The sequence below is a fragment of the Corvus moneduloides genome, chromosome 2 (genome assembly GCF_009650955.1).
Source record: "Corvus moneduloides isolate bCorMon1 chromosome 2, bCorMon1.pri, whole genome shotgun sequence".
Lineage (NCBI taxonomy): Eukaryota > Metazoa > Chordata > Aves > Passeriformes > Corvidae > Corvus > Corvus moneduloides.
The window spans coordinates 118,784,787-118,851,500 of record NC_045477.1 but is presented as its reverse complement, the minus strand read 5'-3'; the positions used below and the strand labels follow the sequence as shown (position 1 = coordinate 118,851,500).

Genomic DNA, 66,714 nt, shown 5'->3' with positions numbered 1-66,714 from the left:
ATGTTTACTGTTTCCTCAGGAAATTGGGTTGTCTTATTGCAGGAAAACCTCAGCTCAATTTTCCTCGGGGAGAGTTTCTGGCTCTCAGAGTTCTAGAGGTAATCTTATGTACCTGACATGGATGAACAGTCAGGTTTGGGAAAGAGGAGCCAGCTAAAGAGAAGAGCCATAAATGTGTTATTCAAAGGCAGATACTAATGATTTCTCATCCAATCTTTTGAGTTTCTTTGGTCATGACCTGTGATTTTTGGAGATGGTGAGAATGCTCTGGAGAGACGTGTGACTCCCAGGAAAAGTGACACTCAAGTACACGTAATTTTGGGAACAGTTAAAAATGTCCCTATTTCATGTTGGCTTCAAATGTTCTGGCAGAGCAGATCAGACACTTTCAGTGCTACTGGAGGCTTTTGTCATCTTTTTCACATGGATTCTGTGGTGGTTTTTTGGCCTCTCTCCCTAAAAGCTGAGACTCTTTAATCTCTCCTATTGAGAGAATGTTCTTCTGCCCATTAATGGAAACAGCACTGCACAAACAGAACAAACATGAGAAAATACCTACATCACAGAAAAAAATGTTACATATCTGGGAGATTATCTAGCTGTTTATGAAGACTATTTTTTTAAAATGTTAACATAGAAAGTCCAATTTTTAATGTACTGCGAAGAACTGTGCAAAGTCTGCTTGACCCCCCAGGAATTCCACATGGCTCGCTCTGAAGTGATGCAGCTGAGGGACAATCTCCCACCCATTGAAAAGCAGCCCCAAGCAGTGAAAGACTTTGCAGACATTTCTGCTGCTGTGCTGTTGTTGTAGGAGGGGGTGATCAGCAGCGTTCAGACAAGGAGGCTGCCAGGGATGAGTCAGGGATGTAGCAGTGATCACCTCCTGCTCTGCCCAGGCCGGGTCTTTGGCCCAGACAGCCCTGACCCCACCTCTGTGAACTGTGGGACAGATTGCATCAGGCTGGCACCACGATCAAAAGCCCTCAGTCTTTGGGTTAATCTTTGGGTTGCCAAGACTTCAGGGTGCCTGAGGTCTGCTTGTCAGAGAGATGGAGGAGCTGATTTGCAGTGAGTCACTGCACGGCTCCGAGCTGCTCACATGGCAGCCTCCCAAAACAGGCATCTGAAGTAACTTCGCTCTCCTGCACCACATAAAATGCCAGGCGGCTTCCTTCAAGTCGAGCCATATATCCTTTCCCTGCAGTCTGGGATCATGGGCTGCAGCCCCTACTCAGACTTTCCTGCCAAGAGCATGAGCCAACTGTGCCCTGTAGAGGGAATTGATTTTTCCACTTCTTGGCCATCATCCCTCTAAATGATCTAGCGGGTGACTCCAGGCACACTTAATTTCTTTTTTTTTTTTTTTCTCATCAGCTCTTGAAAGTTCCAGTTGGGTCTCTTAATTTCTTCCATAACCTTATGAAAACACAGCTCCCAGGGCTGGGCTTTCCCAGCACTCTGTTCCAGGGATGAAGCAGGGCCACTAGCAGCCAGTTGGGGCCTGCATGTGGGTGTGAGATTTGCCTTGCAAGCTCCACATCCTGCAGCAGTGCCTGGAACAGGATTTTGAGGCACTCTTGGCTCTCTCCTACTTTAAATGAAAGCTATGGGGAATTATAAGGTAGAATTGGGTTGTGACCTGTAAAACCTGCCTGCAGAAGCACATGGCAAAAGAAAGGAGCACATGGCAGCACAGAGAGGCTTGTTTCCTCGGGACCCTGGGGAGAGGAGGTGTCACATGGCAGAGCCCTATGGAGAGGAGCCTGCCAGGAGCTGATGGATGAGTGAACAGCAAGTGACCACCCCATAAAAGGACATTGAGAAAGTGTGTTGCTGATGTGGCAACACAAGATGGGTCACACCATATAAGGAAATGCTGTGCCTTAGAGAAGTGTATAAAACCAACTCACTCCTTTGAATAAACAATTCAGATTCCCTGCCGGTCTGGGTCCATCATTCAGTTGCTGACAAATGGTGCCCCGTGTGAGGAACTTATTACACACCTACCTGTGCGTCCGTTGGTGAGCCCCGTGGGACTTGAACTGCTGCTGCAAGAAGTAGGAACGCTGGCCAGTGATAATCCCTACAAGCTGTAGGTGAGCCATGGGGGACGTAGGGGATGGAGTATCCCAGGAACAGAATATCCCAGAGACGTTAAAACAGATCTTTGAAAAACGTGGCAGGAAAGTTGAGTCTACAGATTTGAACAGACTCTTGTTCTGGGCAAAGAACTGTGGCTCAACTTTAGATAGGGCCAATACTTTTGGTCCTCAGACTTGGGACACTTTAAAAGACGCGTTGTGGAACCAAATTACACGCGGTGACGCAGCACTGACGGAGCTTTTGTGTCCATGCAGGACAGTGTGTAAGGCGCTCATAGCGCATGCGGCACCCAGAGACCGGACAAAGAAAGCCACTTGTGCCACCACGGCGGCTGTGCCGAGCCCTTCTGCACCGCCAGCAAACCGTAAGTCTGTCAGGGCTGTGGGAGGAGAACCAGAAGATGGCCCCTCGTCCCCCGACCCGTTTGACCCTGGAGGGAAGCCGGACAGTACCATAAAGCTCGTGCCGCCCCACGCCATGCAGCATCAGCTGGAGCTGGGTTGCCGTGAGTGGCTGGAGCCAGGAAGTTGCGTCCTAGTAGTGTGTTCCCTCTCCATTTGCCCTCTGCGAAAGTGCAGCAGCAGCAGCAGATGCGGCAGAGAGGAAAGTGAGCACACGGCACCGGGGAGCACACGCCAGTGAGCACATGGGGACGAGCCGTAGCGGCGAGCACATGGCAGGGCCACGCCGGTGAGCACATGGGGACGAGCTGTAGTGGCAAGCACATGGCAGGGCCGCACTGGTGAGCACATGGAGACGAGCTGTAGTGGCAAGCACATGGCAGAGCTGTGCCGGTGAGCACATGGCGGGGCCGTGCCAGCAAGCACTTGGGGATGAGCCGTAGCGGTGAGCACATGGCAAAGCCACGCCGTGGCTGCGCCCGGCGACTGCCCGCACACCGTGGGCGAGCAAGATCAGCGGCAGGGAGAGCTGGCGGGGCTGCAGCTCTGCTCAGCACATGGTGGGGGCTGCGATCAGCTCTCTGCATGTGAGAGATGAGGAGACAGGCTGGCCGGACCTGTGCAGCCACGGGACCCACGCAGCCAACGGGACCCACGCAGCCAACGGGACCCGCGCAGCCAATGGGACTGGCGCAGCCAATGGGACCCATGCAGCCAATGGGACTGGCGCAGCCAATGGGACCCATGCAGCCAACAGGACCGGCGCAGCCAATGGGACCGGCGCAGCCAATGGGACTGGCGCAGCCAATGGGACCCGCGCAGCCAACGGGACCCGCGCAGCCAACGGGACCCGCGCAGCCAATGGGACTGGCGCAGCCAATGGGACCCACACAGCCAACGGGACCCGCGCAGCCAACGGGACCCGCGCAGCCAAGGGGACCGGCGCAGCCAACGGGACCCACGCGGCCAACGGGACCGGCGCAGCCAATGGGACCCATGCAGCCAACGGGACCGGCGCAGCCAATGGGACCCACGCAGCCAATGGGACCCACGCAGTCAACGGGACCAGTGCAGCCAACGGGACCCATGCAGCCAACGGGACCCGCACAGCCAACGGGACCCGCGCGGCCAACGGGACCCAAGCGGCCAACGGGACCGGCGCAGCCAACGGGACCGGCGCAGCCAATGGGACCCACGCGGCCAACGGGACCGGCGCAGCCAACGGGACCGGCGCAGCCAATGGGACCCACGCAGCCAACGGGACCCACGGGCCGGCCAGACTTGAGCTGCTACAGCCAGGCTCCCGTCTCCTGCCCCTTCCTCGGTGGTGGGGGAGCTGCAGATACAGCATTTGCACCAGCTTGTGCAGGAATGGCTGCAAGCTAGGCATGCTGTTCCTGCAGCTAGTCCATAGAACTCTCTTTGCCTTATTCAAAATGTTGCCACAATAATTGTAATTTTCCAAAGCCTAGATTTATACCCCACATTGTTCTAATTGTTTTTTGTTAGACGTGCTCCTGTAATAATTATAATTTGTAAGCTATTTTTTTAAGCAAGAATTAGGCTTGTTACCTTTCAAAACTTTTTGAAACCTTTTGAAACCTTTTGAAACCACTTAGAGAGTTAATGTTATTATATAATATTACCTTACTTATTGTTACTTGGTGCACACTTGTTGTATTAGATGTATTATTTTACTGTTCATAGTAAGAAAACTGCATGTTATGTTTCACATTTTCTTGAATTTAGTAAGTTGAAAAATGTTCATGTTACCTATTGTTATAATAGAAAAAGGGGAATGCAGAGATGGGGTGTGCCCCCCACAAAAGACTGTAAAGAAGTTTGCATGTTCTTAATTTTTCAATCACATTCAGAATGACATTAATAAAGTTTCTAAGCAATTTCATAAGCATTTTAGAGAAACCCTCTCAGTCAAAGCTTAAGGCTCTGGCCAAGCCCTAACCCTGGCTGACCAGGGATTTATACCATCAGACCCAGGTGTTTCTGCTCTAAAAGTGTAATCAAGTCATTTTGACTTGCTAATTTGATCTTAAAAAAGCTGGACCCTCTTTCAAAGTAAACTTAAAAGTCTTGCCTAGGAAAGACTTTCTAAGTCCTCACTATGAAACAAGACCTTCCGGCAGTTGCAAACTCTGAGTGATGGTAAAAGCTTTAGACAACTTTACATTGTTTCTCAAAGTTTTATCTGTTTGATAACTGCCGTAATTCTTAATTGTATAAAACAGAAAAGGGGGAATTATGGGGAATTACAAGGTAGAATTGGGTTGTGAGCTGTAAAACCTGCCTGCAGAGGCACATGGCAGCACAAAGGAGCACATGGGGGCACACTGAGGCTGCTCTGCACCGGGCCTTTGGGGGAGGAGGTGTCACACGGCAGAGCCCTACAGAGAGGAGCCCTATGGAGAGGAGCCCTATGGAGAGGAGCCCTATGGAGAGGAGCCTGCCGGGAGCTGAGGGATGGGTGAACAGCGAGTGACCACCCCATAAAAGGACACTGAGAAAGTGTCTTGCTGGTGTGGCAACACGAGATAGGTCACATCATATAAGGAAATGCTGTGCCTTAGAGAAGTGTGTAAAACCAACTCACTCCTTTGGATAAACAATTCAGATTCCCTGCCGGTCTGGGTCCATCATTCAATCACCGAAAAAAGCTGAGGAACAGACAACTGGATTGAGGAGATAGCAGTGGGAAACAAAGGGAAGAGGTAGGAAATGCAAAGCAGAGAGGGAAGGGAGGGTGAAAATTGAACAGAGAGGCTGCAATGGAAAGGAGGGCAGCCAAGGCTCTCTGTAGGCACACCGTGGCACAAGGCATGGAGATTCCTGGGGTCCTGTGGCTCCTGGAGGTGATGGAAAGTGGAATCAGGATGGAGACTGAGCTGTGCCAAGGACCTGGTACCTCTGCTGCAGTGAAAGAAAATGCTTGTGGAGAGTGAGCTCCTTCCACACCCAGCAGGGAAAGGCAGTGGGTCTGCACCACTGGCAGACCTTCAGGAAACCAAGCTGGGACCTGCCAGGTGTTGCTGTAGAGGACAGATCCCTAAAAAACTGCTAACATAGAGCAGAGGGAAAAAGGTTTTTTCCCTCAACAGACAAAAGAGAAAAGCCAAGAAATGCCAGATGCTGTATTGGACAAGTGCTCTCATAAAGTGGAAGGATTGCCCATGGCTCGAGTCTGCTCTTCTCCAAGCCAGCACTGCACTCATGGACAGGTATTTGTGAGGTAACAGGGATGGGTTTTTTCACTTTTTTTCACTTCCACAAGATATGAGCCTATTAGCTGGCTCTGAGTGTTGAGACACAGCGAGAATTACTGGTAGGTACCAGAATTTTCACAACAGTTGTAAAGAGAATAAAGTCAGTGTTAGCACCAAGGTGGCCAGCGCTGCTGGATGAAAGAGCAAAGCTGGTTCCCGAGTGAGTAATCCCACATCTCCCACCCACAGAGCTCTGCTTCTGCACCCCAGTGCCCTGGACCAGCCACGTCAGATGTCACAGCTCCATTCCAGCCCACGTTCCTGGGGGTTTGCCATGGAAACCAGGATTACAGCAAGTGTGGCTGTACTGCGTGGACTGGGGATGGTGCTGGGGTGAGCAACAGGACCCGAAAATGGGGCTGGAGCCAAGAGTGAGGTGGAGAGCTGTGCTGCTGCATGGTGAGGAGCCAAACACCACTTCCAGGGCTGTGTGGACAAATCCTACAAAGGTGCCAATATTAATAATCAGTCATTCCCTAACTGACACTCAATATGATCACCTCCAGGACTGGGCCTGGGGAAACCTGGCAGTGTGTAAAGAATTATGCAAACAAGTGAGGTGAAATTTCCATGTGCAGCGTGCCATGTTCTTTCTGTGGGTTTATGGAGGAGAGTGAGAGCTGGGCTGGAAAGGTCGGTGGTGCTCTGCATGGAGGAGCTGCCACTGCCACAGCCATTGTTTGGCTGTTAACAGCACAAATCAGAGAGTTAATTCCTGCAGAAAGTCTGCACGACTTCAGATCTGTGGGGAAGGAACACCTAGAAGCAAAAATGGCAAAACACCAAAGAGGGTGAAAAGAGGGAGAGAAGATTGAGCAAAGCAGGGAGAAGAGGAGCTGTGGGAGGGAAAGGGAAACCTTCCCAGCTCCAGGGGCAATCTAGCATTTTGGCAGGCTGCAGCATGGAGAGGTAAAGCAGCAGGACAAGGCCCTGTGGGGACATTCAGCAGACAGACACATGCAAAGGACCTGCAAGAGAAGGGATTAATGGGCAGAGGAAGCACCTTGAAGGCTTAGATATGGAATAGGTAAGGGAAAAAAATTGATTTTAAAGAAATATTATTCTCTGTTTTTAATTCTAGGCAAACTTTGTTCACAGTACAAAATTTTTTACATTTTCTGGCCCTTTCCCCCCATCTCAATCTCCCCGAAAATCCCTGCTGTGCACTCCCCAGGTCTGGATGTGCAGCTGCTCACAGCAGGTTGCCAGGGGCACTGAATTTCTTGAGTGCAGCAGGAAAACCAGGTTTCAGAGAGGCTGAGGGCTGTGCTCTGTGTCGGTGCCACCATGTCTGTGACTTCAGGACTGGAGAGGGCAAAAGATGGGAGAGACAGGAAGGGTGCCATCCCACCCCAGGCCCACATGGAGAGTGACTTGAGCAGCCCTTTTCTTCCCTAAAGCTTTTCCCTCGCCCTCTGAGCAGGGTTTGCAGCAGGGGGAGATCTCAGCCCGTGCAAAGCCAGCGTGGGTGAGTTGTGCCTCGACAGCAGCGAGTCCAAGGGCAGTGGGGGATTTGAACATCCTCGGGTTACACCTTGGAAACCATAATAAAGCTGCCTCTGAACACACACAGGGAACTGACACCAGGGCTGGGAGACAGAGGTGCCTTTTTCACTCCTTGGGAGCACCCCCGGGGTAAGTGACATCTGTCTGGGGCACTGCCAGATCCATGGGCCCAAGGCTCGAGCCCTGCAGCTCTCCAAAAGGCACATTCCAGGGTTTGAATGTACAGAGTGAAGAGTGTGGGCCTCAGTAAACAACTGAGGGAAGGCAAAGCAGAGCTGTGAAACACCTGACGTGCCACATGTGGTCAGGGAGACAAGAGCCTGGTGCTGCCCTGAGCTGGGCAAAACATTCCTCTAAGGCAAATGATGGAAAATCATTGTCTGGCACTGTACTGCTTGGATTTGGTCTTGGGTTTGAAGGATTTGATGAGATAGGATAACACTTCCCAATAATTTTTGCCCCACCTTGCCCAGTGTGTGCTGAAATAAGGAGACTCAGGAAGGTCAAACCAACTCAAGACAGGCAGTGATCTGCTGGAGCTGCACATCCTCTTTGATGAATGTTATCTTTTGTCTCCTTCCAGGCATGGGCTTGAACTGTGCCTTCGATTGCATCGGGCTTTTGTCATTATTTCTGAGTGCTCAGCTTTTGAAGATTCACTTCTACATGAAAAGTTCTTGAAAAGAGCAATATCAGCAGCTTTATAGCAAAGCAGTTTTTCCAAGAAGTACTAACGTAATTAGGGAGAGTGAGATGTGTGCTGGAGCTTAAAAAACACAATTTTAAATACACAGGGAGAGTAGATAGGACAAGGATGGTGGAGAGGCAGGACTAGAATGATCACCTGGATTTCAAAGATTGTCTTTTTGCTGGCTGAGGAAGCTGGTTGCTTTTAAAAACAAAAAAAAAATCAAGAAGTAGATGCTCACCAGTGTGAGACTGATCATTAGATGTCTCAGTGAGGTGTGACCAAATCCTGCAATGTACCAGTGACCTTGTCTGACCACTCCTGGAGTGGGTGATCACAGTGGGAGAGCCCAGTCTCCTCCTCCACAATCCCAAATGCCCCATGTGCATCCCCTAGAGTGAGTGCTCTTGTTGTCTCTTTCCAAATGGCTGCATTTTTGTCATCATAGCCATCCTCCTCAGGAACCTGCTGCATCAATCAGGTCACTCAGGACTGAATCACGGTAAAACACGATTAAGGTAGTGCTTAGCAGAGCAGGATATGGGATGCTGGGTCACAGAGGTCCTGCCTGATGTGCAGAAGCAGTGGGCTTGGTGTGGAAGGGCTGTTGAAGTGGGAGAAGCTGTGCCCACCTCAGAATAACCATGGGGAATAATCTAAGGGGTTAGCCTCCGGGATAGTTCAGGGCATAGTCTGTGAGACAGACTGCAATACAGCCTAGAGGACAGTGGAGTGGGTAGTGGGGTATGGGATAGGCTGTAGCACAGCCGAGGGGACAGCCCAACAGGATAGCCCCTGGATACCCCTGCAGTGGCAAGGGCTCTCTCCTGAAAGGCTTCCAGTGCCTGCTCCAAGCCAGCAGAGGAAGGATGTGAAGCAAAGGCTTGCACTTCCCAAAAGAACCACCTTGCTGCTGGCTCTGGGAACTTTACAAGTACCACCATCTTCAGCCTGAAAGGTCAGCCTGGCTCAGACTACCAGGCGGCTCCGGGATCCACTCAGCCCTCCAGCCCCTAGAAATCCCCTTTGGAGAGCAGCAGAGCCCTGTCTGCATTTGCAGGGGCAGCCAGGGACAAACAACAGCCAAGGACAAACCACAGGCAAGGACAAGCCACAGCCAAGCCCCTTGGCCTCTGCTGGGGTCAGCTGTGTCTCGCTCTGGCTGCAGCGAGGGCTTGGGGTGGGCAGGGTGAGCAGCCCTGACCCCCTGCCCCATACCCTGCTCCCCCAGCCTGCAGCACAGAAGAGGCCAGGAAATGCTTTTGCAGCCCCTCCATGAAAAGCCGCAGAAAATCCAGAGAGTTAAAGCTGGCAGGACGGGCTGTGTCCCGGCTGTCCCGGCTCGCAGCCCATGGAGCAGCCGCCTCTCCGCTGGCTCCAGGTCCGTCCCCGCCGTGGCCGAGCCTCGCCCGCCGCCGCTCCGGCTCCCCGGGCGCTGCAGCGCAGCCCAGCCCAGGCACGGCAGATGGCATTCGGCATCTGCTCCCCGAACACACCGCCGGGGCTTCGCTCCCTCCTGCTCTCCTCACGGGAGACGCCTTTGCCAGGAGACTTCACGTTCCCCTAAATAACAAATTCCTTCACTCCGGGGGTGGCACGGATGGCGGTGGGCGAGAGCATGGGCTCTATGCTTTCTTCGTGCTTCTGGAACTCACAGGGGGGAAAAAGCTGCTGCTTTTTTCCTTCTGTCCTTGTAATGATAACGGGAGGGATGTGGGAATTGAGCTGCTGAGTTTGGATTGAGACGGTCCAAGCCCCGGCTGGCAGTGGGTGTCTGAAAGGACACTTCCAGCACAGGGCACTCCCAGACGGGAGCCTGTCACATCGCTTGCACTGTGCAAGCAGCTCACCAGGAGAGGCACTAATTAATAATTACGGTCGTATTTCAGCGTAAAATCAAATGACATCTCTCGCCACCCCGATGAAGGAGGTTTTTCCTCCTCCACAGCCCCCCCCCGAGGGATAAATGCCACTTGATCTTGTGCATAACAGGAGCTGGTCAGTCTCAGGGTCAGAGCCCCAGTGCGGATTCCCAGCAGCTCTCAGCCTTAAAGCCAAGAGGGGTTGTTGCTATGGGAATGGAGAGGGGGCTTGCAGGCAGCATCTGGAGCCTGTGTCTTTCCCTGTCCGAAGCAGCTGGATTTGGAGGGAAGCAGAACTAAAAGGAGGTGGCAGAGACAGAGGCACAGCAAAATGCATGCACGTTAGAGGAGGGACCTTCCCAGAATGAGAGTACAGTGGGATACAGAAGAGCGGGGACACCAAACTGTCAGGCAGCGGTGGCTCGGCTGGGTAGGATAAACCTGATTTTCTGCTCTGTTTGACGCTGAAAACAAGTCCGGTGAGAGCCCAGCTGTAGCAAGATGGGATCTGCCTCCTCGACTTACCGGCCCAAATGTATTTATTTGGATATTGATGGAAGAATTCAAAAGGTACTTTCGCTGTTTTTTCACCAAGTGGCGTCTCCGGACGCGGCGGCGGCTGCGGGCGGTGTTTGCTGCGCGACCGATCCCGCACCGCGAGGCAGACGCGCACCCAGCGGGCTCCAAACCCTTTTTGAGGGGAAAGGGGGGGGATCCCGCGTGCCTTCTGCTTTGTACACGGATGTTTATTGAAAGGGGAAGGGGAGGCTGGCAGAGGGGAGGGCTGGGCGCTGCCAGCACTAACTCGCTGCCAGCTCTCCCTGCCGGCGCGGAGATCCTCGGTTTCGCAGCCGTGTTGGCTTCCACTCCCCGAGCGGCGTCGCGCCGTGTTTACAAAGTTTAGCCTGTGGCGAGGTTTCCCCCCAGGCCGTGGGAGCAGGGAAGCTCAGCGTGCCGAGCTCCCTGGACAGTGCCTGCCGGAGGGTTCTGGCCGTGGGCATCTCCCTCCGGCCGAGCTGAAGGTCAGGCAGGTGCCCGGCTCTTTGTGCGATGCCGCTGCATCGCCGGCGGCTGCGGGGTCCCCGCCGCCTCTGCCAAAGTTGCTCGTAAACGCCGATAATTAAAACTTTCACTGCCATTCGCCTGCCTTGTTTGGTTAAGCACGGCTCATAGCGCAGGGAGAGCTGCGGGACAGACGTGTCCTGGCTAAAAGGGAGAGCTCGCACGCTGTCGAGCTGACAGCCCACTGCTTTTAAACAGAAGCAATGCCGACGCGTTTCTGCAAGTCTTTTTTCCCCTTCTCTTTGTCAGCAGTTCTTCGGCCGCAAACCGAGTGCCTTTTCTGTAACAGAGAGCTGCTGCGAGGCTCCAGAGCAAGTAAACTCTGATTTGCAAAATTCACATCTCTCTCGTCTTGCTGCTCTAAATTTGCTTTTCACCCAGCCTCGCCTTTTGTTTCTTCTTTGTAAAGAAACAGCAAAGATACCCTGCCCCTTCCCTCCCCTCTGCTGTGTGAGCGACCGCAGAGGCGAGGTAGATGGAGAGCTGATACTCACGGTCCCATCCCACCACACACGCCTCCAATCCCCTCCACCACTGCCCTGGAGACCCACGGCAACAAGACCTTGTGTGTCCTCGGGAACAAGACCTTGGAGAATCCAGATCTGTGCCGGATTCCCCAGAGAAGGCTGCTCCTCTTGATCCATCTTAGACGTAGCTTAGTGGTGATGGTGGTCCCTCTGCTGCCGTGAGATCGTCCGTGCCGGCTCTGCTGAGCTGAGGGCACCGATTCTCTTTTGCCAGGGTTTAATAAATTGGTTGCCTGGTGGCCCCCCGAAGCATGGATTGTACGGAGCCCCTGGTACCAGTACAGTTCAGTACAAGAATGTTTTGGCATTTCGAAAGGGTGTGAGTGTTTCCATAGATGTCAGTAATGCACAGTGTCTGTCATCTATGCTGGATTAAAAAAAAAATACAGCATTTCTCCAAACAGCCTCTGGAGAGTACTTTTAACACTAAAGGCACAGGAGAGGCACAGTCACATGAGCAAGAAAATGCGAACTCAGGCAGCATTAAGGGGGTTTAAGCTCGATAAAAGTTATCTGCTTCCTTTGTCAGATGTAAAATTCCGCCTGTGTAATGTTTGGAAGGATTCCTGAAATAAAAATGCCGTGTAAATGGGGTTCACCCAGCGGTAAGCAGGGCATATCTCAGATTCTCCTGCCTTCTCAGTAAAATCATTGGAAAGAAGCAGAAGGGAGAAGGAAAAAAAAAAGCAACATCCCTTAATCTTCCAAGGAATGCGGCATTGGAGGCTTCTAAAGGGAACTCATTAAATCAATGCTAAGCTTCTTGTCAGCCAGTAACGAGGTACGAGCTTCATTATAGCAGCACTTGTTGAGTTTGAAAGGGCTCAGGTCCAACTCGGACTGGCCCTGCTGGGCAGCGTGCAATGGGACTGGGCATCCCACTCCAGCACTCCTTGTGGTGGCAACTGTTCAGAGGCAATTTTTTTGTTTCCATGGCCTCATCCTGAATTTCCACCGGTGCAGCCACAGGGTGTGCTGTTGACTTTGGGAGAAGTTGCTTCACCTCTGCGCCGGGGTAAAGGAAGGGACAAACCTGGCCCAGGGAGCCGCACGCCGCCTCCCCTGGGACCCTGCGCCCTTCAGATGAGCACTGGAAAGTGCTCTGCAGCAGGAGAGTGGAATTAAACTAAGTAGGTTTGTGTGTTGGCAGGTCCAGAGGGGCACAGGAGGGAGGGCAGAGGGACGTGGTGGTTACGAAAGAGGAGTTGACTGGCTTTGAAATCCTTCCCAGGAGTTATAAAAATAAAGGAGGCACCATCAGCCCGGGTGGAAAGCGGGACCACACCGGTGCCAGCACGTCCCAGAGGAAGGGCTGAGGTCCATATCTGTGTCTCACAATATCCTTCTGGACAAAATGTCCAGCCCATAGCTGGATAACCGTGGAGTGATGGATGAGCAACTGGCTCACAGGTCAGGCACAAAGGGTTGTAGTGCATGGGGTGACATCAGGCTGGTGTCCGGTCACCGGTGGGGTTCTGGAGGGCTCCTGTGCTCTTCCACACCCTCATTAACAACCTGGACACAGTACTCTAATGAATACAAAGTAAGTTTGCCAATGACACTAAATTGGGAGGAGCTGTGGACTCCCTCGAGGGCAGAAAGGCCCTGCAGAGAGACTTTCACAAATCTGAGGGCTGGGCAATCACCACCTGTGTGAAGTTCAAAAAAGAGAAAATAAAGGATTCTGCACCTGGGATGGGGCAACCCTGGCTGTGTGCATAGACTGGGGAATGAGATGCTGGAGAACAGTGCCCAAGAAAGGGACCTGGGGGTCCTGGTCTATGGCAAGTTGAATATGAGCCAGCAGTGCCCTGGCAGCCAGGAGGAACATCCATGTCTGGTGGGCATCAGGCACAGCATGGCCAGCTGGGCAAGGGAGGGGATTGTCCTGCTCTGCTCTGGGCTGAGGTGGCCTCACCTCAAGTCCTGGACGCAGTTTTGGGTGCCACAAGATAAGAAAGACATTAAACTATTACAAAGCTTCCAAAGGAGGGCAATGAAGATGATGAAGGATCTGGAGGGGAAGCTATGTGAGGAGCAGCTGAGGTCACTCGGTCTGTTCAGCCTGGAGAAGAGGGGACTGAGGTAAACTGACCTTCCAGAGCCACAGCCAGGCACAAAATTGTCTTCACCAAAGCTGACCGTAGGGCTGGGCTCTCCTCCAGTGGGCAGAGTTGACTGAACACCTCTCCATGCTGGGGCAGCTTTGGGAGGGACCTGAGGTGGGCCCCCCAGCCCAGCAGACTCCACCAGTGGTACCCCCAAGCTGGCAGAGGTATGGTCATGCAGGGGCTGTGGGAGGGGAAGATAAAAGGCTTTGTGGGATTACAGCCACACTCCAGATCCAGGGCTCTGCACAAACCAGCTTCAAAGAGGTCACTTGTTCTGGGAGCTCAGTGAAAAATGAAATTCCAGTGTCACGCTCTTGCTATCCAGCACCCTCACAAAGGGATGCACACCTGGGGGAAAGAAGTGCTGCTTGGTTTATTTATTTCTAAAGGACATTCTCAGCCAGCAGTGCATTACCTGCTTGCCTGGACACACACCTCCCTCTGCACTTCTCACGAGCACCTGGGGCTGAGCACAGCAGAGAAGGGAAGCACATCCATGTGCCAGCCCTGCCACAGCCTGCTCTGCTGCCAGCCACAGGAGAAGATGGCAGGACAAGGGGAAGCCGTGGCTGTATTCCATGTAGGATAAAGTGATCTCCACAAACCACCACGGACTGGGATTTCTCCTGATTCCTGGAGTGCCACTAGATGGGGTCAAGCACCCAAACCCCCAACATCAGTGGGGAGAGGCCAAACTCAAGCCAGATCTGGAGTCTTATTTTCCTTCACACTGTTATTAACCCTTTGGCTGTGTTTTGAAGAAAAATTCCTATTGAGTCTGTTTTGAATTAAAAATCCACCAGGAAAAGAAAAAACGTTCCCCAGCTCATGCCCAATCTTTTTTTCCATGGAGAAACTACTGGGAACATTTTCTTTTGACCTTTGAGATTTAAATGGTAGCAGAGCGGAACCAGCCAGTGGCCTTATTCCCAGCTGGGTGGCTTCACAGCTCTCCTTTTCAAATGTCAGAGGGTAGTGGCTTTCCTTGCAGAGTTTTAAGGAGTTCCTCTGAGAAAAATGCTGATTTCAAGAGGATTTGTGTTTCCAGTGTCTTAATCAACATCGTATTTGTAACAGATACGGAAAATCAGAGGGCTACAGAGCCTGAAGTAACTGGAAAAAAAGGACTGTTGCCTTTGTCAAGGATTCTATGAAATCACTCAGTGGTATTTTCCTCCTCTTCAGAAAGCAAGTAAAGAATTTTGGAGTCATTTTGCTGGTGTACTGAGTCATTCTGGATGTTAAACAGAAAATTTGCCCTTTTTTTTTTTTTGCCTCAAAGAAATGCATAGAGTTCAAGCTTTCTGGGTGTCTACTGACCTGACCTGTGTTGCAGGACTCTGAGCCATCCACAGCCACTGCTCCTCTTGGCCCGAGGTCCCCAACAAACAGGACAAGGCTCAGACTGAGCTCTGGTGCCGTGGTTGTTGCACCGAAACACCAGCGTGCAGGAATCGCTTCTGTCATGTGAGTTTTCTTTTCAATTAGAGCAGCAGCATCTGTGGTAGAAATGCCCAGATTCTAGCAAAGCCAACAGATTTTTCCAAGGCTCACCAGGCTATTTTTAACCTGCAAAACTGGATTCAGATGAAAAACAAAACACAGCAGAAAAAATAATGGTGTGATGGTCCCTTCAAGGCGATGAAGGATTTTTGCATCCCGATGACTCTTTCAGCACAGCAAGGCAAGCCTGTGGACCCCATCCTGTGTCTGTTTGGACTGAGGATTTAGGGGAACACCCTTTTAGCTGCTGAACACCAAAGGGGTGCACAGGGTGGGTGTTCGTGGCAGTCAGGACATGGACACCTCTGAGAGCTGCTCTGTGACACATCCTGCTTTAGCACGGTGAGGCATAGGAATGTTTTTGTGGGATCAAGGCCTTTTTCTTAGTGCTGGCAGATCTCTGTGGCTGTGGGAGGGTACAAAGTGGCACAGCCTGAGTCTGGCCAGTGGTCTTGGCTAACCTTTGCTTTCTCACTCCAGCTGGCCCTGGTAAACTCGAGGTGGCTGCTTGTTCTTGTAAAGCGGCACGAAATGAACAGCAGGTTCCTTGGACTCTGTCACATTCCAGCTCGTAAACATTTTAAGAAGTAAAAATGGCTTCAAACCACACTTTTAAAAAAGTGAAAGATAATGTCACACATGGGCCTCTCTCTCCCCTAAGCTCCCTTCTCCTTCCCTCCCAGTGGGGGCTCCTCAGAGCGTTTAGGGGACCAAACCATAATCCCAGCACAGCTCTGTAATTCCAGCACAAAACTCTTCCACACCCATCACCCAGCAAGGCTCGATTACTGCTGTTTATCTTTGTGGAGTCACACTCGGTCTATTATATTTGTTACAGTTGATGTTCTCACTAGTCCAGACGCGGTGTAACTTTAACACTCTCAGTCTAACACTTTCCTCATAGGTAACTCTGGTGTTACCTACGGGTTCAGACCAGCCAAATGTAGCTTATTCTCCTCATATACAACTCTTCTGGGTCAGCACAAACAAGGCAAAATCATTCTGTTTCTAGAACCTTCCTTGGGAACTTTCCTATACAGATTCAAGTCAGCCTTTTGCTGGTTTCTCCCCAAGCCTGCTTTTCCTCACTCCATTAATTAACATTTTCCCTCTAACAGTCCTCTATTACTAAGCCAGTTCCAATGTCAGACTTTAATCGTGTGAGCAGTTTTGGAACAAGCAGCTTCACTCACAACTACTGAGAACATTTGGTGCTAAAGCATCCCTATTTTCCAATTTACAAAACATTTCAAACCTCATGCATTTGTGTGCTGCAGGGTTAATTGCACTTAGTACTCCATTAGCAGCAATTGTGTGCCCTTCTTGTGTTAAGAAAAGCCAGAATAGAGACATTTGTGTTATTTGTCAAAGGTTGAAATACTTATATGAAATGTTTTTATTTCTGCTGCAGAGGATAGGAGACTTTCTGCCTGGCCCCTCACAATCAGCCTTGCTGGTTCCTGGTTGTGTTCTGCCATTAATAATTAGTAATGACAGATGGAGTATCTGCAATATGTCCTTTGGTATAGTCAGTAGGTTGCATGAGTCTCTCTTGAATGTAATGTCCCTTTTTCTACGAGCCCCAATGACTCTAAAAATTACTGAGATCCTTCTTTGCTCATAGTGCAAGAGCCAACCTCTGCCATACTGCCCCTCTCAGTGGACAATCTCCAGGACTGCTCACACATCTATGAGTGCATCATAGACGTTTTTCTTTCCTAAAAAGAGGAAAATCTCTTTTCCCACAGCTCTCTTTTCAGGGATGTTACAGGGGTGGGAATTGCGACTTACCACATGCCACATGCCTCGGGATCCTGGTACATCAGCTCTGTCTGGCAGCTCCTGTTTCTTAATTTAGGGCACTGAATATGATTAGGAAGCGAACGGGATTCACCCCGTTCACAGACATCCCGAAGTGAGTGATGACTGCTCCAGGAGAGTCCTGCAGGGTCCCCTGTAGTCACTGGGGAGGCGGGTGGCATCTCCAGGGGATGATTCATCCCATCCCAAGGTGGGTTTTGGAGACATGTGGGCTAATTTGGATTGTCCTCCTTTCCTGCTGGTGACAGAGGGCAGCTGGCAGAGAGGCACCCGAGAGATGCTGAGCCTGTGGATGGTTAAATTGCATCAGACAAGCCCCACATGTCCATTTCGTGTTGAAATGAGCATTGTTGAGCCACGTCCCTGCCCAAAGCTGAGTGTGAATCAGCAGGATTACAGAGCTCTGGCTTTTGGGATAAAGTATCTGCCACGTTCCTCATCCTCTAACAGAGGTGCCGTTTGAAGAGCTCGGGGGAGTTTTCATTTTTGCTCAGACCCTCAGCTGAGGGCTCTCGTGTTTTCTTCCCCACACATGGACAAGCACACATGCACTCGTTTTCTGGTCTTCTCTTAGAGAAGCTCCCACTGCATCAAACAGATGGCAACTCTGGCAGACTATTTTTAATGCTGCCTAACATTTGAGGCTCAGATAAATGAGTGGTTTTCTGAATATCAGCTGTTAATTAGTGCAAGAAATAAAAAAGGAAACGGAGAGTTTGGGTATAGTTGGGCTGATGCTATGTTTGTATCTGAGTTCAAAGAAAGAGAAAGCTGGAATGTTTTGAAATATGGGATTTTAGGTAAAGCTTCTTTTGGATATTGGGGACTATGACAGAGAGGTCATTTATTGATATTTTTTGAGGAAGACCTATTTGCTTACACATCTAGAAATACGAATTCCTTCCAGTGATTCCTACAGAGGATACCTAAAACTTCTGGATCCTCCTTCATTTTTGTATGGACAACAAAGACCACTGGAGAGACAGGGAAAATCACAGTGAAAAATTTCACATCGACCTTCTGCCTTAACAGTTCAGAAATCCACTGTGAAAGCTGCTCTTGCAGAAGGAGCAGCAATTTTCACAGGCCATGCAAGATACATAACTGAGTTTTATTAGAATCCTTTCTGACGCACTATCCCCCAATCTCATTAGTGAAAGATTGTAATTTAGGTTGTTTAAACTCTGCAGTTTCAGCCTTGACTTTGAACATTGCTCACTGAGCTGAATGAAAGACATGACCAAGTGCTAAAGTATTGAAGACAGCAGGTTGAAACCAGAAAAAAAAGAAGTAGAACTGGAAACTGGGGATCCACTGGCTTCAAAAATATTTTTGCATTATTTATTTAGGAATTTTACTTGGGTAAAATAAAAATAATCAAATAGAAGTTAAATTCTTGGAAGAAAACCCAGTTATAGACAGCAGATCAGAACACGGTAATGTTCTGACCAAGGTTTGCTGTTTACAGAGGGGATTAGCTGTTCTGAGGATCAAATATAGAACAGAAATTGGATTTGTAAGCTGTGTTTTTACCCATCTTATCTGAAAGCAAAATATAATATGATTAGTTGTAAACTGGTAGGCTGCAGAGTCTGTGCACAATGGTCCTTTAGCAAAATCTCCATCACAGTCCTTAATCTCTCCTCTCCAAGTAGGAAAGCCAGCCCAGAGCACCAGGGCTCTTAATCCCTGCTCTTCCTGAGAGGGGTTTTTAAATCCTTGTTCCTGGACCAGAGGTGGATGCTGTGGATTAAGAGACAATGGCTCCTTATTTCAGAAGAAAATGTTTCAAAAACATGTAGAACTGTTTCCAGGAAAGAAATCAGTGCCACAGAAGTGAGGGCCAGGTCAGGAACCAGGCATCCTCATCGAGCCGTGCTGTCCTACTTTGCAGTCCCTGCATGCCTCATCAAAATGTTATTTCCACTCCAAAAAGCCTCAGTTATTATTCATTCTGCTTTTCCCCCATTTACGTCACATTGCTTTCCAAGGCAGAGAGAACATTCCCCACCTAAATTGAATGGCTGCTCCTTGGTTTGATGGAAACTCCTTGACACAAACAAGTTAAACATTCAGAGAAGGCTGCTTTTCCTGTCTTTTTTTTTTTTTTTTCTACAAGTGGTAGAATCACAGAATTGGGTTGGAAGGGATCTTTAAGGGTTTAGTTCAACCCCCTGCAATGAGCAGGGTAATTTTCAAATTCATCAGGTTCCTCAGAGACCCATCCAGCCTGGCCTTGAATGTTCCCAGGGATGGGCCACCCTCTGTCTCAGAGGTTTTGATAACAACAGCAAGGACAGAAATATGAAATCATGTTAACTCTCATGGGAAAAAAAAAAAAAAACCTGTTTGCAGATGCTGCATGACTTTTCAGGAATACAGCCTTTTCCTCCTGGCACAAATCCAGGGGAAATGCAGTTAGCAGGGTATATATGTGGCTGATTTTCTTCATGGCATTTAGACATCAATCTGCAAGCTGAAGCAGAGGCCTCTGTTTCCCTTTCCCTCATGGTTTGTAACTGCTGTGACTCTGCTCAGACATGGTTTGGGCTCTGCTTTCAGAAATGACACTGACAACTGATGTCTTGTATTGACTGGTCATGCAGGAGGCTTTCGTGCCACCACACAATATCAGAGTCCCTGTATCCTCTCTTTCTTCATCCCTGGAGGTTCCTCCCAGGATTTTTTGGGCTGACTTGCATGACTGTGCACTTTTTTGATGTTTATTATGAGGAAACCTGGAATTTCATTACAGGAAGCCCTATACATGCATGACCTTAGCCCACAGCCCCAGTTGTAGGAAATGCCGTGGTCTCCTGACTTTGGCCTCTGGTATGCAAGGTCTCAATCTTCTCCTAAGCAGGGAGATGTTCCAGCACCAGGCATCAATGCAGGGGATGAAGTGCTGGGAGACACATCTCAGCAGTGGCTTCTCACCCACAGGGACCTAAGCAAGGTGACTATGGGTCAGAGACAGCTGAGACAGACCTGAAGGGAGATGAAATTTGTGGATCAGACCCACAGACAGTGCCAGAAATGTATGATCATGGAGAGCCAGGCTGAGCAGCAAAGGCTTTGGGACACCAGCCCAAGCAGGGACATCTGCACAGGGCTGGGTGAGATGTTCTGTCCTGCAGCCAGTGCCAGCAGGGCTGCCTGTGCTCGAAGGTGCAGGTCAACCTCTGCAGGTCACGGGAGAACCCACGTGCCCCACATGGCCCAAGTGTGGCCACCAGCCAAGTGTCCCCACATTGCCTTCCTGCTGCTGATGCCCCCCCAGTGATAATGGACTCTGGGCAAATAGGATTCCTATACTGTGCTGGAGCCATCAATAGTACTCAGTGCTGTCCTCCCATCCCCTAAAACACATTCCAGTTGTGTTCCACCAGCACAACTGGCATCGACTTCGCTGGGAACACAAACCTGTGGACAAGAACAGGAAAAATTGCACATTGCTACGGAATATCTGAGGCTGGCTGCTGTGTTTTAGAGCAGAAGGGAAATGCTCAGAAAAGCTCAGCAGGCTGCAATAGAAGGAAACTTTATTAGCATGTGCTTTTTGATTAAAAAAAAAACCAAACAACCAGCTGAGGACAAGCATCCTGAGATGAGTACGAAGCTGCAGTGGGTGATTCACAAACCCAGTTTTAGCAAACCTAAGTAAAAATGCCAAGCATGGAAAACTAAGAGGCATGTATAGAGATAGCTCATGGTCTAGTATCACAGCCTTTGTTTCACTTCCCACTCTTTCACTACTGCATGGAGTAAAAGGAAACATTAAAATTCAGCCTCAGTGCGTTGAAAGTTCCTACTGCTCTCTGTGAGTCAGGCCAACTTTCTTACCTTTAATGTTCATTAATAACCTTTTTTATCTTGTCCTCTCTTGTCTGTCCTGGTCAATAATAATTGATTTCCAGAATAAGAAACCTCAATACCTGAAATAGCACTCCTGGCACATCACAAGCCTTCACCCTCTGTTCAGCCACAATTAACATCATCTGCCCAGCTCCTGCATGTACCAGTTGTTGTACTCTCCAATACTCTGCCAGCCAATTTTAGCAGCTATCATTCTGTCAGGATGCTGGGTTCTGCTGGGAGCAAGATTTCAGCCCTCTCTGAACTCCATTGGCTATTTTTTATTGCTTTGATTGCTTCTGTGCTTTAATAACCAAGGGTCAATTACTGGGCAACAGAGACTTTTAAAACACACCCATTTCCCCAGCAGCAGTTACCACCTGCCTCAGCAATCAAGTGCCTGCAAGTTTTATGAAGATATTGCCTGGAGTAATTTCATCTGGGGCAAAAACACAGGGTGTGAATGTAGGTGTGGGTCACACCCACCTCTTGAAGTGACCACTATCGTCCTCTCCTTTGCCACAAAACCCCTGGTGCTTTGCTCAAGAGTAAGAAGGCTCCTCACCACCGGTGAAAACTGAAGGTTGGAGCTTTGCTGAGGTGCCCATGCACCTCCAGAGCAAACCAGCCTGGCCAGGGCTTGCTGTGCTGTCCAGACTATCCTGGTACTTCAGTCTCTCCCTGCCCTGACCTCTGAGCAGGCGTTAGCAGCAGAGCATCCCCTGGGACCTTCCATGGCTTCCCCATTTCCAGTGGCAGAGGTGTGGCTGGCACCGTGTGGCACCTCCAGGTGAGGGATTTCCCCTGGAGCCTGAAAGGCACCTTGGAGGAGGCGCAGGGGAGCCGTGTCACACCAATGCTGGGACAGTTTAGGAATCAAAGCACTTGAAAGTCAGGGCTGACAAAGTGAGGCTGCAGGCTTAATGACCTCCTGGCACCTACACGTTTCAGAGGAGTCATTAATTAGATGGTGACATGTTATTTTTCCAGCGTGGTCCTCACCTCACCAGCCCCCTCGCAGCAGTCATCCCGGCTGGCACATTCCTTATTTCCTGGGTCACCAGCCTCGAGGCTGCTCTGGGGACATGTACCCCCCTCACACCCATGATGGTGGCAACAGGAACTGTGTCTGACAGTATGGGGTGGTTGTGGAGGGCGAAAAATTGCATTTCTGACACTCGCAAGGAGAAGAGAATTTTGACCTTGATGTCCCTGTTCATCTGCAAAATACGAGTTTCTCGTTCCTCCTGAATTTTGCCATTAGGTCAATCTCCACAAGTGCCTTTGAGCTGCTGCATCCTGAACCTGGAGGCTCTGTGACTCTTTCTGGTGGGATGTGAGAGGAGAGAGCTGCAGCACTGAGAAGGGAAGCTGCCTCTCTCAACACCTCTGCTCCCCCACTGCAAGGCCCTGCAGGCTGCAGCCATCCCATCAACACCAGCAGCCTCTGGACAAACCATCCCTGCTGCTTTTTGCTTTTCCTGCCTTTGAGAAGGAGAGCCATACCTGCGATGAGGCACTTTATTTGCATGGCAGGTTCAAAGCCTCCACCACGGTCACTCAAAGGAACTCAGAGTTACTCTGAGAAAAGGGACATAACACTGGCAGTAGCATTCAAACCCAATCCTTTATTCTCATGTCTACACTTTCCTTTTATTCCACCCACACTGGCAGTGGAGATACTTTTCAATGGCTACTTTTTCCCCAGTAAGTCCACTAGGAACAAGACTTTTGATTTGGAGCACTGGAAGATTTGATAGTGCAACACGCACTCAACAGAGGAGACATGGGTTTGGGTTGGAAGCAACCTCAGGGACCTGGTTCAGTGGAGCACAGATACCCTATAAACACACATTTATTGAAATGGGAGCCTCCTCATTTAGAGTGATGTTGAATTCTTGAGTGTTTTTCTCTCAGAAGCAGTATGCTGTCTCTGAATCCAACAAGATATCAAATTAGGACTCCTGGGTTCTGTTTCTGGCCTGCCACTCACCTGTGATAAGATACAGGGCAAATAATTTAACATAAACAAGCTTCAGATTACAGAGCTTAAATATTGCACAGGGGAGAAGTGAGACTGATGAGAAGTACTGTAATGCTATTATCAAAATGTTTTCTAACCGAAGAAGAGATTCCCAAACTGGGAGGACCATCACCTGCAAGTCCTGATGGACACAGGAGTATTGGGGAAAATTGTGTCACTGAAGGCACAGGAATAGCAGAAATGGGATTAGGGGGATGTTGTGCTCCTAGATGTGCTGCTCAGTCTCCTCTGCATTGGGGCTGCCTGGTGTGTGTGGAAGAGTGGGGGGGATAAAGAGATGTTTGGAGAGATGGCAAGGTAACAGTGGCAAATTTTGCAATTCCACGTCTGGCCTCTGACCTAACAGCAGGAGCAGCTGACAGTCAATCAGAATGAACCTAGTGTAAGCTGGTATAGTCCAAAAAGCAGTGCTCTTTTATACCATCCAAGGACCTACACAAATCCAGGCAGTTTTCTTCCCATATCCAGGCTCTTACCTCCTTAAATTTACAGTTGTTATCATCCTGCAGCAACACTGCATTTTGAGAAACCCTGTGCTCTCAGTTCACACATGTTATTGCTCCGCTTCTGAACTGCACTTAGGTCTCCAGAGCTTGCTTGCTTTATCAACAAAGACACAGGTATTACACTGGAGTAGAGAAATACTCCAGCTCACAAATCAAATCAGATAATTGAAATCACAGACTGTGCCTTAAAATTAGCCCAGAGCACACCTGAGCAGGATTCATATCTCCCTGGGAAATAACCATCCTTTTTCTTTTTCTTCATTTTTTTCCCTCTGCTGCTGTTCTGTTTGGAAGGTGATCTTCAGTAAATACTGCAATTCCAAAGATATTATGGACCTTTTCTGCATTGCAACAGGGTTACCAAGGTAGGTCTATCATTTGTGACATTCATTTCACTTTTGGTTCTTTCCTTTTGGAACAATTTAAAGACAGGCTCCACATGATTTATTTAGCTGCTATTCAGGCTTGTCTCTCGTTCCAGTCTGCTGGAAGAAGAAACTGGGGCAATCCAGAGCTGGAAAAGTGTGGAGGCAGGGAATTGAGCCACCTCAGTGTTGGCTGCACATGAGGAACAGAGTGGAATAGAGTAGAAAGATGAGAAATAATCTAAAATAAAAGCAAGTGAAGAAGCCCAGCCCTGAGTACACACAGGCTGTGCACACCTTACACTTATATCTCAGTACCATGTTTTTGCCCATATTGAGTGAAATGCAGCCACATGCTTAGACCCTGTTTTTGAGGGGAAAAATTGGGGCCAACAAGAAGTATTGCCACTAGGTAATAAGCTTTCTTTTTAGATGCTTTAAAATCTAATCCCTGGTATGGGATAGTCAAACACAAAGTACCCCCAGCTGAACCGTTTTACAGAGCAAAAACATCCCCAAATCCATTGCCCAGGCCACGTATTTCCTAATTTATGTTGTCTTGTGAAGTCTCTGTATCCTTCCTGCTGTAATTTTCCATTTGGGGAAAATCCACATAGGATTTGTTTCCTCCAACCTAAAGAGCAGTATCCAGTGAAATCTCTGTGTTCAGAGGGTCTAGGGTCAGGGGTGGCCGTGTGGGAGAGGTTGGGGTGTGGTGGAGGATGGCTTGATGTAACATCCATCCACCTATCCACCCATCCATCCACCTCTGCGACACCTCCAGGCAGTGGAGCAAGGGAAGGGAAGCCCCTAAGTCACCTCTAGAACCCTTAATCACCTCTAGGACCCTTAATCACCTCTAGAAGGGGGGGATCAGCTGTCTGCATAAGGACCTGGAGCAGGCAGGATGCAATAGGGCAAAGTCTTTATCTCTGGACACACAACTTTACAATACAGGAAAAATGCAGGAGAAAAATAAGCCAGTCTTTTAATCATGGTTTATTGCATGACTCCAGCTCTGGGGATTGAGAGATAAAATCGAATTTGCATAAGCTGCTGGACAGAATTAATGCCCTTTGCTGTTTGTTCTACTTCCTCCCATTTGACATTAGAGAGGTTCATAACTCTTGTTTCCCTATGATGTCAAATACTTCCATTCCATCACCCGGGAAACTTTGTTTAGCAGTTTTAATCATTCACAATCAGGGTGTTCACTGCATATTTGGCATTTTATTTTCATCAGAAGATTTTCAAAGGAAAATTGCATTTCAACCAGGATCCTGGAGCCAAAGTAAACCTCCAAGGTTTACATCTGAGCCTATGAGATCACCCTTAGCACAGTATTTAAAATATGAAAAGACACCATATTCAGCAAGATATTTGTTCTGTTTGTTTTGGTAAATGAGTAACTAAATAATTTCAAGACATTCATAGCACCAAAAGTCATTTGTATAGTGTGAGTCAATATGTAGCTGCTGAGTCAATGTATCACAAAACACAGCTTTTTAACAGAAATTATTAGTCAGTGAGTCAATAGAATAAATGAATTAGCAGGGAGCAAGGTCTGCTCTGACATAAAAAATGATCACACTTCGCGTTGCACATGGGTGAAGCATCAAGCCGACCCTGTCCTGTGCTTTGATCCTTTCTGCTCTGAGGTAACAGAGGTGCCAGACACTCCTAGGCCAGGCCAGGAGCAAAGAGAAAAGATGCATCTGCAGGAGAGAAGATGGCTCTGCATCACATGCAGCAGCACAGAACTGCAGCTGGCATTTCTAGGTCAAGTAATCCCCTTTGGAATTTGCTTTTCAGGAACACGACCATCTCCCTTCTGACAGCAGACAATTGCATGGTGTCCATTGATCCCACGATGCCTGCAAACACAGAGAGGTAAGTCCTGCTGCCACCTGCTCCTCGAAAGCAGGGTCAGGCCCAAGGGGAAGGAGGTGTTTGCCTGCAGAAGTCTTTTGTGTGCAGTGGGAGGTGAGCAGCTCTCCAGAGGGAGGGGGATGGCAGTAAGGAACGCATGCTGGCCTGTGACACTAATGCTGGTTTGGAAGATTTTTAGTTGTTAAAGTAGGAGTAGTTGCCTGAGGAAACAAATACTGCTTTTAGGTGTTTAATGTAGAACATCTGTTCCCATCCCCTCCCCGTGTGCTGTCAAACTCTGAGCTCCTTTGTTCCCCTGCTCCCTGCTCCCTTTGTTCCCCTGCCCCTGCTGGGCACAACCAGCAGATTACTTGAAAAGCAAACTCAAAACCTGTGATGAGTTTAGGTCTCTTCCATGCTGGTTTTGGCCCATATTTCATGATGACTTTTCACTGCCGTTGCTCTTATTGACACCGTGTGATGGAGCCCCAGCAGCTGGGAGGGAGCTCCTGCACAGGATGGCACAAAACACAGAGCAAAAATATGTTGTGGCTGCCCCATCCCTGGAAGTGTTCAAGGCCAGGCTGGATGGGATTCTAAGCAACCTGGGATAGTAGAAGGTGTCCCTACCCATGGCAAGGGGTTGGAACTGCGTGATCTTTAAAGTCTCTTCCAACACAAACCATTCTACGGTTCTATGATTCTGTTTCTAGTAAATCAGAGGGTTGTGTGTTCAGAAAAAGTGCCCATTGCTTATTCAAACCCACAGTCTTCAAGAGAGCTTAGAACATATTCAGATACTTCTTTGCACTTCTCAGGGAGTACAAAGGGATGTGAAATACAAACTGCATTTTGAGTGTTGCTAACATCAACCCTCTCTGACTCTTCCAGGTCTCCATACAAAGTGATACCTGTCGTGACTGAGCAGCTCTCAGGTAAAATGACCCTTTGGAACTGAATCTACTAAAGCTGAATTTGCAAACATTTGCATGTGGAAATTATGTGGCCATGATGCAAAAGCCCGGCGATGTCGGTGTCATGGTTGTAGCTGCAGCAGAACAAGAAGTGTTTGATCACAGTGTTCTGCAGGAAAGCTTAAAAAATGTGCCCAAATTTCTATGAATTTCAGCGAATGGCTGAGGACCAGAGGACTTTCCCAGTGCTTCACTCTGGTCTGACTCAGCACTCCTGATGCCCTGGGAAAAGTCTTGCATGGAGCAGTGGGGTTTTTTCAGGCAAGACAAATGAAAGCCTGTCCTCTGGTGTTTTGTTAAACTTGCCCATTCCTCAGCAAAGCTCTGCTGGAAAGCTGAGCACAACATTTGAGCTCCATGTTATTTCCAAATGGCTGAGGAGAGAACATAATTTTTGTTGTGGGCATGGTAGCTCTAAGTGTGATAAATATTTAAATTCACCTGACACGATTAAAGAAGGCCTGGGTGAAGGAACACATCTGGAGCACATTCCCCAGCCACAGCACTGTTGTACTCCATGGGCAGGGATAAAGTGCCTCTCCTCCCACTTCTCTTTGCCTGCCAGTATCATGCTCAGGCTGGTAGCTCTCAGACACTGGAGCAGAACACTGGCTTGGGGCAATTCCTGTCGAGCATCTGGCTCATAGTTTCTCTCATCTGTGCAGCTGCAGCATCTCCTGCCACTCACATCAGGGCAGCCTGAGCCTGTGCACTCTGGAGCCACAGGGCCAGGCTGGCTGCTGTGGCAGGGCTGCAGGAGGAGAGGGGACATCAGCTGGGGACACTCTTTGGAGCAGTCAAATGGGAAGATAGATGAGACAAAGGGCAAGAGGATATGATTGTCCTGGAAACACAGAGTGCACAGGCAGAACAGGAGTGAGACAGAAAGCCTGGGGCTGGCAAATGTAGTGTGCAGGAGCAGCTGAGTCTGTTGGGATGGGAGAGATGAGGTTTTGCTGGTCCCACCTCGTCTTCTGGCTTAGGGTCCTGAATTATGGAAGAAAACAGAGTGTCTCACAGCACTGTCGTCTTCTAGAAGGGGAGGCACAGGGAACTGAGGCTGTTCTCTGGGGCATCTGCATTGGCAAAAACATCTGGAAAGGAGGGTATGGGGAAGACAGAGAGGCAGCAGCAGCAGCAGAAGGGAGACTGAGCATGCAGGGAGCAAAGGTGAACAGAGAGCAAAGAGAGCACAGAGGGCAGGGACACGAGGAAGGACTTACCCACAGCAAGATTTGTAACAAGCCATAAACAGGTCCCATGTCAGTGATTGCCAGGAGGTAGTCAAAGCCAGGGGATACATGTGACTGCAAAGGGAGAGAAGCTGTCTGCCAAACTATTTCCTTATCGTGACAAACACTGCAGCAGCAGCATCACTCTCCTGGTCTGGGAGTACTCTGCTGGCATTATCACACCAGAGAAGGTGGGGTGGAGCACGTGGCTCTGTGTCCCAGCTGGGGTGAGTAACCAGTCTCCATTTGCCCCATGACAGAGAAATGGGGCCACCATGGCTCCACCAGGGAACACCACTGAATTATACCAGCTGGGAAGATGATTAAGGGGCTTTCTAGAAAATCTACTCTTTTTTTAATGAATTTTTTTTATTCCCCTCACATGAAGCTAACCGTATATTTTTATAGGACCATGGATGACTTTTCACACTCTCCCAAGGCCCTCATTTTTCATCCCCAGGTGACAGCACATGGCTCTGCTTTGTGCAGAGAGCAGCTCACTGTGTCAGCAAGATCTCTCTTCCCTCCCTGCATTTTATAAAACAAGTATTTCCAAAGATCTGAGCTGAAAAGGGCAAGAAAAATTCTGGCCATAGATCGTCAAAACATAAGAGTCTGCTATGGAAAGAGGAAGAAAGTTGAGCTGAGTGTGATGGAACTAATGTTCCTTGGTATCTTTTTCTCTTTCACATGGCTTGTCATTAATCTTAAGCATTCCTGACATTTTGCTGACAGTAGGAAGAATAAACAGAGTGGGAAATTGTGCCTCTTCATTAAAAGAAAAAAAAACCCAGCTCTGTTCTAGTCTTCGCTTCTCAGACAACTCTGCCTGCGTGCTTCTGCTTCCCAAAGCAACTCATCCAAATACATGCCAAAAAGGGGGTCACCCCAATTTTCACAGTGGTGGGAGGTAATGCACCTCTTTTCAGCAGTCTCCCAGGCAGCTGCAGGAGAATGACACAGGGAACAAAGGCTGTAAAAGGTGGGACTGGGAAATGCAATCCTTCAGGAGGAAAAATATAAGCAGTGGTTTCTGTCCAGCAGAAGAGATACCCCCTGGAGTCCTGCTAAGAAACAGTTCTGCATTTCCCAGCCATAGTCACAGGAGAGGGCTGGAAATAAAAGAATTATTATTCCAGAGAGTGTTGGATGCAGCAGTGACCACTGTGTCAGTGGTCAGCTGTCTGCAAGGGTTAGAGTGAGGGTGAGGGTTAAGATTAGGGTTAGGGAAGGGTGATGGTTATGGTTAGGGTTTGGGTTAGGGTTAGGTAAGGGTGATGGTTAGGGTTTGGTTTGGGATTAGGGTTAGGATTAGGGAAGGGTGATGGTTATGGTTAGGGTTTGGGTTAGGGTTAGGTAAGGGTGATGGTTAGGGTTTGGTTTGGGATTAGGGTTAGGATTAGGGAAGGGTGATGGTTATGGTTTGCGTTATGGTTAGGGTTAGGGAAAGGTGATGGTTAAGCTTTGGGTTAGGATTAGGGAAGGGTGATGGTTATGTTTGGGTTAGAGTTAAGGTTAGGTTTAGGAAGGGTTAGGGTTAGGGTTTGGATTATGGTTTGGGTTCAGCTTCGGGTTGGATTTAGGGGTGCAGTTAGGGTTGGGGTTGTGGTTAGGGGAGGCCTGACCATAGTGGTTCTGAGCCTGTGGAGCTTCTGGGTCACATTCTGTCCCTCCTCCTATGGCCCTGGGGCAGAAGGCTCTTGGCCATCCATGTAGAGCTGAAAAATATCAGTGCTAAATCTTTCTCTTTTGTTTGTTTGGATTTCCAAGCCCTTTGAGTGAGCATCCTCTGTCTCCTGACAGCAGAAGGGCTCTGGTCTGTGTCCTCCTGGTGGAACTGGCTCAAAACTCACAAACCGGCCATTGTGTTGTGGCTCTAATTAGTAGGGTTCAGACACTCTGCAATTTGATGGAGATGACAAATTAATGAACAAACCCTCGTAGCAATATTCTCTTGGGAAATAAAATTGAAGTCTGTCACATTTCTGATAGTGCAGAGGAAGGAGCTTTTGTGGAGGTCAAGTGAGCGTGACTCACTGCACTCCTGAACGGGCAGGGAAACATTCACAGAGACTTTCCTACTGCTCCAAAGTTAGGGCAGCAAAGCCCAGCAGTGGCTGCACTATAGATCTGCAGAGATACTTTTCCCCCCTGGATGATTCAATACCCGAGATCTTGTGCAGATTGGTATTGGTAAAATGACAGAAGCTTGTCGCTGCGTCTAAACCTTCTTATTCTGGCATCTCCTTCTTCTCCTTTTGGAGTCTTGTTCATGCTTGCAGCTCAGGCAAGACTGACAAGGCAGAGACTGGGAGAGAAAAATCCTCCTCCCACCTGCTGCTCCTTAGGTGCATCCCCACATGGATGCATGCATGGGGATGTGGCCAACTGCTCAGGATTGCTCACCTGATGGGGAATTTGCATCCAACAGCCCAAATTAACCTGAGCTGGGAGTTACATGAACTGGGGGCTCAATATGACAGATTCATGGACATGGGCTTGGGCTTGAAGCTCACCCCTTCCCGAGGCTTTTGTCCACCTGGCTGCTTGTGGGTTTTTTTAATTACTCTGACTGCCTAGGTCCAAACAAACCACAGAAAGAGAAACACAGACAGAAGCCTGAGCCAGAGGCAGAAGCATTTGTGAGAAACAGGGCAGGAATTCACCAGCCTGATGCTGGCAAGGAAAGGGAGGTGTCCGTGCCCTCCCAGCCTTGCTTGGCCACAGCAGAAAAGACAGGGGGAAGCCAAGCTGGCCCCCCAACCCCACTGACTCCCTGCCTGCAGCCTGTTGAGGCTGGTAGGGTGGCAAGGGGAGCCAGGGAGAGTGGGAGGATGGTGGTGGCTCCCTGGCCGTGATTCCAGCGGGTAAGAGGGTAGAGGAAGAGGCACTGCTGGGCAGGGCGGTGCGAGGCAGAGGGTACCTGCCAGTGGGTAATAAACCTTCTGTGCCAGTGCAGGGTCACCTGAGCTGCTCAGCCTGCTCCTGGTGCCAGTCTGGCAGGGAAGGTGAGCTCTCCCTGCCAGCCTCCGACCTGGCCGCGGCGGGAGTCGCAGGATAAAATGCCACTGCCATATTCCCCCGCACCTGCTTTCTTCCCAGAACCTGCTGGGGACGAGGCAGAATGGCTCCTTTCTCCATGGTGTCCTGGCCAAGCTCCCTGCTGAGCTTGGCAGAGGTCATGGGGTAAAGAGCCAGAGTCCCTGTGCCCGCAGCGAGCAGGGGAATGAGCCATGGCGAGCCTGGGGAAGCCTGAGCTGGCCTGTCCCCTGCTCAGCATTAACCATTGCAGCACCCTGTGCAGGAGGGGTTCTGGTTGTCATTTGTCAGCTGTAAAAACCCCAGAGCGTTGTGCAAACACCTGACTTGCTGAACACCTGCATTTGTAAACACTGCACATTCACGGTGCCGGTGGGAGGTGAGGGGGAAAAAAGAGGGATTTTTTGGGATGCTGCAACAGGACCCTCAGCAACATGCCCAGACCTGCTGCCACGGTTGCTTTCCTTTTCACAGAGGGAATCACAGCAAAACAAATGAAGCAATCCGAGGGAATAGGTGTCTGTGTGCACCTGGGGCATCAGCCCTGCCCAGAGGTATAAAAAAAAAGAAGGCAGAGGGTAATGAACGGAGCAAAAGCACCCTTAACCCTCCTGTTCTACAAAGGAGGGGACAAGGAAGACTAAATGATGTCAGAGCAGTATGTAATTTTCTTCAGAAACAGGGGTTACCAGAGGTCTTCCCCTCGGAAAGGAGCAGGGCAGAAAAATGGATCTTTGTCTCTTTAAGATGAGACGAGCTGCCACTCTTAGTCATATATCTTTACTGCACCCTAGGGTTATAAAAACATACATCTTCATTTTGAAAGTCTTTTATTACATCCATAAACATCAGATTGCAGCTGACTGTTCCCTGGATGAGAATTTCCTAGTACTCCGAGTGAGTTTTGACAGGGGGAGGGAGTGAAAGTAAGATTGTTGGTTTTTTTTTTTTTACTGGAACAGTGTTTATAGGGAACTTGTCAGTCTCTGGCACGCTCCAGCCACTGTCAGAGGGCTGAGCAGCATCGAAGGGAGAGGACACGGGTTTCTCTGCTTATTTTCACTGTCGGACTCAGTGCCATCCCAGGTGCTGCACACGGTGAGTTTTCCTCCTCTCTTACATAGGACGCGGCGTTTGCTTTGTTTCAGCGCTTGGGTTTTGTGAGAAAACTGGAAAATGGGTCTCTGAGAGAAGAACTGATCTCTTCGTTTCCTCTGCTAGCCACTCCGCTGGGAGTTGGAAAAAAGAAAGGGGGGAAAAAAAAAAAAAGGGAATTAGGTCTGAGACTCTCAGAGCACAGAATGCTCGCTCCAGTTTTGAGATCCAGGGGGTAACAGCCAAATTGTTTTGACCAGCAAAGTGAATGCTCTTGACAAAGATTGCTGACATCTCTAATAGCTGAGGAATTGCAAATCCTTTCAACAGGTACAGGAGATATTGTTTAGAAATAAATGGTAAATGCTGGGCTCTATTTCTGCCTGATGTATTTTGCCTGGATGATTGCACTTGTGAGGCAGGGTGTTCCCCCGGGGAAGGACAAGAAGTATCTGCAGAAATGCCATCGGGGTGTTTCCATGGAGGGTATAAATAGGTGTTCTGTAATCTGCAGAGTGTTTATGAGTGCACTCAATGTTTCCTTTCCTTGAGCATATCCCCAGTGCAGGAATGACTGCAGCACAGGGCAGTTTGCATTAGCTTGTGGGGGAAAGAGGGAACTATCCCAAAACAGCAGCTCAGGGCTCAGCAAAGGTGACTTGTGCTTCCCCTGTCTGTGTGGACACACTAAAAGATGGGAGAACATTGCTATCCTACTTCTTCCTTCCCAAAGTGTGCTGCCCCTCAAAATCTAGGGACCTGTTTTGAGGGGTTGCTTGCTTTTCCCTGTGTTAGTGATTGCAATCCTGTGACTATCTTGGGAAGAGGCTGGGGCTGCATCAGGCTGACTTTCCTGAGCCAGCAGAAGATCCCGAGAGCCGGAGCTGGCAGCGGGAGCTGGGGAGCTGCTGCCACGAGGGCTCCCAGTGTGGCCACTGCTGCTCAGGGAACAATGGGGTCTTGACAGGATCCCTGTGGCAGCTCTCTCCAAGCTGTGTTCTCAAGGCAAAAGGGGCTGGGAAACTTGTACCCTGCTGTGTCCATCCCACGAACCAGGAAGGGCAGACCTCATTCTGCAGGGACAGCACTTTGTCATCTCGTGTTTGCCCGGAGTTTATGCAAAGCAGCACAGTCCTTAGGAATTTGCACCAGAAAAATCTGTCTCCAGGATAGAACTGAAAGGCAAGCTGGGTTTAGTTTTGTGTTCATGAGCTTGGTGTTGCTCATGGGCACTCTGTCACAGTGTGCTGATGGTGTAGAGACACTGACTGTGAGCAGGAGCTTTCCAAAGCCGGTTGTGATTCAGGGTGCCCCCCCAAGACATGTGAAAGGGGTCTCCTCTCCAGAAAGTGCTGCCTTAAAACAAGCCACCTCTCAGAGAGCCAGCCTCCCAAAAATAAACCTCTGAGAAACCTTGACTGTAATCTGCAGGAAGAGCAGGCAGGTGAGACGAGGAGTCATTCCCAAACCCTGACATTGTACAAAGGACCAAAAACAATTTTTTGGCCTCACCATCGAATGAAAGCCTGGGGACACCACTTTGCAGAAGGCATGAGGATGTCTTCTTTCCTCTGTTTTTTTCTATCATGTCTCCCTCTATTTTTTTCAGAGAAAGAAGAATTGTTCCAGAATTTATTGGGACAGATTGCTGAGCAGTTCTCGAGGTAAGAAACTGAACATCATTATTAATTTAAAATGCTATTTCTTTTATCAGCCTGAAGTGAAATTTTCACAGGAGGCAGAGGGGCATTTAAGACATCTTTCAAATCCCACTCTGCCTGCCAAATTTAGGTCTGGGACACGTTATTTCCTGCTGACAGCAACACAGTAGCTTAAACCAAAAGCAATTTCAGTGATTATCTTTGATCTAAAAAGGAGATCAAGTAGTAAATGCTCCTTCCCTCTTTGGAAGCAAAAGAAATGCTTCTTCGCTGAACAGTCAAATCATCAGATTTGTTTCATTTTCCCCTTTATCACCCAAAAATGTCTCTCCTCCGAGAGGATTTCTCAACATCTGTGTAGCTGCTTATTTAATCCCAGCTGGTTTCAATGAGGCAGATCAGTCCCACCACAGCCCAGCAAATCAGCAGCGTAACTCGACAGGAGGGGAGGAGGTTTCAGAGTGTGCAGACACCAAGACGCTGCTCTGAGACGAAGCATTATCAATTTAACTTGGCTTCTCTGGGGGGCTACAGTAGCAAGTCACTGCTGAGAGAGGGAGAGGTGAAGTGTTGTAGAGCCACAGGACATTCCCAGGGCCATAAAAAACCCCTAACTTGTTAATTTTTATGAAAATTAAACCTGGGTGTATTTTCTGCCCAAATGTTAGCAGTTTCATGGAAAATCTGCTTTTCCTTCTGGCAAACGAGGCTGGGCAGAGACACAAATAGAGACAATAGAGACACAAATATGGACATTTCTAGCAGAAGTTGTTAGCACCTAGGGTAGGTAGAGCTTTAAATGTATAACATTAATACATGAGGGTTTTCTTTCCAGGGTTTTTAAAATCAATGAGCTGAAAACGGAAGTAGCTAATCACTTGGCAATGCTGGAGAAAAAGGTTGAATGTGAGTGTCCCTTTATTCCTATCACAGTGGGAACCGGTGCCTTGTTGTGCCCTCTGATCTGTCCTGCTCTGAGCAGCCCCTCCACTTTATCTAATCCCGTGTCATTTGGCCAGCTTTGAGCCCAAAAGGCCACAGGTCAGCCCGTGGTGAGGCGTGGGGATGATGGGAGCCCATGGTGGCACTGGTGTGGGGACCAGGGTGGGCTGGCTGGTGCTGCCGGCATCCATACCACCTCCTGTCCTCCCTTTGAGGGGCTGCTGAGCCCTCTACTGAGCTTTGGGGCCTGGGGCCACGTCCTGCTGTTCCCACGTCCCTGTGGCAGAGGGTCCCCACCTCCCCATCTCCCCCTCCCAGCCCCTGGCCAGCCCTCCCATGTCCCCCCTGGCCCAGGTGTCTGTCACCTCCCTGCACCCAGCAGTGACCCCCCCATCCCTCTGCACTCCCTGATCCTCTAACACTGGGGAACCTGATCCCACCCTCACTGGGGCATTTGGTCTGTAATTCCAGGGGGTAACACCCTCCTGCTGTCAGCCAGACCCTTGCACTGTAACGCCACCAGATCGTTACTGTGCAACAGCCAACTCAAATTCACCTGGTCAGTGAGCTCCTTTTCTGGTTTTTGGGTTGTTTTGTTTCCTTCTGTGCACCCTCTGAGTTGCTTCAGTACAGTATGCAGTACAGTCCCAGAGAGGCAGGGAAGGGGTATGATTAAGGTGCTGCCATCCAGTTTTGACTCCAAAGGCCACATCGTTGCAGCTGTTCAGCATTGAAGTCAGCAGCCAGGAGAGCCTTTCCCAGCACTACAGCTGCAGAAAGCACTTTCCCACTAGGGCTGGCTGGGAAAAAAAAGACTTTCTGGTTCATGGAAGAAGTTGTTTTCCTGAAACTTCCCCTGACCAGAAACTACCTTGACCCTGCAGCTGCTTGGGGAGACTGATCCCTCTGTCAGCAGGGAGAGGAAGAAATGTCCTTATTTCAAGAGCAGCAGCAGAGAAACCTCTCCCTGTTGGCCACCCCAGCCTCAGGCTCCTGCTGCTGAGGGGTGTCCGTGGAGGGGACAACCTGCAGCTTGCCTACCCCCCAGAAAGGAACCCAGGTATGAATTCCTCCCTGTCTGTTTGGCTGCTGCTTCTCCCAAGGCTCTGCTGGCTTATTCCCCCCAAAAAAAAGAGAAGAGAAAAATTAACTCAGTCACTCTGCATTTTCAGTGAAACTTCTAACCAACTCCACTCCTCAGGGCTAAGTGCCATGGATTAGAGCAAATGAGGTAAGCCTGTGGGTCTTTGTATTCCCTTGGCAGCCCGAGCAATCAACTATCCCAGCCAGCTAGGGGCTGCTTTTGGCCTCTGGTGAACCTCTGGCACACACTGCCTCTCAGCACTGGCAGTGGAGGGAGATAACCAAGCCATTCATGCCATTTCTGGCAGTTTTCTTGCCCACTCCAGCACTTTATTGCTGGTTTAGGGAAGGCAGCCTGCCCAGAGCTGCTGTGCCATGCAGGACTGAATTCCCTGCTCCCCAAAGGAGGGTTCTCCCCCTGAGTGAGTCCCACTGCTGATGGAGTCAGCAGCTGATGGAGCAATCTGCTGCCACTCTGCCTGAGCGCTCCCCGTCCCGGCTCCCGCAGCCTCACTCAGCCTGTGGCAAGGAGCTCCCTGGGCTGCCTGTCTGCAAGTGCACCCATCTATCTGCTCGAAATCGGGCTTCCAGAGTTTGCAACAGAGCCCAGTCTGCAGCATTCTGAAATAACTCCCCAGGCTGTCATGTTTAAGAAGCAAAACCGTGGGAGAAAGGGAGTGTCCAACCTCCCTGCTCGAGCTGGGCTCCCAGAGGTTGCTCTAAGAGCCATGTTTCGTGCTGGATTCAGCCCAAGGATTTCTTTAGACAGCACAGGGTCTTTTCAGAAGGTATTTCTTGCTGCAGAATAGTATAATGGGCCCTTAATCAGTGCACATGACAAGGCCATTTATCATTTGCAAGCCAAATGTGGAAAGAATTGTGCTTTTATTTTGCCTTTTCTTCTGCCTCCCTCAGAGATCCCTTTTCCACCACTTTCACATGTGCTCTCCAGGATTTCTTGCCCAGAGGGGACGTGTGTGTGTGGGGATAAGTGCTCATGACAGCACTACATCTGCACCTCACATGAAGTGTTCTCAGCTTCCTTCCCATTCCTGCCTAGAGACCGCCTCAGAGATGTGTTTTCAGGGAGCCAAATCTTTCAGCTGATTTTTAAATCCCAGCTAAAGCTTGTCACTTCCTCTTGGAAAATGAGTCCACGCAGAGCAAGCACTGGGAATGCTTTGTCCCGTGACTTGACTTTCTCTGTACAGCAGCCCACACATGAATAAGAAAGCTGGCAAAAAACCCTTCGCAATTTGTAAGCATTTCACATCTACCTTAAGAAAATAATTATGTAAATTCTCTGCTCCCCCAGAGAGATTTGGGATGAGAACTAAAGAGATGCAACACGAAAAAATGCTCAGGGCTGCCATTTTGCACCAGAACTCCTCTTCTGCCCCTACTTCCCTGTCACTCTGATAACTCTGCTTGGCTCCCACTGCTTCAAACAGGCAGTGGCCACCCTTTAGGCATCTTGGCAAATGGGCTACCCAGGAATTTCTCCCAGGTGAATGCACCCAGGTGGTACATAGCAGCTGATCATCATCTGTTGACAAAAAGCACCCAAAAAAGTGCAGGCAGGTATCCAGAATGAAGATATCCAATAAGCAGGACAGCAGCTTGCCTGTATCACAACACTGTGATCACCCAAAGAAGCTGGCTGTAACAACGACAGGCAAAAAAATATCAATTTCTAAATGGGATTTTTAAGTGGAGGGCATCCCAGTAAACAAGCATAAATCCCTTCCCCTTTGCTCTCTTAATACGTGGCACTCTGGGCTTAGTTCGTACACATCTCTCCCTTTCCCTGTTCCAGCTGCAAATCTTCGTTGTTACTCTGAGAAGGAAAACAAAACCGGGGTCTCTGCTTATCTCCAGAGCTGTGCCCTTCAAGGCAGGGTTTTGTCACTTACATGCTGCTCTCCAGATAAGTGTGATCCAGACAGCGATTTTTCTAAGAAGGTTGCTGAATACTGATTGTCCGATTGCACGTTCCCTGGAGTTCCCCGAGCCCCCACGGCTCATCCATGCAAACAACAAGTTCAGCAAACAGATGAGATGTGAGATGGTTGCATATGAATGACACGTACGTAATTAGTGGTGCCATGTCCTTGATCACGCTGATGGTTCAATGAGGGGGAAGGAAAAGGGAGAATTACTCTCATACTCTCACTGCGTTGGGCTCTCTGGGCTACGTGGAATAAAGTGCCCTGCTGCATAAAAAGGCAATCAAACTTTTTGCCTCGTGGCTCTCACAATTAGATGCAGAAGGCAAACATAGGATTTTTTTGTGCCGCATGTAGAAATAACCTTTGATTACAGAATTGATCGGCAAAAAGAAGTGACAGATTTTTCAATACTTAAAAAAAAAAAAAAAAGAAATCCATCATTAGAGCCAAATTTTCAGCATTTTTCTCTCCCTCCTGCATTCTCACTTTGGTTTTCCTGTATCCAGCAATGCCTCTCAGAGCTCCTTAATGCTCTGCACGAACTTTCGAATTAAAACCTTTTATTTTAATGGGAATTCTAATCCTACCGGGATGGTGTTTGCATAGCCACGCTTATCATCCCATCACGGGAGGGGTTTTTTTTTGCTCAGGATTTCCTCTGATTCGTGCTCTACAGCCGAGAAGTGAAGGCACCAGAAGAGCTGCCTGCTGCTGAGGAAAAGCCGAGATGTTATAGCCATTCAGTGAATTAAAACGCTGTGGCTGTTATCTGCATTGGCAGCAGAGAATTCCTGTGGGTTTCCAAGATCTCTCACTTTGGCAGCACCTGCACGTGGGAGAGCCGAGGCAGCCTGTGAGAGCTGGCTGCCTCGCTGGATAACCCCAGTGGCAGAGCTCTCTGAAATTTTGCACCATTGTGGAACGAGATCCTGCGACTTTTCGCCATGGTAACACCCCTGTTGTTTTCCTTTGTTGGCAGTGGAAGGCCTGAAAGTGGTGGAGATTGAGAAATGCAAGCGCGACATTAAAAAGATGAGGGAGGAAATGGCAGCGAGAAGCAGCAGGTAAGTTCTGCTTGGGACCTAACCACAGGAACGTGTCTGGTTTCAAACCCTAATGCAACGTTTCCACAGAATTATCTCCTGGGCTTAGAAGTAAAGGAGCAAGGAAACCAACAAGCATCAAGGACAGTGGCTGTAATTTAACGTTTGAAGATTTACAGCCATTCAGCAGTTAAATTAGCTTGGGCCATGGGAATAGAGAAAAAGGTCTTGGGAGTTATTTGTCACCATACAGAATAGGAATTCTTCATCCAGATTTAATGGGAGAGAGAGAATGGGAAAAGAGCTTCTGCACAGTGCAGCCTTCAGTTGGGAACCAGCTAACACTCGAATCAGCTCCAGTATATTCTGGGAAATTACCAAATAAATATGTAGCAGCTCCTCTAATTATGATCTCACGCTATTATAAATCATCCATTTCAAATTCAACAAGAAATTAGGAATTTACTTTCTAATGCAAGGGCTCATTGTGATGGTGAAGCTCGGTTTTGCTGTAATTAAAACACCAGCAGAAAAAACTGCATTTCCTATGGTGTGTGGTCTCAGCTGGAAAATGCCCCCTGTGTCACTGAAATGCCCCACTAGGAGAAACAAATCATCACTGTAAGATTGGGAATACATCTGGGAAGGTTGCTGAAGAGGAACATACCGTGCTGCTCAAAATGCGGGGGAAGGGGATTTTTCTCAGCAAATGTAACTATGCTGTCTTGACAGTCTCTCGTGGGGTCAGATTTTCTGACCTTTAATCAAAACTGCTTCCTACTGAGGGCAGTGGGAGATGTGCTAAAAGATTCAGGCTTAATAATGACTCAGTTTTATAAATGTTGCCATCCAGATATGTCAGGAGGCACAATGATAATTCATTCCCATGAAGTCCAAGGCCAAATTCAGCTGTCATATTAGCATAAATGCAGAGTAACATTGTTAACCTCCGAAGTGTGCCTCAGATTTATCCCAGCAGGATGGAATGCAGTCTGCCCTGTGACTTGCATCATTTGTTATTGGGTTGTGTGGGGAAATCTCGTTAGAAAAATCCGAGCCCAGGTTGGCAGCAAATGCAAGAGCATGTGCGCTGATTTGTGCTGGGTGTGATGTGTGAAATGTGTGTGCCCGTGTGTCTTTCCTTCAGATGTGGCAGGGAGCTGGCAGAGCTGAACAATGATGCACAGGTGGACAGGGAATTAGGTCCAGAAAAAGAAATTACGGCAACTTCGTGTTCGCTCAGTTGCCGCCACACCAAATCAGGAAGTACGAGACTGTCCCAGCAGCCATGACTCATTCCCATCCCAGATCCTGTCACCTTCCAATCTGTATTTTGTGGTCTAAACGACAACCTGTTAACAAGAAAAGCTGGAATGGGAGTGTTCCATCTGCTCTGTGCAGCCGGCTCCAGCTGGGGTGTCACCTTCACCGAGGCCTTGTGGTGAGATGTGACAGGCTCCAAAAGCCAGAGACCAGCATGGGGTGTGAGGCTGGAAAGCTGTAGTAAAAGTGGGTGTGGGGCTCAGCTGGGCACAGACACCCACCCTGGCTTGCTCTGAGCTCACACCCACAGCTGCTCCTGCTGGAGCAGGAGCGGGACTCGCTCTGCTCAGCATCACTTTGGTGCTGTGTCCATATGGCTCTGTCACTGCTCTTCATGGTTACCTTGAGCTGCATCTTCCTCCTCCCAGCTGCACAAAGTCCCTCATGCTTGCCCAGAATTCTGCCCATGACTATCAGCAGCCTGTGGGTTTGGGTCCCAAAGCAGCAGCTCGATGTGGATACAACACTGAGGAGAGGACACTCCTTGATGGGTCCCATCAGGAGCTGCTGAGGAATGAGATGTGGTTCCCTATTCCAAGCCACCACATCCCCACAGGAGCCAGGCCACCAGCCTGTGGTGCCCCCAGCCTAGGGATGCTTCACTCCAGGGTGGCTGAGCAAGCCCTCTCCCATTGGCATGAGATATGTGTGGGAACAGAGGCGTCCCAGCCAAGTGGAAATGTATTTGCTCTCATTTGGACTTGTCATCCCTTGTGCAGTGTCATTTGCTAGATAACGCACTGTGGTTGCAATTAGGGATCACATCTCAGTTCAATTAATGTACATAAATATGTGTGAGAGCCTATATTCCTTCAATAACATCACATTGTACACAGCTGTATGGATGTTTACCTATTCTTATATTTACTGTCACATTACCAAATGAGAGAGTAAGGCCGAGCAGCCAGGTTCATAAAAGCACAGTGAATTGTGTATCTCTTTCTTTAGAAGAGCAAAGCAGCCCCATTTGCATCCTCCTCAAATTGCTTTTTTTTTGCTTGTCTGCTTTTTGCACTCCCCACTGGCAGATGCTAATAGCATGATGGTGTCATTTAAAATCATGATCATTTGCAGATACAGTTTTACATTTGTGAAGGTCTGATGCATCCTGGCTCTGGTGTGTTCCCCAGTGTGCTGGGATGAAGGCTTCAATATCCTACTACAGCTGGGAATTAGAGATAGCTGGCTGACCCTCAGCTAACCCTGGCAGTCAGCTCCAATTAGGGCAAGGAATGCCCCAATCTCACTATTTTTATCCTACTAATACCCCACACAGTGGAGTTTTGAGGAAGCAGCTTTAGAAATGATTAAGAGAGCTTTTCATCAACTGAGTCTCCTTAAACAGGGCAAGAAAAGGCTGGATGAAGTCAGCTGACAACCATGAACTGTAAAATGACATAACTTTCACAGGATTCAGACACTGCCACCAGAAATGAGAGCAGACATCAATGTTAAGAGGAAAAAAGAGACCTGGACTAATTCCCAAAAGAGAAGAGAATCACTAAAAAGAGATACAATACAAAATATAAGAAATAGTCAAAAATGGACAAATAGAGTTAATGGAATGCTTTGCTTGGCTTCTTTTGGGAGGTTTCTTTTTGCTTCCTTTGGCAGGAGGCTTGAAAATTGAGAAAGGATAATCCAAATGTTAGGACTACAGGGATAAAGCCCTGGAAGTGCTCAAGGCCAGACTGGATGGGGCCCTGAGCAACCTGGCCTAGTGAGCAGCATCCCTGCCCACGGCAGGGCGGGTGGAGCTGGATGAATTTTAAGGTCCCTTCCAATCCAAACCATTCCATGACTCTATAAATGCAAAATGCAATAAGATTGGCCTGACATGAGAGTTAATGAAGTCCATGTGGACAACTAAGTGGGAAAAGCCCTTCAAGACCATCAAATCCAGCCTGTGACTGATCCCCACCTTGTCACCCAGCCCAAGGACACAGAGTGCCATGTCCAGTCCTTCCTTAAACACCTCCGGGGATGGGAACTCCACCACCACCCTGGACAGCCCCTTCCAATGTTTGACCACCCTTTCAGGGAATGATTCTCCCTGATGTCCAATCTGTTCCTCCCCGGCACAGTTTGAGGTCATCTGGGAGAAGAGTCCGACCCCCACCTGGCTGCAACCTCATCAGGGAATTGTAGAGAGCAGTAAGGTCCTCCCTGGTCCTCTGCTCAGATGGGAAAGCATCAGCTTGGCTTTTCCACATGCAGAGGAAAGAAGAGCAGATAACTGGCAGTGAGTGCTGGTGTTAATAACCAGGCAAGTGTTAATTGCCTATAATTGCTGGCAGTGCCTCCCTTCCTGCAGGATCAGGGAACCAAGCAGAGGCATCTTGCCAAGTCCATGCCTCTCTGCTGTTGTCCCACACGAGGGGCAGCAGCTAAAGAGGTCACACCATCAAAGTGGAAGTTCTTAAGGGCTGCAGCAAGGCTCAGTGGGTGCCTTCACCAGAAAAGCAGCACAGGTGTGCCGGTCCATACCCAGCGTGGTCCCTGGCAGCCCTGGGGAAGGATGCCCACCATGGACAGCAGGCTGCTCCCTGAAATTTGCTCGGTTTAAGGAGAAGTGGTTGGGTATCCATGGATACATGCCTGAACTTAGATGCTTCTCTCTTGAATGCAAATAGACTGAGAAAGGGCAACAGGGGTGTTGCACAAAGGGAGAAAATCCTGAAGAGGATGACGCTTCCAAAGCATTTGAACAACACTGCATTAGAAAGGGAGAGGCTGTGGAGTGCGGTGATTCTCTGAGTGGTGCCTACTGGGAGACCAGAGCACTTCTGGCATTTTTTGAAGCACTGTGCTTCTGTTCCCTCAATGTTAACAGATGAATATTTCATTTCAGGACTAACTGTCCCTGCAAGTACAGCTTTTTGGATGAAAACAAGAGGCCAGCTCCCCGGCGGGATGTACCATCCTACCCAAAGGTACCACACAATCCCTGCTCTTCCCATAACCCTACTGCATGGCTGGATCCTGACAAGCTCTGCTTTACAATGTATGACTCCTTGGCCATTAATTCCTAGTTATTCTAAATCCAAGGTCTGATCCAAAACTCCTGCAAGCCAATGGAAAAAGCTGTCAGTTGCCCGCGGTGACTTAAAGTTTAATTCTCAGTAGTCTTTAATACTTGAAAGCTCATTAGTGTTTGAAATGTTAATGAACATTGTGCATTCATCAACATCTAACGATCTTTTGTCTAGTTGTATTTGTTTATTCTCCCTGCTCATAGCAACAATCAAAACCACCCTGTAATGCTGTGTTCTGATTGAAAGTCGTGCTGCTGCCTGTTTTCTCCTAATGGATTATTTTTTAATTTAAAAAGTAATTTATGGGGATGCTTCACCTAGGGAAACAAAGAGAAAATGTGACATTGGATTCTCTCCAAAATGATTCATTGTCCCTGTGAAAATGAGTTAGTGTATTTGCTAGAGAAAACAGTAATGCTGGAAGAAAAATGTCTCCTGGGCAAGTGAAAGTACAAATCCACAGTGATGAATAGAGGCTGAAACCATGAAGAGCACAGGGTCTGTGGTCCCAGAACCAGCAGTCTTTGCCCACAAGAATTATTAAAAGCTGCCCAGTGCCCAGCTCAGACCTTGACAAAACACCAGCTCACACGTGTGCAAATCAAGGTTTAACCGTGGGCATCTCCTTGCACACAACAAAGCTGGCTCAGCCACCCTGAATCCTCATGGTCCTGTGTGATGCAGGTGCATGACACGGGCACGGCTCTGTGCACATTTGTCTTCAGAGCCTTGCAGAGCCTTGCAGAGCAGTAAATTCTGCTGTTTATGCTGCTCTGCCTGGAAAAAGTGACCTCCACTGACGCAGAGACTGTGGGACTTCTATTTCTTTTAATTAACTTTTGCCCAGGAGGCTTGTGCTCCTGACACTAACACATGATTTAACAGAACACATCAGTTCTAAGCCAGACTTTTTCCCCTGGTAAGTATATATGTCAGATTAAACCTTGATGGACTGCTGCATTAGGATCTTGAATTAAGAATAAGGGCTATGAAGAGTTGCACTGGTAGTTTTACTCTTCCATTGAAGAGTAGACTGGTATTTTGTATTTCTGCATTATTCCTAGACCAAAGCTTATGGGATTTTGGGGTTTTGGAGTGATGCCTTGAGAGGCCTCCTAGAAACAGAGACTAGACAGGAGTAAGGGAATAAGGTACTTTATTTGAAGGGCCTTCAAAGGTACCCCCTGGGGAGCCAGAGGCCACTGCCAAGATGGACCCCAAGATGGACAACAGGTCACGAGTTCTTCACACTTTGATAGGTTTGGTTCATTTGCATATCAGGGTTAATTCTACGATTAAAGCTTCAGTTAATGATGTAATTCCCCTCCACTTGCCCCCCTTTAGAGGCTTTTGGTTTATACTTTCTGGGTCTAGGATGCTCTGGGTGTCCTTGGAGAGCAGGCCTGGAGAGGCTTTGTTATGTTTGCCTAGCACGAGAGAGCAGAAGTTAACAGGCTACAAGAAACTTCAGAGTTACACTCTAAGCAGTACAGGATTTGAAAAATATAAAAGTTAAAACCTAAGGCATCAGGAGATTTGTGAAATTTTTTATCAGCTGTCAGGTGCTGGATTTGTCCAATGTCAATGAGGCTGAAGGAAGACATCACTGCAACACCAAACCTGTACTGCTAATTCGCTGTTTTCTTGCAGAAAGTCACACTAAACGTGCATTGTATATGCAAATGCAAAACTCCTTGCCTTCTGAAGGAGGAAAATTAATCTTCAGTGGTGTTCCTCCTTGAATTAAGTATCAAACAATTTGATGGCTCAGAAATTGTCATTCACCTGCTCAGGAGAGTAAACCCAACCCAGAGACAGCCATGGTAAATGGGCCAGTTGAAGACACAAGGTTTTTGAGTCCCAAAACCACTGATGAATAGAGTCTTGAACAGATGAATCTGTAGAGTCCTGATATCCCCATGTCTTCTAACCCTCCACATCCCTTTTTTTTCATTTTGTACACAGCCGTAACTGGTGAATGAACTTGATTTTGTTTTAAGCTTCTGAGCGTAATGATAAAAAATCACTTGAATCTTTCAGGCCGACAACCAAATTGAAACTGTGGGCACTCTTGAAAAAAACACTCAAAGTGAGAGCATAAATCATCTGAAAATAAACATATCATCCCCACCAGCTAATTTAGCACTGTAAGCAGAGACACTTCACACCACCCCTCCCTAACGGGCAGCTTCGAGTGCCTCTGATGCTCTGCAGGCATCAGGGATGGGTCTGTGCCCTGTGCCTTTGATTCCCTGTGCTGGATTTAGCCATGACCCTGTCCCTAACACCTCCACTCCCTTTTCTCCCAAGCCCTGCTCCACAAGGATCTGGCCCAATGTGCAGCTGCAAGCTGGGGGGAAGGGTGAGGAGGGTTGGGTGGCCAGAGGGAGAGATCATTTGCTCTCTCCTTGGGAAATGTGGTTCATGGCTCGTGAATGGAACCCCGGCAGTCCCTAGGACATGCCAATAGCAATTCCCATGCCAGGGACACCCTTGTTTACAGCTCCTGCCTTTCTGTCTGCAGTACATGCTGTCCCAGGAGACCATTGAGGCTCTGCGGAAACCAACCTTTGATGTCTGGCTGTGGGAGCCCAACGAGGTGAGGATGCCACATTAGCTGGGCTGGCACTTTCTGAGGGCCAACAAGGTCAGAAGAGCCCTTTGAGACAGTCTGCAGGGTCTTTCCCTTTTTCCTGCCCCTTACTCTCTATACATTTATTCCTAGCAGATGCCAGGTAGCTTATGCTGCTTATCATATCCTGGCTCCTCTTTATTTGCTCTTTAATCTCTTCCTAGCAGTCCCTCAACTGGTGCACTGTCATTACTGCCACATGAGTTCTCTCATACCATTTTGTCTGAACAAATCGATCCCCAGAGAAGTGTGTGCTTAAGCACATCATCAATAAGTCCACTCAAATCAGTAAAGCAGCAGGCAGAGGTGCAGGCACTGATTTACACCCCTTCAGCTGAGGGTTTTTCTGCAGTTTGTTCTGAAGAGGTTGCAAGGCTGCATTCACAACCAATTGGTATCTTCTTATTGCTTCATTTTCTTCTTTTTTTTACTGCTATTAGTGTTTTTCATGGTTCATCACTTGTACTGCAGAAGGTTCTGGAAGGTCCATGAGTGAGCCTCTGTGGAAGCGTGAAGGAGAAGGATGTTAAGAGTCAACAGTTTATAACATAATGTAAAACCAGATTTAGCAAATAGTAGCAAACCTCACTTAAGAAAATCATAATGGAGGACAGGACTGAACCAGGGGTTTAGTGCTGGTTTTTGGCCAGGGAAAAGCTCGGGTAGTTCTGGAAGCAGCCCCCGCAGCAATCACCTTAATTAGCTCCTCCATCAGAGGTTGTGCACGCAGAGTCATTCTGGCTCAGCATCACAAGGAAAAACACCCCATGCACATCCACAGGAACAGCATATTCCCTTCAGGATATTTCCTGTGTCTGGTAGACCAACAGAAGGGCTCTCTGGTGGCTTTAGGTCCATCTCCCATTCGCTGAGGCTGGCAAAGCTTTCCTCATGTGGCCAGAGGTGCTCCGCAGCCACTGCTCCCTCGCCAGCTCTTTCCCTCTGTGCCATGGCCACAAATGCCTGTCAGGTCTTTGCAGCAAGAGGGAACTACAATCTGACAGGTGGACCATAACACTGCTGGCTTGTTGTTGTTCTGACTGTTAAGAAAGAATGAGGAGAGACATTATCTGTGGATTCCTGTGGGCCAGGGGACAGTGCTTTAGCACAGTAACTCGTTCAGAGGGCTAGGAAACATTATATGGTGGCATGAACAAGGCAAACAGGAGGGTGTGGAGATTAAACTTGCCCTGCAAGGAGGAGTCTGCTCAGAAATGAGATTCCACACAAGCTGTGGTGAGCCGAGCACCATATGGGTTTATCTCACCCTCTTAGCTCTGCTTTATGTTTACAGAGAATATTTCAATTCTGTCAGTGCTTGTTTAGCAGCGAGTGTTTGCCCACGTGCTCAGTGTGGGACAGGCGGGTCATAAACCACAGTCATCTGTAAGCAAATGAATAATGTGCTCTGCAGCATCTCAGTAAACCGAGCTTTGCAGCAAGCCTGGGTCCTCTTTCTCAAATGCCCTCTCACTTTTCAAGCCCTAAAAGAATCCCATATTCAAGCTTATGCTGCTGACCAAGAAAGCTAAACATGAAAACTGAGGTTGTCCTGTGTTCAGGGGCAGGAGTTCTGTGACTGAGAGTCGCCTCGTCACTCACCCAAAGCTCTCTTGGCAACAGCTGCTTTTCTAAGGATAATTCAGCAATTCTGGATAAAGATTATTTTCTTGGAAGGTCTTCTATGAAACTATTGCAAAACATATATTCTACCAGGACAAGGGGATCTTCAGCAAAATGCTGTCTGTGTGATCTGAGCAGAATTCAGCTCATGGCATTGTCCCTCAGGTCTTGCAGGAGAGTCTCTTCCTGTTTGGATGACCCAAAATCAGCCCCGTTATTACTCTGTGAATTATGTTTATTCCCTGGATAAATACAGTTTCATTATATTAAATCTTTTTTTCCTGGTGAGTTTCTAAGAGCCTAAATAACAGAAAACTAACTAGAAATGCCTCCAAGGCTGTATTTGTGACACTGTACTCGTCATGTTGAAACCCCTGGGTTGCTTTACAGTCTAAGAGCTGCATTTCCTAACACAATGGCCACATTCAATCCCCTGCAGATTTGGCCTTCAGAAATGGGAATGCAGATAGTACCTAAACTCCTGAAATCCATGAAACCTCTTAATTTCTGATTGGTGGAAGCTGTTAAGTGCCCAAACACTTGAGATTATCAATATCTTTTGTTTCCAATTCTTTCAAGCCCAGATGATTAAATGTGCTGCTAAATTGTCTGCATCCCCCTTCCTACTGCAGGTGTTGTCTCAAAAGGGCTGCCTGCCCTTGCATTTCAGCTTTTGGGACTCACAGTCTCCATGAGGGGATGATCACAAAACTGCTGCAATTTTGTAGGGTTATAATGGGAAATCTTTAAAACAAGAGATCTGAGCTAAGATGGTGGAGTTAGGAGCTCACAAGAAGTCATAAAGAAAGAAGGCATTGACACATGTCTGAAATAAGTGTTTCCTTAGGGATCTCTTATTTTCTGCTGTCATTTTCTATCCAGCTAGAGCCTGATTCATTTCTGTCCAGCCAGGGCAAAGCTCCCACTGGTTTCACTGAGCGATGGAATACATCCCAGCTGAACTAGAAAAACTGCAATACTCTTTTTTTTGTGAGCAGGAATTGCTGTGATACACACGAATCACAAATTACCAGAGTGCTGGTGTGCTATTCAAAGCCCTGCACAAAACCTGTGAAGTCAACAGCAGCGTCTGCTTCAAAAAGCTTTCAGACCCTCTCTGTCTCCCCTCTTGCACTGTCTTTAATCATACAATCTTTGAACATCTTTCTTTCATCTAAAGAGGGCTCTGCAATTATTTGATGCTTGCAAGGGGGAAATTCATGTCACAGGGTGTCCTAAAGGGATATTTACAGAGCCAACAATAACCTGCCCATTCCTGGCTGCAGATGCTGAGCTGTTTGGAGCACATGTACCACGACCTTGGGCTGGTAAAAGACTTCAACATCAATCCTATCACACTGAAGAGGTGGTTGGTGAGTATTTCAAGTTACTGGTGTTTGCAATTTTTCACATTCAAAAATCAATAAACAAGGCATTTAGTCATGGAATTAACATGACTCGCATGAGTAATCCCAATGAAAGCAGTCAGTCTATACAAATTCTTCAAATTTAAGTACTTCAGAAAATGTCTGCATTCTTGTGGTCACAAATGACTCTTTTTTAACTGTTTTGCATTCATTTGCTGAGGTTTCTATTACTGAAAGCAGTTCATTTCTGCTGAATGCTCTTGATACCTACTGTAAACGGAGGCAAGACAAGTGTCTTCAGATATAGCTAAAAAGTGCTAATATGTGCAATAATCATTCAGTGTACTAAATCACAGGGAGTAAAAGAGCAAGGCAGGAAGGAAAAGGAATTGCTGAGAAGGTAACTTTTCTTTGCTTCAGTCTTTGATGTGAGAATGTTGCAGAGATGCAAAATGTGAGAAAGATGAGATCATACCAAAAGTGAGATGTCTAAGGGAGAAACACTGGAATATTTAAAAAGCAATGAGTTTTCAGGTCCAAGGGAGAGCATAAGAAAGCGTTTGCTAAAAAGCTGAAGATTATATTGGCTTTCTTAGAGAAAACCCATCATGTTCCTAGAGGACTGTATAACAGTAAATATTTTATCCATTGTCAAAAAAGATCCAGGGATAGCCTGAAGAATTATAACTAGTAAAAACTTACCTCTGTGTCTGACAAATTGATTGAGACAATAATTAAAAACATCATGGTCTGAATTCATTACACAGATGTTTCATAGGATTCCTTTAGTAAAGACTTACATCTCATTAATCTCTTCTAATTCCCTGAGGAGTTTGCAGAGAATAGAGGGCACTGTTCTAAATGGATGTAGATGCCTAAAAAAATTTCCCAGAATCAGGAGGTGGCTGGAAAAGACAAAGAAAAGACTGGGTTCATCCCGTGTTGCAGTACAGCAATGGCAGGAGGCACGGGGCTGTCACTGCTTGGTGCCCTGCTGCAGGAGGGAGCCAACGAGGCACAAGGCTAACCAGAGCCTGGAATAAGGGATAAAATGTCACCACAGAAGGCAGAAGGCTCACCTGGAATTTATTCCCAGCAAACTGGTGAAGCCTTTTTAGAAAAATGGTGTGACTGCATTAAAGGAGATACCGAAAATGATCTAAAGCTGGTAAATCTCTCTCCGAAGAAGGCAAATGAAAAGCTCGGTGGTGTTGACCTTATAAAGCAGCTGAAGACAAGGGGTGGGATGAAACCCAATACAAACAAGGGTAACACAGAGGCGATAAAACAGAAGATCTCTTCCTCCTGTTTCACAGCCCGAAAACATGGGAAGCAAGGTGATATGTCAACACACACCAACAGGCCACCCACACACATTGCTGCAGGCAGCTTCCCCTAGCTTGTGTCTCCAAGCAATTTGTCACCACTAACATTTAAGACAGCCTCACTGAGCAACAAGGGGAGTTTGTTGTGTATTTTCTACAAAGGTAAGCCAGGGTGAGGTCTCCTATCTTCTTGCAGAAAGAAAGATGATTTTTAAAAGCCTCAAGGGCTCTGCTTCAAAGCAAGACACTTCCCCAGGCACAGTATGAGCATCACTTTGAACTCAAGTGGGAGAGAAAAAGCCACCTCATGCTTATCCTGGCTTTCTTGCTCCCACATCCACTGGCTACAGAAATCTTCCAGGAAGAGAAGGAAAGAATGACTAATGCAACCCAGTCACTCCATCTCTTCAGTGCTCTGAGTCAGGAGTCCCCTGGGATGCTCTGGGCTCCAGTGCTGGATGTATACATTACATCCATGCAGTTCTGTGCAGTGTCATGGGTGTCCATGTGTAGGCTGGGAGATACTCACCACCTGTGAGCCTGGCTGACAACCATATCGTGCCATTCCTTTTGAATAATGAAATGTGTTTCTAAAATCTTTGCTGCAGAATAATCTGAGCAGAGCTTTTGCAATGAAACCCACAGATACTGAATAAGCATTGAAATGCCAGAGTTCTCTTGACCTTATCCAGGGCTTTGAGGCTTCCCAGAAGTCAGGTGATGGGTTAAAGGGTTTGATCCTGATGGGGTGTGAGGAGTCATAAAGTAAATTCACTATTTAGCTAGAGAAGGGGGCAGGAATTCTGTCCATGCCATTAATTCAGTCCCAGAAACTGAAGCATGTGCATGAGGGCTCTCTGCCTGGAGGGGTTCAGGCTATGGAGGAGGATTCAGCAGAAGGGTCTGACAGTGCTGCTGACTCTTGGCTGCTTTGTGAGGGACAGGAAGCCAAAGGAGCATTGGAATAATGACCGTGGCATGTGTTAACCCAGGTGTGCCAGCCTTCCTCAGCCAGCCTGGCTGGCAGGAGCCAGGACACAGGGATGGACAGGCTTCATCCTGCCTCTGGAATGAGGGCAACCAAGCCAGGATATGTAGGAAACCACACAACAGTGGCTCCCATGAGCCCATAACAGCTCAACCTCTTCCAGGCTGCCTGGTGCAGGAAGCCCACCCAGGTGTCCTCCACATCTTCCCTTTGCCAAGCAACGTGTCCCAAAGTGCCACCTCTGAGCATTGGCAAATGAAATAACAGCCACATTTCAGCCTTCAAATATCAGAACTGCAGTTTGTACTCAGCAGGAGAGGGGGACAGGGGTGGGCTCCAAGCCCTTTACAGTCCCCAAAGTCACCATTTAGCCACTGCAAGGTTTGAAGTACAAAGTCAGGATGAGAGCAGAGAGTCCTGTCTTAAGGACTGAGATGCAGCTGTGCTGGGATATTTGCCCATTGCTGGCTGGTATGAGAGGGGATTTTCTGTGAGCTTTACTTGCTGGTGAATTCTTGGAACACAGAAATCTCACCTGGGAAGGCAGAAAGTGTCAGAGGCCTCGTGCTGTCACTCTGTCCTGGCAGAGAATAATCCTGGGCTCCACAGGACTCCTTTAAGGATATACAGTGCTTGAGAAACAGCTCTGCCATCTCTGACAGCTTCATTCCCTCTCTCTGCAGCTGTGTATTCACGACAATTACAGAAACAACCCTTTCCACAATTTCCGGCACTGCTTCTGCGTGACCCAGATGATGTACAGCATGATCTCGCTCTGCAGCCTCCAGGTATGACCCCCCTCGATGGGACCACTCCATTTCCATCGTGAAACCTGTGCCAGCTCTCTTGCAAAATGGGCCGCCAGCCTGCTGGCCAGTGGTGGCCTTTGAGGAGGCTGCACTTGCTCAGTCCCTGGGCACACAAGGAGAGGTGTTGCTTTTCCACCTCTGGCTGCCCACTCAGCCATCCCATTCCTGACCCCAAGCACCTACACAGCTTTCTGAGGCTGCTGGGAAGGTAGCTTCACCTCCTGGATGGCCACAGTTTGTACACTGCTGGAGTGAAACATTTAGGAATGACAGCCAAACCCCTACTGAATTATGCTCTCTGGGTATGTTCTTTGTTTGGGACACAAAATGTTCCCACAAGAGGCGTTCTCCAAATGTGTGCTTGTACCTGTGCTTGTGCCTGGCATGTATTGTATGCTGAACACATATTTGACCTTTATTTTATCCCAAAATTCATTCACTGTCTGGATAACCTGCGCTCATATATATATATTAATTTCATTCTTTACAAAACCGCTTTTATTCACTTCAAAAACCCCTTTCTTCTCCATAGTTAAACATATCAGTTACTGGCCTAAGTCTGTTTTCTTGGCAGTAGCAGTATGAAGAAAAATTTGCTTTAATGTAAGTCTGGGCTATTCAAAAGCTGTCGGAACATAACATTTAATTTTTCTCGCTCTTTTCCTAACTTCAGTTAATGCAGAATGCAATGGCAATAGAGCCATCTTCCATCCCTCCCTTAAGTAATCGGGTGCTCAAATGACTTTTAAGAGACTGTACTAATGTCTCAGTGCTTTTATATGATCTCTGCAGTAATAGCAAGTTTCAAGGAAATTGCCTCCTCTGAGCTGCTGTTATTTAATGCAACAAAGGCAAATCTGAGTCATTTTTACTGGAAGGGAAGGCAGGTCTCGCGTTCTTGGCTGAAGTAAATTCACCTAAGGAAAAATGCTTCATTTTGCTCGGATTTGCATTTCTCTAAAAAGTAAATATGTCTGGTTTCTTCATTTATTTTGATTTATAGGGATAGAGGAAGTAGAAATCATAATACTACTTTCATGTTTTGTATTTTACAGGAGAAATTTTCCCAAATTGACATTTTGATTCTCATGACTGCAGCAGTGTGCCATGACTTGGACCATCCAGGCTATAACAATACGTAAGTCTGTTCTCTTGCTTTCTCTTCCCTTAAAATCTATTGGGAAGGTAATTGGTTGGCATTTTTTGGTAGATCAGGTTTTTCTTCTCACAGCCTGACCTTTTCCCAAGGCCCTGCTGTTCACTCACACATGGGCCAAAGCAGAGCTCAGGTCTGGGTTGGGGTTTGCCAGCTGTCCTTGATTCTGTAAGGAAAATGTCTTTTTTCAGATTTCTATTCCAACACTTTTCCCCCCAACTCCTGAAAAAACAAGGTAAAATATTTGACAGCTGGTAACAGAGCTATAAATTATTATAATGGAATAATTACACTAAAATGCAAAGGGGGATTTAGATTACACATTATTTCATAATTATAAATCATGAAGTGCATTTTACTCTGTTTATTATGATGTGAGGAAATTATTGCCATTGACCCATGGACACTTTTGTGTGCATGTGAAAGGGAGAGAATCTGATCTATTTGTAACCATTCATTAAATAAGGGCAGAACCCAGTTCTGACTGGGATCAGTGAGAATCTCTGCATTTGCCAATAGTGGGAATTAAACCCAGAGAGTTCCTTCTGGTTTTATGTCATTTTAAACTAGAGATGTAGTAAAATTTAAAGAAGAAAAAAAAGCCTATAGGGGAAGGTTCATCCACTGAATGGGAATCAGCGCCTGCGATTACATTAAAGTAACACCTCCGAAAATCTGATTTAATGCCAACAACCAAAAAAACCAAAGCTGCAGCTAACTGAATAAGCATTGAAAAGAATGTAAGCAAGAGCAAGCAGCATGGTTTGGAGCAGCTGGCGGGTGTCTGCAGGAGTTTTTCCCTCACGGTTTTCCCTGCCCTCAGCTACCAGATCAACGCGCGGACGGAGCTGGCCGTGCGCTACAACGACATCTCCCCGCTGGAGAACCACCACTGCGCCGTGGCTTTCCAGATCATCTCCCAGCCCGAATTCAACATTTTCTCCAACGTGGACCAGGAGCAGTTCAAACAGATAAGACAGGTAGGAATGCTGCTCCTGTACACACTGTTCCTGAGGATGTAAACACGCACGGACTTCCCTGCTTCACAATGAGAGTGATTCATTCTCCCTGGAGGGTAGGGCTGAAAAAGCCCCTCACGCTGGAAGGATCCGAGAGGGATTCTTGGAAAACTTCCACAGCAGCACTCCCTGGAATGCGTTGCTGAGGAATAATGAGTACATCCTGACTATTAAAGCCTATAACATTTTGGGGGTAGATATTTATGTTGTTGGAGGAGCCAATTAGCTGTGACTGGGGAAGGATTAAGCTCTCACGGCAGAAGTTTATGCTTTAAGGGAACACTGTATTAATTTTAAGAGGGGCTTCAAAGGGGGAAAAGATTTGCAATAGCAGAGCACTTGTACTGTTGGAAGAGGCCCTGGTGCACTGGGAGTCACCACAGTTGTCTCTGAGGCACTGAACAATGCAACAATTCCCATTAGGGCTCTGAGGGCCAAAATCCAGTCTTAATTTCCACATTACACCTTCCTTACACACCAAGTGGAGAAGCCTGAAGGCTGATTGGAGTTCCTGATTCTGCCAGCGTGTGGGAAACTGGCATGGTCCCAAAATGGGTTGTTGTGTTTGAAAACCCACAACTTTCAATTAACCACATGTTTTCCCATCATAAACTCTGCATAGCAGGAGGATACAGAGCTCCTTGACCACATCCGAGTGTTTTAAAGCCCTTAATCCAAAGAGGATGGGCACAGCTGACATCCCCATCATGATTTTTGTCTCAGGGCCACTAAGAGTCAGCGGCAAAACCCACAGTGCTTTCCAAGGAGATGAAAGTGGATCTTGGCAGCCAGAGTGCGGCTTTTAACATCCTGTTGTACAGTTTGCTTTTCTACAATTAGTCAATCAGAAAGGGAAAACCTCAGTGTCTCTGGAATATCACATAATACCATGATCCTCATGTACCATGAACTCTTTATAATCCTCTTCCAGTTTCCTTGGCAGTTTCAAGTCAGAAACTTCCCCTTCCAGCATGAACAATTCAGTGCATCTGAGGCATTTCGTGTGCAAGACAGACCCTTCTTGGCTCTGCAAGAGCAGGCTTTGTAAGGAATGTCAAGTTAATATGTGAACATGTTTTCTTTGCTAGGGGATAATTACATTAATCTTGGCTACAGACATGGCGAGACATGCAGAAATAATGGACTCTTTCAAGGAAAAAATGGAAAATTTTGATTACACAAATGAAGAACACATGACCTGTGTAAGGAGATTTTGTGGATTTTTTTTTTTTTTTTTTTTTTCATGGAGTGAAAGCTTGCAGATTAACTTTTGTTTGTTTAAAAACCAAGATTCAATATACATTATCAAAAAAAATAAACCCTCCTACATTCTCTGCCCCACCAAAAAATAATTACTATTTGGAAGTGCTCTATATTAAATAGGTTATTCCAGCTTTAGAAATCCGGGAGTCCCATCAGGAAAATAAAAGATTTTACTCTATCAGGTCACAAATTCTTATTGTCCTGTACTGTGGGGAATAAAATATTCACAAGAGTGCACACTGCAGTCTCCTCTACTTCCTAATTGCCTTTGATTTCCAGGGAAATCTTTTCCCAGCTGCCTCCCCAAGTACTCCACAAAAAATCTTAATGGTCACTTGTGATTGCATCTCCTCATGCTGCAGATAAGGGCACATCCCACTGTGACACATCCCAGTGCTGCAGACTGGGAAACCGAGGCAGACAGGGGATAAGTGATTTACACAGAGAGAGGGAAAAGGATCCAGATCATTTAAGACCTCTGGTTTAATCCTGAAACTGTCCTTTCTGGTTGTCCTTTCTGCCTCCCACTGCATTGCAAGGACAGGGGTTGTGGAGAGGGGGGGAAAGGGCTGGCTTTAAGACTGCAGCATTAAAGTATTATCCACTTTCAGCTGAAGATGGTACTGATAAAATGCTGTGATATCTCCAACGAAGTGCGCCCCATGGAAGTAGCAGAGCCCTGGGTAGATTGCTTACTGGAGGAGTATTTTATGCAGGTAAGAGTGAGGGAGAGATGCAATTGCACAATTGCACAATTTTCAGCTATTTCCACATCCCACAGGTGCTTCACTGCCTGACAGCCCAGTCTGGTTCTAGCTCTGAACTACCTGGTCTGGCAGAATTTTCAGTGCCTGTGGCAGGGGGTTGGAACTGGGTGATCTTTAGGGTCCTTTCCAACCCAAACCATTCTACGATTCCATGGAAAGCTTCTGTTACAGAAAGTCAGAGAAGGATGCCAGCAAGACAACCTGCTCAGGAAGCAGGTGGATGCAGCTGATTTTTCTTTTAACCATTAGTAAAGAAGGAGATGTAATTTCTGGTTGAATACCTGAAAATAATCACTCTCTGGAGAACGATGAGGAAATCACAGAACTATTCCTTCTCTTTGAGAGCAGCAAGAGCCATTACCAGCTTTCTGAATGCTCTGATATATTTTACCTCACAAGTCCAGTGCGTTTGCAAAGGGAATTGGGCTCCCTGTAAGCATGGAGGCGAACACTTTGATGCTGGTGCTGAGCAGAAATAACTGAACAGAATTCTCTTTACTCAGATGTTGCTCTCAACAAAGCAGATACGTTGGCCTGAGGGAAACACGTCACTATTCTGTGCTATCTTCAAACACCTCTGTGATCTGTATCTGAGGGCTACTGATTGGCTTGGTGCATGACTCTCCTCACAGCCTTCTAGCCAGGACTAATATTTGCTAACTCTGGGTTTGTTCCAGAGCGACCGAGAAAAATCTGAGGGGCTCCCAGTGGCGCCGTTCATGGACCGTGACAAAGTGACCAAGCCGACGGCACAGATCGGATTCCTGAAGTTCGTCCTCATCCCCATGTTCGAAACAGTGACAAAGGTAAAGTCACCCAGGGCCAGAAACCAAAGAGGGGGAGAGCAGAGCTTCAGTGTTTGCCCCACCAGGTGTTTAGCTATCCAGGGAGATGGGGATGCACCTTCCACACCCCGCCTGCCACCTCGTTTTCAGCATGTACAACTAAATAATGCAGCAAGTTAAGGAATGCAAAAGGAAATGTCGATATTCTTTCTCTTGTTTCTACCTAGCTATTCCCAGAAGTGGAGGAGGTGATGCTCCAGCCTCTGTGGGAATCCAGGGACCACTACGAGGGGTTAAAACAGATAGATGATGCTATGAAAGAGGTAAGCTCCAATTATCTCCTTGATATAGTAAACATCATGACTGAATAAGCCAAACATTATAATTAAGCAGCAGCTTAATTCCAAAACAGTGGGAATGCTTATGGCATCATCATTATCCTGAGAAACACATTCATTACAGCTGGCTGGAGAGAGGTGTGTGCCACAAGCAGTAAGAACATGTCCTTGCAGAGTCCACCAGGCTCCACACAAGTATGGACATGGGAAAGGAGCTGCTTGCAAGGCACAAACCCCAGGGATAACCCCCTGAAGGGAGCACATTGGCAAACACTTCTTCCTGGGGGGATCTGCCCTCCCTTCCTTTGGGAAGGAGTTTGCCTGGGTTACACTGCAGCAAAATGTCTGGGGTTGGGCAGTTCAAGGCTCTGCAGCACCAGTTGCATGAGTTTATTTTCTGGGAGGGAACTTACAGTCACATGTGTGTCATCAAGGACGTGCTTGGCATTTTATGAGGAATCACTCTGTCACGCAAAGCACCCAGGAGGACTAAACACACAACCAGTGAAGCCCTTTTATGGCCCACCGGGGACCTTCATGTACAGAGCATCTCTCATTTTGACATGTGAGGCTCAGGGGAGGTGGGAATTCCAGGTAACCACGTTTGCTCTCTCTCAGCATGTCTGCATTGTCTCAGGAGCCTGGCAGGGCAGAGACCAGTGCTCAGGGCAGCAGTCACAGTGCTGGTCCAGCTCCCTGCAGCCTGTGGCAATGGCCCTGCACCCCTTCCTTGCACACCTCTTCCAGTGCCTCTTTTCCCTGCTGACACCCACAACAAAACCTGCCCAAATGGCATCACCGAGCAGGGGTTTTCTGATATGAAAGAATTCATCAGGTAGTCAGGGTACTATCAGCCACTCCATCATAAAAACAGATTGGGAAGTGCCCTGGGGCACCAGCTGTACTGATATTGTTTGATACATGGGTAATGAAGGTTTCTTCACTTGATCATCCATGAGTGGAACAGTAGCTTTGCTGTAGCTCCCATCTCCTCCCAGGTGCTTTGGAGGAAAAGCCCCTCAGCAGTTCAAGTACCAAGGCTTGTTGATCAAAGAGCACAGGCTTTGAGGGCACTAAGTTTTAAAGGAGAGCAAAGTCCTTTAGGCATTTCTCAGTTTAGAGAGGAGCATTTCTCAAACAAGGTCAAAAGAACTCAAATATGACTGCCAGACTTTCCGATTCTTATTCTTATTTCAAGTAGAGCTGAAATTTTACTTTTGGTTTACATTTTTATACAAATTGATGGAGCTTTAATTATAGTATATTGGCACAAGAGGTCTCAGAAAAATAGGAGCTGCTTGAATTCAGAAATATCCTGAAACAAGAGGATTTAATTAATAATCTGAGAGCCTAGTACAATAGCTGATGAGAAAGACTGAGTTCTGTTTACTCAGGACATTCATCCAGAGCTGTTTGGATGAAACAATGCCTGTGATATTCCAAGCTGCTGCCTATTATTTCCCAGGAAGTGCTGCACATGGCTTGTGGAGAGCTGAGCATGGGACTGGCAAGCAGCGCTGTGAGTGTGAGTCAGGGGGATTAATCCTGCTTTGCTCTTCATTCCAGCTGCAGAAACAGAAAAGCGAAGCTTTGACGACCGGCAGTACTGAGAAGTGAGACAGAACAGCCTTTGAACAAAAAAATCCACGAGCCCTGAGGCTACTCTGCTTTTGAGAAATGCTGTACTTGCCAAGCAGACGTGGTGGCTACATCAAAACCCAAGTGGGACCATACAGGGAGAGGTGGCAGGGATGGATCCGCAGCCCGCAGCCTCCTCATAGAGGTGCTGCTGCCGTCGGACACCGCGGGCTCCCTAGCCTCTGGCATTCCCTCCACAGCCTCCTGGCAGGATTCCCCAGGCTCCTGAATTCTCGCCACAGCCTCCTGGCAGGATTCCCTGTGTTCCAGCATTCCCACAACAGCCTCCCAGCAGGATTCTCCCTGCGGACACTGCTCAGGCTGCAGCCCGGCTCCAATCTTCAGCAGATCTGCCTTTTTGGTGACCAAGATGCCTGCAGCCTGCAGAGACAAATCAGAGTTTAGCTAAGGAGCCTTTTCTGGGAAATGATCCACTGGCACCAGGAGTGGTTTTAGTCAAGATACTCTCTATATGTGTACAGCAGTATGCTAATTACAGCATAGCTCACCAGATGCTTATACACCGACAAGGGTCCTGGCATACATTTTTGTTTGCCTGGTAGGCTCTAATGACACATTTCTCTGCATTATTCTCTGAATTTTATAGTGTTCACAGTACATTCAGAAACCCAGCATAGTGGATGCAATTTTCTCTTTTTGTTGTTTTTTTCTACACTAGAAGAAATCAGAAGAAACCTTAGTGAGTTTGCAGGGTTGCTTTGTGGCCTGGTACAGCTGGACACCATGGGGTCCTTCAGCACGAGCAAAGAAGGGAGCACAAAGCTGAAAAAAACAGGGTGCAAACACAATTTTATCCTTGTTGATGCAAAAAAAAAAAAACCAACAAGAGACACCTTCAAAGATGTACAGATTTTTTTTTTTTTACTTTTAAACTGATCTGCTAAATAATATATTCTTCTACAGAAATGGGTGTTATTGTTTCATTTTGTGTATGTGTTGACATGAGAACTGTCCATGTTCCTAAACACCAAAGCTCCCATAATGAGTACAAGGTAAGGGGCTGTACAGGAGAGGAGAGGGACGGTTCTTCTTAGAGGAGAAGCCTTAGAATTATTCCTGTGGTACATCACGAGGAGCTTCAATTCCATTGATGGTTTTGTGATGGCTGGGAGCCAAGCCCTGCCCGGGTGTTGCAGCTGTGTGAACAGACAACGCTGGGATTTATTCCTGTGCACCACCTCACCAAAGGGAAGGCTGGAATAAGCCCCCCACAAGGGTCAAGCCACAGCCATGCTGCTCACCTGCTCCTGGTTTCTCCCAGCTGGGAAAGGTTGTTCTCCCTGAGAATTTTAGGTCCTATCGTGGCGTGGCTGCTGGGACCAGGGATTCCATGCACCCTGGTGTGCTGGCATCTCCCACACTGGCAGCCACAGGTGTGGATGTTGCCCAGGTTTTCCCTGGCTGAGCTGCCCCATCAGCTCTGCTGGGTGTGTTTGCCACAAGGGTGGCAACTGTGCAAAGCCCAAAGCTGCAGCTGGTTTGTCAGAGAGATGAGCAGGAGGGGGCCAATCTTTCCCTCCATGGCCCAGGAAACACCTTAGGCAGCTCATCCTCTCTGGCAGGTCTCTAGCACCAACCCTGAACAGCAAATCCTGCCTCATGCTCTGGAAATTCAGATTTGCTCTCTTGTTGTTTCTGCACAGTAATTATGAGTTTAGCTCTTGTTTCTTCCCCAAGTGCCATTTCCCACGTCTGGTCTCTTTCATTTGCACAAAACTATTATTTCAGTTACTCTCCAATCTCTCAGGGAGATCCAAATTACCTCGAAACTTCCATCCCTCTACCCTGTTCCTACCTGGAAGCTTCCAGATACCCAGGACAGACTCACAGCTAGTTCTGTCTGCTGGTGCCTCCTTTAAACAGCTTTTTGGTGTGGTTTTGGGCTTTATGCTGAAAACTGGAAAGGGCTCTGATCCCTGGATTTGAACAGATCCCAGGGGAAATGGGAAGATCCAAGCACGAGGCCAGCTCCAACTCACACAGGCATCTTCATGAATGGATGAACTACACCCTAGTTTTGATTAACCTCAAACTTCTGTTGCTTGAAAGTTGAATCTGAATTATGTGGTTTGTGCCCTTTTTCTTCACTGAATCTTATAATCCAAAGTACATTGCCTGTGTTGGTTTGTTCTGCTGTGGAATTTTCACTACTTTTGCACAAGTAAATCAAATTTACCATCTCCATTCCGGCGGATTTCTGTCACAAATCAGCTCCCAGAGCAGATGAGCTGTGCAGGAGTCATGAACAACTGCTTAGGCCTTGCCAGGTCCTGCACTGAGCTACTCACATGAGATGAGAAAACCTGCTGTACAAACTTGACTGCACCCTCCTCCCACTAAAACTCCTTAAGAGTTACACACCCATAGGAAGTTTTGTTTCAGTTGGAAGGATTTTCTCTAACCACAAACCCTAATCCAGCAAGTATTTATCCATGTGCTTAACTCCCACCAGCCTAGCCATGCACCCTGGCACAAAGCAGCTACTTGCACAGTGAAGGCTCCTTGGCTTTCCCTAACTGAAGGATTTTGGGGAATTGATGGTTTGTTTTGGCTCCACCATTTTTAGGAGCAACCAAAAAACTGTTTACTGGAGAGAGATAACAAAAGATGCTGGTGAAATCCCGCTGAATTTCTTGGAGCTGCATCAGAAACGTGGAGAAAAGGAATGCAACCCATCCTCATGCAGCAGTGACTGTGGTGATGCTGTAATCTGCTGTGAAGGTTATTGAAAGAACAGGCAACACCCAGGCTGCCATTCACAGGCAGCTGTAAAAAAAAACCTCATGCAACCACAACCAGCTAATGGTATAAATGGGAATACCACAGCATTTTTTTTAATCTCATTTGTCTTTGTAATATTAGATTTCTAAGAGACAGTCCTCCCAAGATGCGTTTAACCAAGGGAAAGGCAAGGCATTCTCTCATAATTCTAGTTTCTTATGCTTTTCCCACAATATTTAACGTTGTGATTCATATGCTAATTAAAGGATTTGAGAATCTTGGCAATCAGCCTATTAAAATGTCACACATTTTCAAGGTGACATTTTAAAAGTAGACTTAGCATGAGAATGAAGTTTTTTGAGGCAGGGAGAAAGATGTCTCAAGTGTGATTTAACCTTTTCTCCCCCTATTCCAATGAATCAGAGTGGATATTGTGTCTCAGTGTTGTCTCAGTTTACAGCAGGTCTCTCAGAGAGAACTTTCCATGACCTGTTGCAGCTTTCAGCATCATGACAGTGCCGGGTGCATTCCAGCTTTGCCTTGCTACTCCTAGACTTGTGATCAAAGCTGAACATGAAATGGGTTATAACAATTCCACACCATTTATCCTGGGAAACTAATGATGAGCTCTGGGGTTTTACTTCTCTTTCTTTTTTTAAAGCTGTGAGATCCCACAGCCCCATTACTCCGCTTTTTAGTATGGTTTGATAATCAGACCAAACTGGGGCTGCATGTCTTGGCAGGGAAACAGCTTTTTAAAAATGTGAGTACCCCCACAGCAGCCAATTTACAAGGGAAGTTTAGTGTCTGGTAATACACAGGTCATGTAATGCCACAGGAGTATCTGTACATGGAAATTGTTCATGTCAGTGCTGCCTCAGAGCAGCAGTAACAACAGCATCTGCTCCATGTGGGAGTATGAGCCTCTCAGGAGAAGCACTGCCATGCACTGTTCAATTTTCCTGTTTTAAACAGCAGGTTTTTACTGCAAACTACCCATTCTCTCTAAAAACATCTGAAGAACAAGTCTACCTTCGTGCCTGGTCCGTGGGATTAAGAGCATGCACCCTGCTTAGGATTTATGTCAAGGGACAGCCTCGTGTAGGGCCATCCAGCTGCTGCTCTGACTCCCAGCTCAAAGAAATCACTGTTCTGGAATTGGGCACATCTCAGCTCCAGGCTGTGGTCCAGAGGACGCCAGGCTGGTCATGCCCTCCTGAGCCACCCCTGTGAATAAGCAAAATGCAATAAAGACTTTCTGAAGTGCATTTAAAAAGAGCTTGGATACTCCTTTTCTCGGCAAGATGGCACAGCAGCAGGTGATCTCTCCTTTCTCTCAGCTCTCCATGGCAGTGCCTAGGCAGAGATGTTTTTTGGACTCTGAAAAAAAGGGACATTGGAGGTCTGTGTGTGGGTGCTGTGACAGCACACAAAACCAGTAAGTTTTAATAATAAACTTAGATCTGCCTGGCTTCAAATCCCTTCTAGAGCAAGTCAGCAAGACAGGGCTTCCCTCTCCTTTCAAGCAGGGACACCCACATTTGTGAAGCACCTTGTGGCTTTTGGATGCAAAAACCAACAGTTCCCATTGTCAGAAAATAAAAACTTCTGGCCAAACCCAATTATTAGATGTCCTCATAAATGAAGGAGCTGTAACCAGCAGGTCAGACCTCATGGTGTAGCAGATCTGGCTCTTGGTTAGCAAGAAATCAAACTCACCCACACTGAAATAAAAAGCTTTCAGGCTATTTTGGCACGTAATCAGGAATCACAGGTGTACTCAGGCACAAGCACACACATAAAGCAGCTATCTGCAGACATTTTTGTAACACCACTTGGCTCTGTTGCAAGACAAACTTAGAACCAGGAGGGTTTGGAAAGTGTAAACCAGGGTTGTCACAGCCAACATTGGCTATAAATTCTCTGAGGAAAAATCTCTGTTTTCCAAACTCTGTGGAAGCACAGTTACAGCCTGGCTGGCAGACCCAGCAGATCCTCTGCCCTAAAGCTCCAAACTTACAGGGAGTTGGAGCTGCTGTGTCATTTTATGAGGAAAAAAAAGCTTGTTCTCAGCCTACTGATGGTGTTCTGGGCTCAGGACAGCTGGGACACACTCCAGGCTAGAAAATGGCATGAGAAAATCAACACAAAAACATAAATCCTCAAATTTGTCTGCCCAAGCCAGGCCTTCTGGAATGCCCAGTTAGCAGCTGCCCTGGGTAAGCCCTGGAAGCCAATTTGTCCCACAGTGCTCGTGCTACCACCTCAGGGCTGGCCAAAAGTTACAGCTTGTTCTTGAGGGTATTGACCAAACACATCTCAAACACCAACAGGCTTGGGGCACTGACCAGCACTCGAGGAAAGTGGAATGATTTCCCTTTCGGTGAGTGAATTTCCCCACCAAAAAAAAAAACCCCAAAACCAGTATGAACTTGAAAGCTGGAAATTTCATTTTCTTTACTGAGCAAGGCCCAGCTAAATGAAACGAGCATTCAGAGCAGTGCTTATGTGTGTGAGCTACTATTTCCCTTTAAAAAAAAAATTATTCATTTCAGGCAGAGTTCTGTTAAAAACCAAACCCCTAACATGCCTATTAGAAGTGTTTTCCTCCACTTTTCCTTGCCAGGCTTTGAAACAGCCGTGGAAACTCATGGTTATGGCTGGGATCCCTGCTGCCCTTGGACCCTGTGGAGTGTGGTGGGCAGCAGAGACACGGGTAAGGTACAGGGAGCTGTGCAGGCAGCAGGTTAAGCCCCCACCAAACCACACTCACACTGGGAATTTGGTGCTTCCCCAGTGCTGTCCAGGGCAACTGGACACAAAGGGTGTCTCCAGGACTGGCCAGCAGGGTCTGGCTGCAGGGAGGTGATTCCTTATTGTGGGGAAGAGCTGAAGAAATATGTTACTAAAGGTTATGGGGTAACAGGTAACATAGTCTAAACCACCATGTACTTCTGAAAGTTCACTGGGGTAATGTGTGTGTCATAAAGGGCAATTTCATTTCTTCCAGGCTGTAATTTTTTCTTCCCCTCTCTCAAGACTTTGATCCTCCTCCTCCTCTTGCCTGCTGTGTGTGTTGCCAAGGGCAGATCTCCAGAGTCAGTGACTCTTCCCAGCTCCTTTTCCTGCAGAGGACACATCACCCATTTTAGGGATGTTGAGCCAAGGCTGCGTCACCCAGAGCCAGGGAGATCGTGGCTTGTAGTGGACAAAAAGTACAGGAATCTCCCCTTTATTTACAGTCTTTCATTTTATCCTACCAGCTGTTTCATTTCTTCACCCTGCATGGTGATTTATTCATTGCCCTGTGCTTCAGGCTGCCTTTTCCACCCATGCAGGAAGCATCAGGTGCTGCCTGATGGCTGCACAGTGATAAAAATCTTCATAAAACACTGAGCTAGGACAGGTCATCCAGCTGCATCCACTGGCAAGTACATGCAAAAGGCAGAAAAACTGCATTTCTAAGCCTACATTTTTAGTTATGTATTTATCTGTTTCTCCTGAGGAGAAAATGGTGAACACTCAGCAGCACCCACAGTTTTGAGCTGCACTGAATTATAGACACTCACATGGTGAATTCATGTAGGTGTTCTACAGATCCAGGCATCTTTTGCATGAAAATAGATAAAATTAAATTGAAAAGGTTACAAGCCGATTAGTATTAAAAGCTTGTACCTATTTGTATGGTACAGCTCTTTCTTTCAAACATGAACTGTGCAGGCTAACTCAGAGTGTTTACTACTTTCAGTACTGAGATTAAGCCCATTATTTCCAGCGCAACAACCTTGTAACACCTCCGAATTTATCTCTCGGACAAAGGTCTTTTCTCATCCCGGTCGTTAACATTTAACCAGGGAGACAATAATCACTCTGAAAGACTCATTGTACATGGAGAGGGGTTCGATGGCGTGACTTTCAGGAGGAGCTCAGAGTTTGCAGAGGGAGAATGGTGTTTGCAGACCGTAAAAGTGAGTAACAACCCCTGGGACATTCTTTCGAAAAAAGAACTGAGTCCTGTGCTGTGCTTCATGGATGGATTTATTACTCCATACAGTGGGGTCAAAATCAAAGCCTGTTTGCCAGATGGGGTTTGCCTGAGGTTTCTAAATTTTATTTTTTGAGCCCTGACTTCTTCAGAGCTCAGCAAAAAGTTTGTTTCACCACCATGAGTCATACCAGAATGCACCCTCTGAACGTGCATTTACACAGTGCAGCCTTCCTGAAGCTGCAGGCTGGTGCCTCCAAAGAATTGCCTGGAAAATGAACTTCTCTGTAAACACAGCAGGTCACGCAGGGCAGATAAAAGTGCCTGGATTAGCTCTGGGTATGTGGCACATGCTGTCCCAGCTGCTGCTGTACTTTTACTGGCAGGGACTGGCAGCACAGCCACGGATGCTCTGTGCTGTGGGGCTCCTCCTTCCTTCCTTCCTTCCTTGCCCAGATGAGGAGGAGGAATCACAGTAGGCATTAGAGGAGCATCTGCAGCCAAATCCTTTTGCCATTTCTCTCGGTGCACAGCAGGAGCATTTTGATCTTCAGGAAGGAGAGTTCATGCTCCAATCTGCGCTCCCAGCAAGGCCAGCCCCTTTAAAGAGTGACAGGACAAAGGGAAGTGGCTTCAAACTAGGAAAGAGTAGGTTTAGATTGGATATTAGGAAGAAATTCTTTATGTGAGGGTGGTGAGGCCCTGGCACAGGTTTTCCAGAGAATCAATCTGTGGCTGCCCCATCCCTGGAAGTGTCCAAGTCCAGGCTGGACGGGGCTTGGAGAAACATGGGATAGTGGAAGGTGTCCCTGCCCATGGCAGGGGGTGGAACAAGTTCATCTTTAAGGTGGTGTCCAACCCAAACCATTCTGGGACTCAGTTTTAGGCTCGGGAAGGGCACTGGAGTTCCTCCTGCTGCAGGGGGTCCATCCAAGGTGCAGCCCCCAGGGCAGCAGAGGCGGGGGCTGGCACTGCTGAGCCAGTGGGACACAGGACACTGACACCTCTTACCTGGGCCTGTGTGCCAAGAATAAAACTGAGGGCTGGGCTGGCCTTGACCAGGAGCAAAGCTCCAGGCACTGCTGCCAAGTACCAGGATAAGGCACTGCTCACCTGGACACCAGTTAAATGTCTCTGTGCTGCTGGTGTGTCTCTCAGGGTGCAGTACAACCTTTAACAAGGTAGGTCTGGCAGTTCCATTTGCACACAGATTTGCATACCAGGCTCATTAGACAAAATTCCAATTAGAGATTCATGGATGCAAGAGGCTGAACAGGAGTATTCCTGCCACGTGACGGCTGCAGGGTTTAAATCAGGCATGATTGTACCTCCTTCTGCCCAAATACAGGTTCATCAGCTGGCATCAGCTCCAGCCATGCCCCACACTGCCCAAAGCT

The 66,714-nt window shown here is 47.8% G+C and overlaps 1 protein-coding gene across 7 annotated transcripts; it reads left to right on the top strand.

The window, feature by feature from the left end:
* The first annotated feature begins 9,973 nt into the window (after positions 1–9,973).
* Positions 9,974–62,810, top strand: PDE9A (phosphodiesterase 9A). Of its 7 annotated transcripts, XM_032101044.1 has the most exons (18): positions 9,974–10,411; positions 23,565–23,635; positions 25,448–25,525; positions 26,396–26,439; positions 33,454–33,508; positions 34,341–34,411; positions 38,459–38,543; positions 42,697–42,778; positions 45,405–45,479; positions 48,422–48,508; positions 51,499–51,603; positions 52,680–52,762; positions 53,604–53,760; positions 54,888–55,001; positions 55,674–55,778; positions 56,507–56,635; positions 56,842–56,937; positions 58,519–62,810. In XM_032101044.1, the coding sequence occupies exons 1-18, from the start codon at positions 10,343–10,345 to the stop codon at positions 58,567–58,569; spliced, it is 1,557 nt and encodes a 518-aa protein (XP_031956935.1). In that variant the 5' UTR covers positions 9,974–10,342; the 3' UTR covers positions 58,570–62,810. The 7 variants fall into 7 exon arrangements, with proteins under 7 accessions (XP_031956935.1, XP_031956941.1, XP_031956940.1 ...); XM_032101049.1 differs by lacking the exons at positions 9,974–10,411; positions 23,565–23,635; positions 25,448–25,525; positions 26,396–26,439 and adding an exon at positions 31,725–31,847; XM_032101048.1 differs by lacking the exons at positions 9,974–10,411; positions 23,565–23,635; positions 25,448–25,525; positions 26,396–26,439 and adding an exon at positions 33,270–33,288.
* Positions 62,811–66,714: the final 3,904 nt, after the last annotated feature.

Excerpts from the sequence above, each read along its gene's own strand:
- PDE9A (XM_032101044.1), top strand. The coding sequence starts at position 10,343 with ATGGGATCTGCCTCCTCGACTTACCGGCCCAAATGTATTTATTTGGAT. Across the intron at positions 38,544-42,696 it reads ATGGCAGCGAGAAGCAGCAG|GACTAACTGTCCCTGCAAGT; the intron begins GTAAGTTCTGCT and ends ATTTCATTTCAG. Across the intron at positions 56,938-58,518 it reads TAGATGATGCTATGAAAGAG|CTGCAGAAACAGAAAAGCGA; the intron begins GTAAGCTCCAAT and ends TCTTCATTCCAG.